The sequence below is a fragment of the Talpa europaea genome (assembly GCF_964194135.1).
Source record: "Talpa europaea genome assembly, chromosome: 12".
NCBI classification, from domain to species: domain Eukaryota; kingdom Metazoa; phylum Chordata; class Mammalia; order Eulipotyphla; family Talpidae; genus Talpa; species Talpa europaea.
Genome location: NC_140079.1, coordinates 91,835,211 through 91,907,299, shown reverse-complemented (window position 1 = coordinate 91,907,299; position 72,089 = coordinate 91,835,211). Strand labels below are relative to the sequence as shown.

Sequence of the window (72,089 nt, the reverse complement as noted above, 5' to 3'; positions counted from 1 at the left end):
CCTCACCACACTCTTGAGAGAAAGAATTAGCCTTAGCCCCATTTTACAAATGAGGGATTAGGGAACTTTAAACCCTGTGGATAAGCCAGGACCTCACAACTAATAAATGTCAGGTTGAGATTCTAATCCAGGTCTGTGCTCTCAAACTTTGTGTTTTAAAACTGTCAGTTTTCTCAAAGGGTCATCCACGTGCACTCTGATTCAGGACCCTCCAGGGCCTGTATTCAAAGTGCATCTTTCTAGTTCGCCTGACTCCCACCCCAACACTGACTCGGGAGGTCTGAGAGCAGCAGGAGGACGTGCACTCCAAGTCAGGACCCTGCGTGATTCTAATGCACACCAAAATTCGAGAATGGTTGCCCAGGAAGATAGATTTCCAATTCCGCTTTTGCTAATTTACCTTTGGGACGAGAAGATGGGCACTTGTTTGCAGGCTGGATTTTTCTTTACTGATTTTCACTAATTGAATCTGGCAACAATTTGGGAATTTCTGCAAAGGTTGGGATGTCAGCCCAGGACAACTTTTCTTAGTTTCAGTCTTGAGTGTGGCACCTAGTGGTGACATCCATACCCAAGACCAGGGCACAGGGCCTTCTGAAAAGCTGATCCCTCTCCCCTACTTTGCTTTGCAGGAGACACCTTTACCTAGACTGGCATAGCCACTTGCATACATTTGTATACATCTGCATAGATTTGCATTCATTTCGAAAGCACTTGGGTTCTCCCTACTTGTCTGACTCTGCGCTTGATGTGCTTTGTATATTGCAATTTCTTACCCTCCCATCTCCAATCTGAACCCAATTTAACTGATCTAAAAAATTTTTTTTTAACATTAAAAAATATTTGCCCCATGGGGACAGTAGACTTTGGAAACCCGACCTTGTTGCTGAGACAGATGGAGTTTCTGACACAGCCGCAGCCAGGCCGGGGCAAGCTGGGGTAATTGGACATTCCCAGCGACTTCTTTTTTTTTTTTTTTTTTTTTTTAAGATTTATTTATTTATTTATACAAGCACTGGGTACAGTCAGAAGCGCGGGAGGGTGAGAGGATCCACCAGAGCCAGAGCGGGGAGCAGAGCAGGCAGAAGGACCGAAGTACACTGCTGAGGGGAGCAGCGGGCGGCAGGAGAGGTCTGCGCGCCATGTGGGAACCTCCTCCAGTGGCCAGGGAGCAGCCGGGGATCGAACCAGCACTGCAGAGGCCGCGGGCAGCCTCGCAACCCAGCGCTCAACCTCTGCGCCACCGGGGAGGCCCCCAGCGACTTCTTTATCAGCCCAGCCCAGCTGTTTCAGTTTTCTATCGATATGACCTAAGTTATCCCCAAACGTAGTAACTTGAAACAATGACAATATCTTGTTTCTCATAATTCTGTGACCTGCCTGGCATTCTGCTCTGCAGTGTTGATTGGGGCCCCTCCTGGTGGCGTGTTCAGCTGGATCCCCGCTGGGCTCCTCTCTAGGAGGCCTCTCTCATCTCGGCCTGTCTAATCTTTAAGGGCCCCTGCGGGGGGAGGAGAGCCTGGACTCTCTTACATAACTGTGCCTGGGTTCCCAGAGGGAATGTCCCAGGAGGATGAGCCCCAGCTTGCCCATGCCATTAAGCTTCTCCTCGCCTGGCACTCCTGTTGCCCATCAATCAATGCCAGCCACAGGACCAAGCCCAGAACCAAAGGCACAGACCAAAGGGTACAGTTCATTAGGGGCCACCATGGACTCATCGACCACCCCCTGCATTTTGGGTGGGGGAGGGAGCTGCCACATGCTTCCTGGTCATCCAGGCCCTTTATCTGGCATTCTTCCCGCTCACGGGCCAGCTTCTGCAATCTCTGTGTTTGGAGCCAACTGGTTAGTCCACATGAAGTGATTGGAGCTAATGTTTACGTTGCCACAGTCCTTGGAGGTGCGAGTTACTTACTGCCCCATGGGGTGTGGCCCTCCTTCTGGGTTCTTGCTCTATTGTTTGACCTTCATGTCAAAAGCCTGAGCAAAGCTTCGCCTTGGCCCTGATGGAGGATCAATGACTTCTTTCGTGCCCCCTGCCCTGTGGTGTGCTGCACAGGTCTATGCACACAGGCCTCCCCTGCTTTCTGAAAGCGGAATGTTCCTATTTGTGTGATTTGGCTGGTGGTTTTGAGTCTGGAAACGCTATCGAAAGAATCTTGAGTGTTCCCAGACTCCCTAAATAGCCTAAGAGGTGGCACCAAATAGGAACATTTTACTTTCAGCTAGTAGGGGAGACTTGAACAGACAAACAAAAGGAGATCACCTATGAGGGTCCCTGGCTGCTCCCCTCAGATGCCCCACGAGGAAGCACTCATGGCCCAGATGCTGGCCTGTTGCTGGTGGCCAGCCTTCGGCTCTTGGCTCCTTCAGGGATTGACTCAGCTTGGAGGGTCACCCCATCTTATGTCACACCCCTTTGGGGGTGTCCCAATGACTGGTGGATGGGGGAGGCATAAAGGTCTGGTACCTGGCCCAGCTTGGGATGTTCTGAAGGACTATTCTAGATCCAGAGCTCCCGGCATTGAAGTTCAAGGTGCCCATCTGCCTGCTTCCTGTCTCTCCTGCTTCCTGTCTCTCCCTCCTCCAAGGGCTCCACACTGCTCCCCATCTCAGAGGCTGTTTCCTAGGAAAATCACTGGTGACTCTGTGCCTCATCACACATCCTGAGAGATAACAACTGTGAATGTTTTTTCACAGATCAAGGCCATCTTTAAAAATCACTCCTTTTACAAGTAATACTTGATGTTTGGATTTTGCACAGGCAAGATTACACTGCATATACCTCTTCCTGCTTGCTGTAGCATTGAGGGGGCAGGTAAGGGCACAGACATTAAAGACAAATAGTCCTTGGTCCCCTGCTGCCTGGGCTTGTGACCTTAGTGTCTGTGCCATCTCACTGAACCTCAGTTTCCTCATCTGCAACACGGGGGGCAATAACAATGCCTTCTCTCTAGGGCTGTTTTGGGGATGCAGTGAATGACGACATGTCAAACACGTAGGGTAGTGTACAGAGTAAATCCTCACTAAATATGACCCATCATTACAGTTTCACAACTGGAATTTCTCAAGATATTGTAACATTTCTGTGTCTCATCTTCTCTAGCATCATTTTTAATGACTTCATGATGTTGTGAGTGCCCCATCGTCCATGCAGCCAATCTCCTGCCATGAAAGGGCAACCTCAGCAGAGGGGCCAGCATGTACAAAGGCCCGGAGGCAGAGAGCCCACAGATCTGACAGTGATTCAGCGTGGGGTCACTAGGCCAGGACAGAGGGGATGCAGGCACTGAGAGTTTTGGCTGAGGTTGGAGCTCTACCCCATGGTTGCTGGCTGCCAGTGAACGATGGGTGTCTAATGTGGAGTTGTAGACACTGTCACATCTGGGACCAGGACAGGTATTTATAAGGGGGAGGAGTCTTCCTGGGAGCACGTTAAGGGTCAGATGGACGTGGTGGGTGAGGCTTTTAAGCTGTCTGCCCACGTGCCTCCGGAGAAGGAGCTGTTGTCAGACCCCCTCATAGAACCTCACATCCTGAGTGGCCAGGATGCCGCAGCCTCCCCTCCCTGAGCACACGCCTCAGATTGAATTCCTGGAGCAGGCAAGCAGCCCACCGGGTTCCTTGTTAGCTCTTGTGGGTATAGTCAATTCACTTGTGGTGAGGGATCGTAGCGAGGGTGAGGAGCCGGACTGCTGGGCCAGGGGAAGGTGAGCTCATCGGGAGGGGCCTGGCTTTCTTCCTCTGCATTTCTGAAAACCAACAAGCCAGCAGCATTCGTGAACCCCCTCCTGCCTGAAAGGAAAGAGGTGCTTGGTGGAGACTGTTTTGGATTTTGAATTTGATGAAACACTGATACCCTGGTGAAGACTAGGCTGTGGGAGGAAGAGAGCATCTCCTTGTGAGGTTGTGCAGGCTGGGCACTGAACAACCCAGTCACATTCCAGCTGATGGTTTTAGTATTAGGTGGGTGTCTGGGGGGGACGGAATCTTCTACTGATGACTCTGGGCCTGGAAAGGGGCCAACACTGACTTCCTGATTTAGCAGTCTCCTCCCCCAGCACCCCCCACCCCATCTTTCCTTTCTGGCTATCACTTTCTTCCCTCTCATTGTTCTCGCTCAATCCCAGGGGCCAGAGGTTGAGTTGTTCACCTTCCTTCTTGCCTAGCAGATTATCATGCTTTATTCCAACAAAGTCCTCTTTTGTTTTATTCCTAAGTAATTAATTCTCCTTGATCCCACATTTTAACGTATCTAGTTTTTATCCCTTGGTTTGTAGGTGTTCCTTTAAATGGGTAGCTCTGCTTTAAAAAAATTCAAATCTATGTTAAGCTAAGAGTGGACTTACTTTTTATTATCAAGTCTTTGCCAGAAATTTTAATAATGTCTGTGATAAAATACCCGCCTCTGCCATGTGTCACTGGGGCCCAAGTGGGGTGTGGTAGAGCAGAATGCTCACGGCTGGATGGGGCAGTTGGGCTTGGGTCCACCTCTGATATTTACTGTGTGTGTGTGTGTGGGTGAGTGTGACCGTGGGTGAGTGACTCCTCCTCCCTGTGCCTTGGCTTTCCCACTTGTAAGCTGCTGACGGTACAACCTCACGGCCTGCTGATTTTATGAGTTAGTGTCTGCCATTTTGGGGAGCAGTTAGTAAGCACTTAACAAATGTTAACTACTAGTGTCAGGAATATTGTGAAAGACTTGGGGTGAGAAAAAAAGGTGGCTGGTGTCTGATCTAGACTATCCTTGTAGGAAAATCCAAGTGACGCCATCTTGTGCCAGTGCCATCTCAGACTCGTGCCCCATTGTTGCCTTACTCCGGGAGGATTGCTGGTTTCCTCACAGTGTCCTTCATCTACATGAACCTGTACCTGTGACCCGTACACAAATCTGTGTATCGTTTTATGCCTTTTTGTTTTTATTGAGGAGCCGGAGTGCTGGGCCAGGGGAAGGTGAGCTCATCGGGAGGGGCCTGGCTTTCTTCCTCTGCGCTTCTGAAAACCAACAAGTCAGCAGCATTTGTGAACCCCCTCCTGCCTGAAAGGAAAGAGGTGCTTGGTGGAGACTGTTTTGGATTTTGAATTTGATGAAACTCTCATATCCTTGTGAAGACTAGGCTGTGGGAGGAAGAGAGTGTCTCCATATGAGGTTGTGCAGGCTGGGCACTGAACAACCCCTTCACATTCCAGTACACAAATCTGTCAATTGTTTTATGCCTTTTTGTTTTTGTTGGGGGGTCAGGTTAGTTTACAGCACCACATGGGTTTCAGATGCCCAGTGTCTCACCTCAGCCATTGTGCGTATCACCCCACGCCTGCCACCAGCCAGTCAGTCCCCCCTTATCCCTCCTCCCCCTGCTCTGCTCACCACCACCCTGTTCTCAGAGTCTTAGGGTTTGGTTTTATTTTCTTTGTTCATTTCCTTTTCCCCATTTATGTTCCACAAATGAGTGATATCATGCAGTACTGGCTCTTTCCTCGTCTGCAAAACTTCTCAGTTACACAAAGTCATTCATTTCTTTATTCCCTTGTGCCTGCACCCATTCACTTGACAAATACTTACTGAGCACTTATTATGAGCTATGAACCCTTCTAGGCACAGGGGAATGTAGATGTGGAACACACACACACACACACACACACACACACACACACACACTTACACACTTTCATTTGTCTCCACTGAGCATATAATCTTGTACTGGGGTTGACACACTTTCTGTAAAGGGCCATATTGTAAATATTTTAGGTCTTGGGAGCCACAGATGATTTTTATCACATACTTCTTCATGGTTTTAAAAAAAATCTTTAAAAAATGCAAAAACTGTCTGAGTTTTGCAAACCACAGAAAGACAAACCATGAGCTGGATCTGGCTGACTCCCGTCGTATTGGATTCAATGAAACAGCAGCTGCAGAGCGTCTTTGCAGATGTGACCGCGACGTTGGTGCTTACACAGCCCGGCGCAGGCCTGGGGCTGCATCGATCAGCTGTTTTATTTGCCCATCTCCATGCCTGACTCCACTCCCTTGCGCTTTGCTTTTCCTTGATTGGCGTCCTTTGGCAACTTGTCTCAGGCCCAAGGTGGCTGCTCCGCCTTGCAGAAGGTCAGCAGGATGCTGGACATCCATCCTGCCCGTCGGCCACGGCTGGCGGCCCCTGGCAGCCTGACCACCGGGCTCCCCCTGGCCTCGCCAGCACATGCTTCCGCCGCCCCTCTGCCTCCCGGGGAAAATAGCAGGAGCCGGCTGGGATGACTCACGAGGCCATGGCCGTGGGGCTGGGCTCTCCGCAGGCCGGCAGGCTCTTGGTGCCAACTGAGGGGGTGGTGGACATGGGCAGGCGCTGCTCAAGATGGCCTTCTCTCCCCAGGATGGGGTGACCTGAGGCCATCTCTCTGCTGCCGGAAGCTTTCTGGACATAAGTGAAATGGGCCGAGGCTAAGTCCAGCTCCCCCCCTGGGGCACCAGCCAGGCTCTCACACCCTGGGGAAAAGCAGGCTCACTGAGCCTGCTTTTGGCATTTTCAAGAGCCTCTGACATCTCTGTCTCGCTGGATTGGCATGTCCTGCCCTTGACCCCACCCTGCTGTCTTTTATGACATGGCAAAAGCTGCCCCAAGAAGACGAACTCTCAGGGGTGGGTCTGATGACCTTGGCCACCTGCAGACCTCTCTCCACCTTTCTAAGCCGTCTGCCTCGCTACAACCAGCATGATCTTTGGAAAAAGGAACTTCAATATTGACTTTTGTGCTTAAAAACCTTTCCATGGCTCCTGATAACTTGTAGGATAAATTTTGGAGTGTTCAGCTAAGATGAGGAGCTGGAGTGCTCCCGCCAGGCGCCTCCTCAACTCCTCCCCCTCACTCTGCTCCCCCTCTGCAGTGCTGAATTACATACATGGGTTCCCAGAAACTCCAGCCTTCACCACCCATACCTTGTGCACGTTGCTCTCTTTAGTTAGAATTCCTTGTCTCTCCTTGTGAACTGAAGTGCTTGTTCTTTTCAATGCTTCTCCACCGTCACTTCCTCAAGGAACCTCCTCTGATCTCTCTGAGGCCTTCTTCCCCTCCTGTGAGCTCCCACTTGCATTAATTTTAATCTCGTCTCTGGAGTGTTGATAGAATGCTCAGTAGCCTGGGATTGAACTCCAGCTCAATCTGTTGCTAGCTGTGTGACCTCACATAGGTTACTTAACCTCTCTGAGCTTTGGTCTCATCTGTAAAATGGAACGGAGAGAAGTACCTGGCCCATAGAGAGCTTCTGTTGTGAAGACCGAGGTAGTGCTCACGAACAGCACACTGTGAATGTAGTAGATGCTCAATAAATTCATCAACCTCACCATTAGATGATGCTGTGGCTCGTTGAGGGCAGAGGCCATGGCTTATTCACCTCTGGACCCCCAGTACCTTACACTTATCAGGTGTTAGATGAGTTTTTTATCTGGATGCCTGTGGATGAAGGTCATGAAGAAAACCAGTTCATTCTATGCATCAAAATTAATCTATGTAAGGGTGTCCAGGACAGCACTCATCTGGAGAGTAAACTGAAAATCACCGAAAGTCCAGTAAGAAATTATGATACCCCCTTCCAATGGAATACTTTGCAGTGATTAAACAACGATATATAGCTGACATACAAAAATATCCAGGACTTAGTCTACGGAAAAAAAATGTTTACGTTAGCCAGTATAGTGGGGTGCCATGTGTGTATGTGTGTGTGTGTGTTTATTTAAAGAATATTTATGATAGAAAATGGCTTGGAGGTTATGGGAGAAACTGTTCATCGTGGTTATTTCTGTGGGGTGAGAGAGAAAAAAGTCTTTATTTATATTTTTATATTAAGATCTACTACTGTGTATGTTAAGTGTGCAACCTGCTGTTTTGATCCATTTGTAAATCACAATATCTTTGCTACGGGAGTATCTGCTAGCACCTGCACCTGTCATTGTTACCACTTCTTTCTCTGTGATAACAGCCTCTCTTAGCAACTTGGAAATTTCTAAGACTGCATTGTTGACAGCAGAGCTCTAGGAAATTTACTGGGTGTGAGTTTGCAGCCTTAAACAACATCTCCCCTGGCTGCTAGCTAATAAAGCTTTGTTTACAAAGTAGGCAGCCAGCTGAGGTAGCTTACCAACCCTGACTCCTACTGGGAGGACCTGGGGTAGCTGTATGTCCTACTACTATCTTTGGAGGCAGTGATCTTTAGAAATATCTACAGATATTTCTGTTTCAGTTTCTTTAAAGATTTATTTTATTTATTTATGCATACAAGAGCTGGGGTATAGGCCAGAGGCATGGGGGGCGGGGAGAGGATTCACCAGAGACAGAGTGGGGAATCGAACAGGTGGATCTACTGAAATGCACTGCTGAGGGAAGCAGCAGGGAGACAGGAGAGGTCTGCGGCACCATGTGGGTCAGCTTCCTGGCCGGGTATCAAACTCATGCTGCAGTGGCTGCAGATAACTTCATAGTGCTGACATTTAACTCCTTGTGCCACCAGGGAAACCCCTGCCTCAGTTTCTTTACATGTAAGATAGGGAAAAGGGGTGTCACTGCTAAACTTTGGAGGGTGAGGGGAAGTCCTGCCCTTTTGTGGTCACAGGCAGCCCTTGGCTGCCTCTAGTCACATGGCTTCCCCCTGGGTCTGTGTCTTTAGAGGGACATGGGTGCGAATGGGAGAAAATTTTTGCACACAACACTAATGATAAAAGGACTGATCACAAAAATCTACAAAGAGCTGCTGAGACTTAACAAAAACAAAGAAAACAATCCAGTCAAAAAATGGGCAGAAGAGCTGAAAAGAAACTTCTCCAAAGAGGAAATGCAAATGGCCAACAGGCATATGAAAAAATGTTCAACATCACTTGTCATCAGGGAAATGCAAATCAAAACTACCATGAGATACCATCTTACACCAGTGAGAATGGCACATATTAAAAAAACTAGCAACAACAAATGTTGGCGAGGGTGTGGAGAAAAAGGAACTCTCCTGCACTGTTGGTGGGAGTGCAAACTGGTCCAACCACTATGGAGAGCTGTGTGGAGATTTCTGGACCTACTAAACATAGAGCTTCCATAGGATCCAGCAATTCCACTCCTCGGTATTTACCCAGAGGACACAGAAACTTCAATTCCAAAGAGCACCTGCACCCCTATGTTTATAGCAGCACTGTTTACAATAGCTAAGCTTTGGAAACAACCCAAATGCCCAAAAACAGATGACTGGATCAAGGAGATGTGGTACATATACACCATGGAATATTACTCAGCAATCAAAAAAGATAAACACATGTAGTTTGCAGCAACATGGATGGAGCTAGAAGGGATCATGCTCAGTGAAATAAGCCAGAAAGAAAAAGAAAAATACCGGATGGTCTCACTCCTAGCAAGAATTTAGAAAACCCAAATAAGGGACCAGGAAAAAGACTAATACTAAGTAAAAATCAAAATCAACAAGCAACTATAAACCAGAGACACACTGTGGGGGCGGGGAGGGTGGGAGAGGAAGGATTAGGGTCAAAATAAGGTATGCAATTGTATGTGGAATATAACCAAAATGAAAATGCATACTTTGTGCAAAAATGAAAAACGATGTAAGAATTATATAAAATAAAATATTAAAAAAGTAAACAAATTAAAAAAAAAGGACATGGGTGCTTAGATTTAGGATTCAACCAAATCAGACTAACTTCATCTATACTTACATCTTAATTACATCAGCAAAGATCCTATTTCCAAGCATGGTCACATGTGAATATCAGGTTTAGGACTTGAACTTATCTTTTTTGGAAGACACAATTTATTCCCTATGATTGGAGACCTGCCTCTCAAGAAAATAACTCTTAGTTTCCTGGCTTAAGAAACTGGGTCAATGGCGGCATCATTTGTAAAGTTCTTCCTTTCAAAGTGATCTTTATCAAAGGTCAATTCTACCTTTCCGCAAATAATTTTCTATTGTGCCCACTTGTCCATGTTCAAGATTGCCAGCCCAGCCCAGGCTTACATCGTCTTATGGTTCTGTAATCCCCTCCTTACCCATAACTCTGCCTGCAGTCACTTTTGCTCACCTATAATACATTCTGCAACCAGTAGCCAGAGAGATCTTTGTAGAAAATGAACTTGGCCATTGAACCCAGAACTTTGAAATTTATTTCACGACAATGTTCCTGGACAATGTAACCTGGAAGGCAGTACTGGGTAGAGTAACCACGTGTCTAGGTTCACCCAGCTCTGAGGATTTCCAAGGATATGGTGTTTCAGCACTGAGATGGGGATAGCTCCAGACAAACCAGGATGGTTGGGCACCCTGCTGGTGGTTGAGAGCAGGGTCTATAGAACAAGGCTGTCAAGGTTTCATAAGAATCCTGGCTTTGCCACTTCTAAACTGTGTGATCTTGTTACTGTTACTGTGAACATTTTGATCTTCGGTTTTCTTTTTCTTCAAAATGGGAATAATAAAAGTGTCTAATGCAAGAGTTGCTGTGAGGATTGAAGAGTTAATATACTAACTCACTTAATATATTAATGATGTAGAAGAGCTGAACAAAAACTTAACAAATTATTCTTTTGCATCCATCAACAAATATTGCTGAACATTTTCTGTCTTCCAGACCCTGGACTTGGAACTTGGGATCCGGGGAGGTCACAGGCATAGAAAGCAATGGTCCATCTGACTTACCTTAGTAAGTCAGCATCCTCGTCTGGTTCACAAAGGATGCTTGGTAAATATTTATAGAGTGAATGAAGCAGTATTAAGCCATTTTTAGTGGAGTGTTTGGTGCTGATCTGTCCCCTCTGCTCTGGGCTTTAAAACATTGAACATCTGAAAATCTCCAGCAAAAATCCTTGACCAGATTTTTGGAACCTGGAAAAGTGGTGGTCGCTGTGGTTAATGAGCTGTTTCAGGTCACCTGTCCACACAGTGACTGTGAGGTCCACCTCAGGGCCTTTGCACTTGCTGTTTGCTCTGCCTGAAACACACTGCCTTCCATCTGCCCGTGGTTGTCAACATGGTCTCCTTCAAGTGTCTCAGATAGGATTTTCCTTGACTAGTTCCTTTTCTATCTTATCACCTGTGGGTCATTTCCTTCAGAGCCCTGATCCTGTGCTAAATTTATCTAATTGGTCTGTAAGTTTGCTTTCTTTCTCCCCCAACATCCACCAAATGTAAGCAATGCCAGGGCAGAGATTTCGCCTAAATGTTTTACCTATATCTTGTCTTCTGAGTCACAACTGTAAGAGGCGTATGGTAAGAATTCAATAAATGTCCAAGAAATGCATGAATGAAGAACTCAACCTCACCACAATGCCTGCTGTGTATGGGGCACTGACCATGTGTCCTATACCGAGCTCTTTAAATACATCGTCCCATCTCGTCCAGCTAATATTACCACCTTGGGTCTCAATAAGGGCATGTATTGCAGGCTTAGGTTGCACGGCTCCTGACTCTCACTTTTAAGCCTGGCTCCTGCTTTTCAAGACCCCCACTCTCAACTTCCATGATGCATTTTGCCTTCTAGAGCATCAGGAAAATGTCTGGAGCTCTTTCCCTGCCCCCAGCCCCTGCAGGCCCTTGAGAAGGTGATTAATTGCAAAATTCCTGCCTTGCAGAGGCAGTTCCATTTCCGGGGAGGGGGCTGCAGTTGAGAGGGGCACCCAGGGATCTGCCAGCTCTGACCGTGTCTCAAGACCCAGAGCACCCAGGCTTGCACGCTGCCTGAGCTCCCTTGGCCTGCACGACAGCCTTGCTGTCACGTAGCGCGGGACTGCAGGTGTTCCGCACCAGACCCTCTTGCAGGAAGAAAATGCAATTAGGGCTGCACAGTCCACAGACTTCATCTCTATTCTTGCCTTGGGAGTGGAATCACAGGGCTGTGCACGGGGCTGCGTGTACCTGAGTGTGTGCATGTAGGTCTAGGGTTAACCCCTGTGGGAGACACATGGCATCGTTGGGAAGGGGGAAATGAATGCTTTTCATTTCTGCCAACACCTACTTCCTTCTCCTTCAGTATATTTTTGTAGGACTCACTCTGAGCCAGGTACGATGGTGTGTATAGTATCAGGTATAACCTCGAGTGACTCTGCAAGGTCAGTGTTACTGTCCCTTCCATGTGAGTGATGCTGAGTGCCCAAAGCAGCCACTCTTCACTTATCTACCACATTACGTCTCTATTTAAAGCACATTTGGAAAAACTTCCTCTTTGATTTGACATTTATTAGTAGATTCTTCTCATTTCAGTGTTGATAAGTGCCACTGCTTTGTAATGCTTCTTCCACAGTCCTGTCATCCAGGTTAGGCAAGGTGATGCTGCAGTAACAAACACCACCAACATGTAGTTACTTAACACACATTTTATTTCTACTCACTTTATTTAAACTCCACTGAGGGTTTGGGTGACTTCTCCATGTGTTGGGTTAGCCCAGATTTTTCCAAACATTGCTAGACAGAGCAAGGACACTATTGTTTAGTGACTCTTCAATGCCAGAAAGTGAAATGTATCACTTGTATTACCACACACCATTCACCAAAGAAGGGCTAATGACCAGTCTTTAAAGTCAAAATTATTTACCATCTGACTCTTGGCTGAAAAAGTTTGCTGTCCCCCATGTTGGAGAAGAATCAATGTGTATTTCCAGGCAAAGAGTTGATAAAGGGCTGCTTCAATTGATCATGTGTTTATAACTATCCCCTGAAGAGCAATGTGGTCACAGGCCAGAGCTAACCAAGGTCTGGGTTATATACCAGATGTAGTAAAATTTGAATCGTCCAGCTCTTAATTTTTGTCTGCATTAGAGTCTTGGTGAGCTGGGCCACTGTCTTGTTAGAGCAGTGTGTGATTTTGGATGAGCCAGGCTGGATGATGATGATGATATGGCCACACAATCCACTCAGCACGATAATCACAGTATAGCTATGTGGAATGATGTCCAAGTTCAAAACTAGTGTCTTAATGCTCTTAGTGCACACCTGGAGCACAGCTTTCCCTTCAGTGTAATACATTCATTTCCTCACATCTTTGGCCAGGAGAGCTCATGCACCCACATCACAATTTGGTTATCACATTTTCTGGAGAATGCAGTTAGGCAACAGGAGATAAATTGGTGGTTCAGGCTCTTACAGCTGGAGTCTTCTTGCCTCAGAGTTTTATCTGAGTCCCCAAAGCTGAGAGAAAGAGGGACCAACAGTCCCTATAGTCTAAAGTGAACTGATTAACTCTTTGAGCACTTTCGCAGGTTCTCAAATTGGATTTTCAAGCATTAGCCTATCCCCAGCCTCCAGGTTATGGTGCAGAAGGCTAAAGATTCATTTGGGAGTTTAAGAGAATAGAGTAAATAAATCAGAGATTGAAAGCATCTTTAGAGAGAATTTTTAGACTGTTGATCATTTTTTCTTTTTTTCCCAGCCACAAGATAGAAGGTGATAGTGGAGTTAAAGATACCTGCTTGGCAAGATTGAAATATATCCCCTAAATATATATAAATATATCCCCTAAATATATATATATCCCCTAAATATATATATAATATCCCCTAAATATATATATATATATATATCTCCCCTAAATATATCCCCTAAATATATCACCCAAACAGAGAGGGGGACTCACAGCAGCCAGGACATGGAAACACATGAATTGAGAAAATTTGCTTAATGGGGTGTTGGTTAAAAGAACAAAGTGTACAGTCAATCTCTACTCTCACCCTATTCTGAGGTCCCCATTAATTTACATCCTGCCTCTTCACATTGCCTTTCTTTGGACAGTTTATGTAAATGGAATTGCTCAGCCTGTGGGATCTTGTGTCTGATTTCCTTCACTTAGTGTAATGTTTTTTAGGTTCCTTCAAGTTGTGGATTAGTACTTTATTCCTTTTTATTGTTGAATTGTATTTTATTGTATTGCTATACACTAGATTTGGGTACTTTGTGGGAAGGTTTTCAGGTGATTCTAATGGGAAAACTTGGTGGAGAGCCATTGAATGTTAAACCATCCCATTAGGGAAAAAAAAAAAAAGAAACTTTAAGGCACCAAGTATAAACACATTTAACTTCCTCCTGGTTTATAAAAAAATCAAACCCAGCAAACCTTCCTTAGCTGCATGCCCACTGCAGGGAGCAGCTTCCTTCCTGTCAAACTTCCTTCCTGACAAACTTCTTGGCCAGCTGTCTCTAGCTCCTCACCCTCCCACTTGCTTTTCAACCCACTGACACCCAGCTTCTGGGGTGCTCGCTGCTCTGAAACTGCTGAAGCCAAAGGAGATGGAGATGCCCTGGTCACCCTCCACCTTGACCTTGGAGCATTTGTCTAGTTAATTACTTCCTTCTTGAAACTTGGACATCATGACATCACACTTTTATGGTTTCCCTTTGAACTCGAGACTTTCTTTTCAGAATATTTTATTTGTATTAGTTTTATATGCTGTGGAACAAGTTGCTCTACATTTAGTGGCTGGAAATTTAGGATCTCAATGTCTGTGGGAACAGGTATAGCTTCCCTGGCCCCCTGAGAGGGCCTGGCCCAACTGTCACCCAGAGGCTCTGTGGGCTGCATTCTCATCTGGAGTCTTGATTGGTGAAAAATTCAACCAAAAATTAAGCCAACCTTGCTTAAGTTGCTGCCAGAATTAATTTCCTTGTGATTTTATGATGAGGATCCCTATTTCTTGTTGGGTGTCAGCTGCGGGCAGCTCGTAGGTCCCGGAGAACCACCCACAGTTTCTTGCCATGCTCCTCTCTCAATACATAGCAGCTTATTTGTCAAAGCCAACAAGAGTCTCTCACTCCAGTCTGCTAAGTCAGAGTTTTATATAACTTAATGCAATCACAAGAATGACATTCCACCCCCTTTGCTATATTCTATTGGTTGTAACCAAATCATAGGTCTGCCTGCATGCGTAGGGAGGGGGTTATATAAGGACTTGACTCACTGGGGGTTACTTTAGGCTGTATCTGCCACATTATTATAAAACACAGTAAATGAGCCAAAAGTCAGAGGTAATAACAGAAATCATGCTCATCTATATGATAGCTTGACAGGCCACCTTGCTTATTTCAGAGTTTTCTAACGTAATGAAACCTATCAAATGAAATTGCAGCTTCTTGCGTGTCTATCCCTTTTTCATTTTCTTCTTCTTGTCCAAAGGACACATCAAGAATTTGAATGTTAGCATCTCCACTCACATTGTTATACTCTTTCTATAAATACACATGTGCATAGAGGCAGTACATACATGGGATCATACTGTACATAGGTGTCAACACCCCACATTAAAATTTTGAGGCAAGTCTATGTTGACATGTGTAGATTTAATTAATTTGCTTTATGGCTTAATATTCCATGTATTTATTCACTATCCTATTGGTGGACATATATGTTGCTGCCAAGTTTTTGCTAATGTAACAATGTTGCAATAAACATTGCTATACCCAGCTCCTTGAACACATTTGTGATATTTTTCTCCCCCTATACTGTACATCTGGAAATAGAATCATTTGGCTACAAGGTGACATTGACTGTTTTTTCTATATGTTGCCATTTCTATTCCAAGTGACCATATCCATTTTCATTCCACCAAATGTCCTTGTCTTTTCGATACCTGCCCAACCCTTAGATTTTCCATTTCTTTTAGTTATTATCAGTCTTATAGGTGTGAAAATTGTTGATGTTTTAGTGTTCATATTCCTAATTTTTAGTAAATTAAGGCATTGGTTTACTTTTTGTTTCTATTAACCATGCGGGTTTTATGAACTGCCTGTTTATAGTCTAAACTTCATTCATTTTTTCCCCATATGTGCCAAGGTATTTTGACCTGGAAGAGGGACCATTCCACACCTCTGCTTTTATAATGTCTCTGCTGTACCAACTTGTTGACATTCTCATGACGGCCCCTGCCCATATGGGCAACTAGAAGGTGTTCTATATGACCTGTGAAAGAAAGGGGGACAACTCCTTATGGAGATGATAGTTGACAGACAAGAACATTTGAAATGATTGTATAGACTCAGAAATATTGAATGGGGAAATTGAAAAAGACATAAAAATTTCAGGACATTATGGTAAACAGAACATTCTCAATGTAACCTTTTGTGTGTCCTGCAAAGGGTGAGGCCCGGGCATATCTGGATTTTCACACATTTTGGCCTTTACTGAACTGTGGGATAATATGGCATCAGTGAAATCTTTTTAGAAACCTTGCAGCATATGTATAAACCAAAGCAAGAAGTTAATCTCTTGAAAATACTGAGACTTCCCCGGGCCAGATTTTACTCATCATAAGGTCTGATCCTATCTCCTTGATTCAATTTTGTGTTTCCTTCATGTTGACAGGCATAAATCACCAAAGGCCAGTCTTGGGTTCATCAAACACTGCACTTGGGGATTACTAGGAATCCAGGATGGGAAGGATTTCATCTTAAGTTAAAGCAGAGCTATAGTTAATGTTCCTTCTATATCCTCTGGATTGCTTATCTGATCTTTTGCTTGTAAGGATGTTGGTAGACATTTCTGGAGAATCATTTAGCTTCAAAGTGACTTTCAATCTTGAATTGTTTATATTGATGATTAAAGTGACAGCAGCAGCAGCAACAACATAATGCCTTTGAGAACGATCCATCCATCCACCCATGCACCCATTCGTTTATCTATTCCCTCCTCACACCCCCCCAAAAATTTATTAACTAGAACTACTAAGTACCAGGCTAAAGGTCTCCCAAAGAAAATATTTTGTGTTCTCTTGAGTAATGTAAACTTATTTCAGAATCCAATATTCTGTTTTCAAGCATATTCATAAATCAGCTAGAAAAATCTTTTATTTTATAAAATGCAAATATTGCTATCTGATGATAAAATTGATTCAGAATTGAAAAAAATCTAGCAAATTAGGTATTTATTAATTATATAATGAAAATCTTCATAATACTCTGTTCTCCCATGCTAACATTTGGAGTCTCTTTTTCAGATTCTTCACATCCCACCTACACATAACACACAGACACACAGACACAGGCAGACATACACACTCTGCACTTTTCCCCTTTAAGAAGAGTTTATACTATATATGCTATTTTTGCACTTAAAATATAATGTATATATCTTAGGCATGAGTACACATAACTCAAACTCCTTTTCAAATAGTCACACAACATTCCATTTTATGGAGGCACAATGACTTAAGAAATTCTTATTGATAGGCATTTAGGATAGTTCTAGTACTTTATCATTAGAAAAAAAGGTTACAATACTTTGTTCAAATGTGAATAGCCAATGATTTTGTTTTATTTATTATTTTTTAAAGATTTATTTTATTTATCTGTGCATACAAAAACTGGGGTGTAGGCCAGAGGTACAGGGGATGAGAGTATTCACCAGAGACAGAGTGGGGAGCAGGGCAGGCAGATCTACTGAAATACACTGCTGAGGGGAGCAGTGGGTGAGACAGGAGAGGTCTGCTGTGCCTTGTGGGTCAGCTCCCTGGCTGGAGATCAACTCATGCTGCAGTGGCTGGCGATAGTTTAATAGTGGATGGAGCTAGAAGGGATTATGCTCAGTGAAATAAGCCAGAAGGAAAAAGAAAAATATCAGATGGTTTCACTTATAGCAGAAATATAGGGGAACCCAATAAGACATCATTTAAAAAAAAATAACAGTACAAAACACAACAAAACAAAAATAGACAATTATAAATCAGAGACATCCTGCAGGGGAGGAGGCGGGAGAGGGATCAGAGGGAGGGAGGGAGGAGCACAAGGGACTGAGGTGATGGTGCACGGGTGCATTGGGGAAGGAAACTCTATGGGGACTACACCTGGGGGGGTGGGGGAAGCAAATATTGTTTAAAAATGAACAATGATGTAAAAAAATAAAAATGTTAATATTAAAAAAAGATAGTGCTGATATTTGAACCCCTGCACCACCAGGGTGGCCCTAGCCAATGATTTTAAATATGATAAATGGCCAGAACTTGGATAGCTGAGTCAATGGGTAGGCATACACATGTAAAATTGTAATATTTCTTGCTCACTTTCCTTCCAGGAGTGTTACCTGAAAGTGGTATTTATACTCCCACTATTGGCGTGTATGAGAATGCTCTTTTATCCACATCCTCACTCATACTGGGTGTCAGTGATAGGATGACTTTGTGTTATTTTGGTTGCACTTCTTTAAATTGTAATAAGCCTTCATAGGTTTTCATATGTTTAGTATCATTGGAATTTCTTATTTCATGAATTTCCTGTCTATATCATTTGTCTATATTTATAGGGGTATTCTTTTTGATTTGTAACCACTCTTAATAGATGAAGGATATTAATCCTCACTATTTCACATATGTGTGAATGGTTTTTCATAGTATGTTTGTTTTCAATTTATGGATGATGTCTTTTATCATGAGATTTAAGCTGTTTGTATAATTAAATCACTTAGTCTTTTCATTCTTTTTTCCTCTCTGTAGTTTTTGGTGTCAGACTATGAAAAGCTACCCACACTCAAACTATAAAAAGCATCTCTTACGTTTCCTTTTGACATTTCTTTTTCATTTTATGTTGGAAATTGATCATGGACTTCCAATCCAGTTTGATCATATGTAAAATTCCTACGTATACATGGATCTATTTAAATCCAATACCCTCATTTTGCACATGAGGAATCTCAAGAAAGAAGGGATTTAGAGATTTTTCACTCAAGCAGTTAATGACAAGACTGCAGTTAGGACCCAGGGCTTTCCCTTTGCTAACCCATGCTCTTTGCTTCTTGCTGTTATCTGACATATCATAAGTGCCTTCTAATTTATAAAACATTTACATTAAATATCCAACTCTGTGGTTTTCATTTGATGTACCAAAGAAAACTTTTAGGTCTTCTCCCAAATGTCAATTCATTCAATCCAGTATGTTGGAAGACATACTGTCAAATCAATGTCTGTCAGATAAGTAGACCACAGGAGTACAGAGCAGGCACAAAACTTTCTGGAAGAAATAGGAGGTAGAGTGTAACCTCACTCTGCTGGCAAAGGGTGACTAAATGCTTTCAGTGGTGTTACATTTTATACTGCTGGGAATCATTTTATTAAAATTCTACAACAAGAAGATCAAGTACATTCATATTAAACTCTCAAATGTGAGTGAAAAATTTATATGTTCTGAATATAATGTATCTTCAAGAAAAACCTAGGGCACTTACTGCTGAGTTATTTACTTCAACTGGTGCAGCTTTTAAAAATTGATTTCCCACGTGAGGCATTGTTTTATGAGTTGGGGTAATTATCTGAAAAATCTTTCAAAAGCATTTTAAACAATCCAACAAAGGTGTTAATTTCCAAAAATAGCAAAGGAAAATGTTAAATCTATTAGTGTTAGAAGAATTATATTTTTCCACAAGAAAATTGTTAGTAGCTCAATCAACAATGCCTTCTCTATCAAGATGTTGGGAACATGCAAGCATTTAGAAGCTGTTCATTCTCCATAAAGAAAAATAACTAGTATTTCTGGTCTAAATTCTTCATGAATTAAGAGGGACTTTTAGGATCTTTCTTTGATAGTTATTAGGGTCTAAGATTAACGAGTAAGGTGAAACTGAGTATTAGAAAAATTACCTTTGGAAGTTCATTACATTACTAATAAAATACTATATGGTCATAGCAAAAGTATCCCTAGCATCGAAACATATTTATTTGATTGATGACCAACTGAAGTGACTGACTTGTGTTTAGGGGTCAAGTTACACGAACAATCCATGTTTTTTTTTTTTTTTAAAGATTTATTTACTTATGCATACAAGAGCTGGTGTACAGGCCAGAGGTGTGTGTGTGTGTGGGGGGGGGGTGGTGAGAGGACTCACCAGAGACAGAGTGGGGAGTAGAACAGGCAGATTGACTGAAATACACTGCTGAAGGGAGCAGCGGGTGAGTCAGGAGAGGTCCGCTGCACCATGTAGGTAGCTCCCTGGCTGGCCAGGCATCGAACTTGTGCTGCAGTGGCTGCAGATTGCTTCATAGGTTGCGTCTTAACCCTTGCGCCACCAAGGAGGGCCCAACGATCCATGTTTTTAAGGCATCAGATGTCAGTCCCAGTGAAGTGAGATGCTCAGACTCAGAGATCTGTGGGAATCAAAATTGAATTAACTAGATTGGTGTCTTTCATCTTAGATTGACTTTCACGTTGCAGGAGGGAGAAGACAACTCTCAGGCATATGGATTGGGTAGGTTCATATATATTACTCTATCATTTTATTTCACTCTTTTCCCCCTTTGAGTCATTTAAATGGGTTTAATTGAAATTCCACTAACCAAGATGTCATACTTGTGAATATGTAAGAAAGCCCAGGCAGGTCAATGAGTATTTCTAGTAAAAAATATGGTGAATGCTGAAGTTCCCTGAATGATGAGTTCAATGAATGTATATGCTTTGGTAACAGGGACAAGACACAAACTGTTCTGTAGGAGCAATTGCAATGCAGTGACTTTTTAAGGCTTGTTTTGATTCTGTCAATCCCTTCGAATACCCTGAAAATATTGGTATTTGAAAGTGGGCTGTCAATAAAGAAAACAGAAGAATCTTTGTTCTAAATTTATTGATTTTAATTGATCTAAATTTAATTGATTTTAAATGATCTAAATTTATCCAGTCCCCTTACCTCCCTCCATCAGGTCCTGTCTTTCCTCTTGTCTCCCTCAGGAAAAGTAAATAAGAGAAACAGGTTCCCAACTATGAAATTATCCATACGTGGTGAAATAGCTTTGGTGCTTGGCATGGATTTGCTGGAAGGCACAAAACTTATTTCAGTGTATGGAAGAAAAAGATGCTGGAGGAAATTGAAGAATCACAAAAATGATTTGGATTACGGAAGAAAATGATGCAATTAAAGAACTTCCTGAAAGTTTAGAGCAGATTCTGAAATGGAGAACTATGACCACTTTTTATTCTACAAAAGAGGAAGAAACAAAAGAAGCAGCAATTTGATGTTAATGGGTTAAGGCTGGCCTTGCAACCTAGCGGAAATTTTAAGTTTTGATTCTTCTACCCCCTCCCTCACTGAACCCCCACACCCATGCTGTTCACTAGTGATACCATTTTGTGGGGATAGGGAAGAAGAGTTGGTACAGAAGGTTTGGGAGAGAACTGACATTGATGTCAAAGGATCTGTTCAGACTTGATTAGTGAAAGGAAATGGAGGAGAGGAATCTTTTGGGGAGATTCCCAGCCCCTGAGAGGGGACACACAGCTGTTCAATTTTGAAGTCCAATGGCTTGATGAGGTTGGTAAGTTTTATCTCTTTTGGAAACATCTAAAGCCTCAATCTACAGTAAGGCAATATTTATTTATTATTTATTTATTATTATTTTTAATATTAATTTTTTACATCATGTTCATTTTTAAACAATATTTGCTTCCCCCCACCCCATCAGGTGTAGTCCCCATAGAGTTTCCTTCCCCAGTGCACCTGTGCACCATCACCTCAGTCCCCTGTGCACCTCCCTCCCTCCCTCTGATCCCTCTCCTGCCTCCTCCCCTGCAGTATAAAACAATACTTAAAGTAAGATAATTCCCTCTCTTTTTTAAAAAAAGATTTTTTATTTATGCATACAAGAACTGGGGTATAGGCCAGAGGTTTTGGTGGGGGGGCAAGATGATTCAGCAGAGAGAGAGTGGGGAGCAGAACAGGCAGATCTACTGAAATACACTGCTGAGGGGAGCAGCAGGCGAGACAGGAGAGGTCTGCTGCGCCATGTGGGTCAGCTCCCCGGCCAGGGATTGAACTCATGCCACAGTGGCTGGCAGTATCTTGATAGTGCTGAGATTTTAACCCCTGCAGCAGCAGGGAGGCCCAGGATAACTCCCTCTCTTGAGAGAGTCAAGGCCATTACATATAAAGGTAGAAATGAGTAGGTGGTCTTGTTGAGGAAGAAGTGATGGTGCCACAGTGTCTAACTCTATTGAATTCACTTTCCTTTTGGGAGGGAATTCCTACTTTTATACATGTACTGACCTTGTTTGTGAATAATTTCTTATTGAACTTTTCAGTTCAATGGAGACTAAATAAAGCATTTAAATAGGACTTTGCTAAAGGTCTGGGATATGGCAGGAAACCAGCAGTGAAAACCTTAGGATGCAGTGGAACATGCAGTACAGCTGCCCGGCCAAGTGAATCTGTCTTGTTGAGAATGACGTCCTGGAAAATGTCCTCCCCCAGTCTGTTTCCTTGTGACTTCATGTTCCACCTTTAACATCTGCTCCCCAGGATAACTGTTGTAGCCATCTACACTGTCCAAGTCAAGACAGAGAAGCCAAACCTTCTCCTCTATCTGTTCAGGCCCATTTGTTAACCTGCTCCCCATCTGTTAACCTGCTCCCCACCCCCCGCCCGCCCCAGACAGCAGAAGCAATGGGACCTCATTCTCGGGAGAAACCCTGTCCTTTCCCTTGCGGGGTGGCCTTCCCCTGCAGATATCACCGGGACAGCGATGTCCGAGCCCTTCACCAGGCCCCGGCAATCAGATACACTAAGAGCCATGCAGAAATGGCAACGACACTCATTTCCTTACAGCCTCTTAGAAATCAGATATTTACAAGATTAATTTACAATAACAAGAGGCTCTTGTCTCCAGCTGAGGAATATTTGTGTCCTCTCTCAGAGCCCTGGAGACATACTTGACATTGTGGTGACAGGTCACCTGTATCAACCCTCATACCACAGTGGGTTTATTTTCCTTTTTCTCATCCCTGGACCCAAGTTAGCCGCCCAACAAGATGGCAAATGGCATTTATGCCCCTGCTGTCACATTCTGCTGAAGGCTGAAGTTTTGCTCCGGAGATAAGAGTAGAGGCAAACAATTTTAGAAAAAGGATTTCAGGTAAAACTGGAGACCGCATTTCATGGTATTGAAATTGAATATGGAATGACTGACGGCTGCCTCCAGCCTTCCAAATCCTTGATGCTCTTTTTCAGGACTATCACTGGATGACTCGATGGGTGATATGCTTTCTCTACTTTGGATAGAGAGAAATCTGGAACAAGACAAAACTAAACCCTTTCTTCCTGGGACTTGCCTTGTCATTGTGAATGTGACCCAGTTTTTGAGACAAGTTCTGGAACATGTCATGTTCCTCTCGCCCCATCACAGAGAACTAAATAAAAATACAATTCATTAACAAGATAAATATGTTCCAGACACTTTAAAATATAAGTAATTCTCACTATCCTCTTTTGGAATCAATGTTGTTGTCATTACTATTTTATAGATGATACAACAGTAGCTTGGAGACTTTCCAGCTTAGCTGGAAGGTGGCGGAAAAAGGATTTGAACCAAGTTCTGCCTGAATCACCAGGAGCTTGTGTTGGGAGCTGCAATGCTATGAAGGAGTCTGATTTTGATACCTAAAAGTGGTTTATGATGGCCTTATTTTAATGAAAGTTAATAAAAATTATTTTTTATTTCAGAGCTTTTTAGTCAGCCAGGAATGACAGGGAGACCAGGGCTCAGAATCTCTGATCTTGAAAATAGGCTCAGTTCCTTCTTTGAGGAAACTGATAGCTAGAATTTGAGGGCGATGAGGCAGCAGGAAGATTAGTATTTCCACAGCATAGCATACCTGACTGGCTAGCTCCTTGTGGGTTGTGAAATTCCCTGAGCCACATTTGTGAAATTCCCAGTTTATGTGAAGGTGAAAGTAGGGAGAGCCATTTCTCTTTCCAATAGTTAAATTCTCAGTCCATCAGTTAGAAATTCTTTTTTAAAAATATTTATTTATGCATACAAGAACTGGGGTACAGGTCAGAGGTGTGGCAGATGAGAGGATTCACCAGAGACAGAACAGGGAGCAGAACAGGAGGATTGTCTGAAATATACTGTTGAGGGGAGCAGCAGGCGAGACAGGAGAGGTCTGCTGCGCCATGTGGGTTGCTCCCTGGCCCACTGGGGATTGAACTTGTACTACAGAAGATACAGATAGCTTCACAGTGCTATGCTTAACCCCTTGCGCCATGAGGGAGGCCCTTCAAAATTCTTTTTTTCTTACTGTATTTTTTATTAATATATTTTATTTTATATAATTTTTACATAATTTTTCATTTTTGCATAATGTATGCATTTTCATTTTGGTTATATTCCCCATATGATTCTGCCCCCCTTATTTTGACCCTAATCCCTCCTCTCCTCCCCCCTAACCCCCTAACCCCCTGTAGTTGTCTCTGGTTTATAGTTGCTTGTTGATTTTCTTAGAAGTATTTGGAACTAAACATCTGTCAATCTTACCCTCCATCCTTGATTGATACGTAGGATTGTGAGAATCAACACAAAGCATGTGAAAAGCACTGTTCCTTCTCTATTTCTCAGGACTCCAGGAAGGAGGAATTTCTCCCAATGTTCTCATCTTATATACAACACAACTGCGTTGTGGTCCAGGTTTGTCATCTAGAGGCGAATGTAGACATCCATCTCTAATTATCCTCACCGGAATCAGGATGTGTAAATTCTGCTGGCAATTGCCTGGGTGGCTATGTTCTATGCAGTTTCAGATTCTCTCATGGTGTTTGAGATGAGGTCCAAGCTGGCTGGATAAGAAGCCCATTGCCTTTGGGTTCAATAGGTTTTCTCCCACCACCCTTCCAGGAATAGAGGTCATAATTGATGGCCACCAGTCTGTTTCTTGAATCTATTTCTCAACAGGTTCCAAACCCAGAGATATGGGATCCAAAGGTATGATTTGTCAGGCACCTCAGTCCTCAATGGTGGGAAGTACATGCACCGTGAAGCCTCAGCCGACTGTGGAGAGTCTGTATTAGGGAAGGGTTCAAAGCCAAGTTATTTGGGAAAGTTGCAATTTCCTAGTTCTTCACCCCTGGTTCTTACACCTAGTTCAGTGAAGTGTAAGATTAGGGGGACAAGATGTTTTCCATGTGGCTGTTTCTGAATCACTGGGAATGTTGTAGAAAATTGTGTTGTCTTGGACCCATTCCCAGAGGTTCTGATTTAATTCTTCTGGGGTTAGAGGTGGGCATAGTAAACAAGCAAAAACCAAATTCAAAGTGAGTCTAAACACAACTTAGTTTGTGAACCACTAAAATAAAGACGTTGCTGAAACCTCCCTTCTTCATTGATCAGTGTTTCCCAAAATATAAAACTTGTCACACAAATGATGTGTGAGTGACTTTGGATAGCAGATGGTTTGGTTTTGGTAACATTGAAGCACATTGTGAATAAAAAACCTTTCCCTTTCTCATTAGATATCAGTTCTGATTAGGTTAAGGAGAAAGTCTCAATATGGTAGTAGTAGGTCCTTAACACCTATCTTTTGTTTTGTGTCCAAGAGAGAAGTGATGTCAGTTTCAGACAACTGTATAAAGAACTGTTGACAATCTTTGGTATTAACAAAATGATCCCATCTATATCTGACAGATGATACTGGGTTTTCATTTATGTTAATGACAAAAAGTTTTCTGTAACAAAACTCAGTGGTTCTCCACTTTGGCTACACATTGGTGCCATCAAAAGAATTTTAAAAATACTGCTGTCTAGATTTCATCTTGGTTATTGGAATTTTCAAAAGCTGGTGTAAAGTCACCATTTTTAAGCACAGTGAATCTCAAACTTTAATGTGTATTTGAACTATCAGGGGAAATTTGTAAGATTCACATTCTGCCTCAGCATGGTGGGCTGGGTCCTGTGCTTCTACATTTCTGCAAGTGGTGCTGGTGCAATGCTCCTGTCGGTAGGTGGGCCCTGTTTCTCTAAGAAAAAAATATATTCTATATTTTCATAAGCTAAATAATACCATCCAGATTCCTTTTTTTATGGAGGAGTGGAGACCAAATCTCTATTTTCAAACACAACATTTTCTTCAGATATTGACTTTCTTGCTCCGATGAGTTGTAGCCAAATGATTTCAGCACTTTGGAGAGAAGCACAAGCAATTGCTTTAAAGGTCCAGTACTGGGCCTCCCTTGGTGGCGCAGTGGTTGAGCGCTGGGCTGCGAGGCTGCCTGCAGCCTCTGCAGCGCTGGTTTGTTCCCCGGCCACTGGCGAGGGTCCCACACACAAAATAAATAAATAAATAAATAAATAAAGGTCCAGTACTTAAGGACCTACTAGGCTGAAATCTGAAATCTGTGTATAAAAGTGTCTGTGAAACAATTACTGTGGCAATATCATGTGCAAGATTGTGCATGCAAGTTTTAAAAGGCACATAACTCTTTGTCTTACCTGCCAGTAGTCTGTATTATTTAATCTACAGTCTTTGTGGTGGATCCTCCACTCTGCCAGATTTCATCAGCCATGAAATAGAACCCATGATATTATCCCTTGATGTTTTCTGACTCCTCATTAAGGGAATTAGAGGATGGCTTTAGCCTAAATAGCAACCTTGGACGATGCAGAAACTAGCGGGAACAAGCTGCTAATTTAGGAGAGTGTTGAATGCCAAGAAAAACATGTCAAGGGTGCCCGGTGAAGTAGCTCTTGGAACCAAACAGGACTGGGCTTAAATACCAAATCATAAATTACTTGCTGTGACCTTGAGTGCGCTTAATTTATTCCCTGTAGGACTCAGTATTTACATCTCAAAAATGGAGATAACAACAATCTCCTTCGGTCATGCTCAGCGAAATAAGCCAGAAAGAAAAAGAAAAATACCAGATGGTCTAACTCATAGCAGGAATCTAGAAAACTTAAATAAGGAACCAGGAAAAAGAATAACTATAAGAAAGAAAATATCAAAATCAACAAACAACTATGAACCAGAGATACTCTATGGGGGGTGGGGGGCGGAGAAAGGAGGGCTTGGGGTCAAAATAAGGGGGTTGTAATTGTATGGGGAATATAAAAAGAAAATTTAAATAAATGAATAAATAAAAATGACTGTAATAGAAGTAGAAATAAGAAAAAAAAAACAACCTCCTTCAACAGTTGTGATAATTGAGGTAATAAGATCACATCAATTTCTCACTTAAAACTCCCCCAGTGGATTCCTAACAAATTCCCCACCCCCAGGCTCTCATCGCTGTACCTGATTTTGCTTGTGCCCACCCCCACCTGCTTTGTTCTAGTCCACTTTCCCCTGGATTTCTATGCTTCAGCAATGCTAGTCTTAAATTCGTTCCACGAGCACTCAGGTCACCCCCCTTTCAAAGCCTTTTTAGTTACGGATCCTCTGGCTGGACACCTCATTGTCTAGCCTTCGCCTTTTAATTTGGGTTCCAGTTCCACAGCTGCCTAACTCCCTGATTTAGCTAATGTTTTTGCCTGACCCCAGTTACTTACTATTATTTGTTACCTAGCTAAGTTTCCTATTATTTCTAGTTCCTAAGTGTCTCAATGACTCTTGTTTGTTCCTTAATCTTGCTCCGACATTTTACTAGCACCTAAGACAATGTTCCTGCACAATCCTCAATCATATTTTCAGTGCCGTTTTACGATGCTTTCACACACTGATTTCAACTCTTGGTCTTTCTCCAGCTTAGGTGCTGGCTCTTTAAACCAACTGCCTTCCTTAAAGTGTTTTCATTGAGACCATCTGAGTGAGATCTGCTTCCCTCCCAGACTGCGGCTGATATGTTGGAAATACAGCCAGAGAAACACATTCTAAAAACTCCCTTGAAAAACTATTTGTGGAGTTAATATACACCACGATGAATATTTCTTCTTGAGGTTTGATCTGGATCCTTCATACTGCAGTTTACATCTCACATTGTCTTCTTCTATCTCTGGCGGAGAGAAATATTATGTTACTGCCATTCACTAGGTAACAGAGATTCACAGAGCAGATGAGGAGGCATCGCTCTCCCCTGTGGCCCTGTTTTTGCTCCTTTTTTTTTTTTTTTTTTTTAATTAACAGGAGAGGTCTGCCTCGCCATGTGGGTTGCTCCCTGGCCGGCCGGGGATGGAACTCATGCTGCAGAGGCTGCTGATTGCTTCATAGTGCAGTGCTTAACCCCTTGGGCCACCAGGGAGGCCCCCTGTTTTTGCTCCTTTTTAATCAGAAAAGTTTTCCTTTTCTGGCACGACAGTGACACAGTCTCCCAATAAGCCCAGGAAATTCACAGTGTCTATTTACCAGTAGACAAGAGCTTCTGATCCCCCTTGTTGTGTCTGGCAAGTATGTGGATTAATTGCACACTCTCGTAGAGGCTGAGCCACCACATTTAAGCTGAGTACACTAATAAAAGGATTATTATTTAACAGTTCAACCTCCATCAATTCACTTTTATCCTTCCTCCCTGCGTTGGTGAACAAAATTAATGAGGACGCTGTGGCCATGCCTAATAGCTTGTTTGCGAAGTTCTCAGCCAATTCTTTGCATGTGTCTACTTCCTTCTTAGCTTGTAAGTTTAATTTCATTCTCCAATGTGATGCAAAGATAGATTGTGACAATAGTTTGCGGGTAGCTGTCAGAACTGATGGTGGTTTGTGTGGGAAATGCATACCTAGTTTGAGAGCTGTGGTTAGGATTCCAGATAGAGTCACTTAAAAAAATCCTACCTCACAGGGATAGGTCAGACCAAGTGTTTTAATTATGATGCTGTTATAATAGAGCTCATGCTTGGATGACCTGGGTTTGATTGAAGACTTGGAAAACTATGCAGTATATACCGAACTCCAAAAAGGACACAACTATAATGTGCTCTTTAATGGTGGAGAGTGGTGAGTCAGAATCTTGCAGAGAAGGCAGTGATGCAGAGTGGAAAGAAGTGTTTGGTGACCTGGGCTCTACTCTGGATGTGATCATTCAATCATTCACCTCTTTGGGTCTGGCATCCTCGTCTGTGAAAAATGTACAACCAGAGGCCCTTTTAAATTCCTGCTATTAGCAACCACTCCATAAGGTACATATTGGAACTCCTCTGAGCCCCAGTTTATGGAGAAGAAATTGAAAGTTGTCAACATCGCCCAAGGCCACATAGAGAGTGGCAGTGTGCAAAGTTATAGCCCCTAATGACTGACTCCAAACCTTGGCTTACTGGTCCTAAAAGCTTTTACTCACCTTTCAGGCAACTGCAAACAAATTAACTTTCATATCATTTTCTACAGGAGGACAGTTACTCAGAGGTCTTCCAAGACTTATTCAAGGTCACACCTCTTGTAAATACAGAGTTGGGAGGTGAGTCTGTGGCTGATATGCGAGTCCAAGCTTTTATGTTAGATTTCCCCATACAGCTGTCACTTTCTCAAAGATGTACAGAGGACGTGATCTGGAGGGAATTCAGGTTTATACCCAGTAAGTTACCTAATTTCTCATGATAGGAAACAGAGTTTCGTGGTCTTAAGTTCTGGAATACATCTGATTGACGAGGAGACAGGTGGGACTCAGATCTCACCATTTTAGCATCAACAAAAATTATAAGTGAGATACTCATTTTAAAATTTTCCATCAAGAGCTCTGTGATTGCATGAACCTATATGTAAACACCAAACGCCAAGTGTGCACCATATTAGAATTTATTATAATACAAACAAGTCCAAACACAATATAGTATCTAATTAAGAAAATATGAACATTTACTAATTTTCTATGGTAACATTCTATTCCATTCTTTGAACTGGAATAGCCAACATTAGAGTCTTTTATGCACTTCAGATAGGACCTCTAGGCTGGACCAGGAGGTGGGCAATAGCAGTGCAAAGTAACCCTTTTCCAGTCGCAGACTGTTTGCAAAATGGAAATTCATGCCTTTCCACGGTCGGTCTTTTTCTGGTTTGTTGTCATCCTCACTGTCTTTCCCACGAGAATGTTCAGTCCTTGAGTTTTTCGATAAAAGACACAGCGTGTACAGGTGTAACATCACTGCATGCTCAGCCAAGGACACAATCACACAAGAGAAGTACGAGTGAACGGTCTTTGAAAGAGGCATCACAAAAGCCTAGACAAGGTGATGGCTGAGGCACCACCACCAGCAGCTGTTGACATGACCGACTTCCAAAGTCAAGGCTTTATTTCCAAAACTGGCCTGAAAGGAAAAAACTGGAATCTTCTTAAAAAAATTATTATGTCCACGGTTATTACTATAAATAATAATAAATTAAAAGTCTTTAGATTATCTGAAATAAACTCTGAAAAGGTTAGGAGATATGTATGGACCTAACCCAAGGGCATTCATGTACATTTTCACCAGAAGATAACAATTCATTGGAACGCCTTCAAGTATCAGACCTCTTTTAAAAACTATTTGTCAAAATAGAAAATGCACTCAGAAGGAAACGAGGTCAAAAATACCACGTGGGTAGCCACTGTTTTTAAGAGAAACTATAAATGAGTGTATGAGGAAAACATTTCAAACACACACCCAGTTTTTCTTTTTAAACAACTTTGACATCACCATTAAAAACGTGGAGCAGAGACCACTGGAATCCACTCCGTATTTTCCATCTTACATTCGCACGAAGGAATTGCTTAATCTTTATTGATATTGCACTGTGACTCATTCATGTATAGCTCAAACTAGCATTTTGAAGAGCTATGCATTTAGAAAATAAATAAATAAATAAATATATATATATCTATATATTCGGTGTAGGTAGCCTTTGGTCAATGTTCATTCATAAGGGGGTGTGGTGGAATCACATCGTACACACATTGAATGAACATGTATTCAACTGCACGTGCTTGGCAGAAAAGAAACAGAGAGAACGACAATCCAAGGAAGGTGGGGGGACCTGCCCACCATTCCACTCTCTGTGCATGTGCCCTGGGGACACATGTCATGGGGAGATGTGAGTCTGCTGGTCCCTCGGTCAATCAACTTCCATGCACCTAAGTGAGTGGAGGCAACTTGCTGTACCACTGCCACTCATATGGTGGGTCCCCTAAAGCAGGCAAATCTGTCTTGTCCTCAACCCAAGACATAGCAACCTCTTCAGTGCTGGAGAAAAACAGTAGTGTTAGTTTTTTTTTTTTAAGGATAGAATATGGTCTCAACACTCCTTCCTGAGGACTTTGCAGTGGTGATTTGGCTCTGCTGGATTTTGTTGTTGTTGTTGCACTGACTTTAGATTTTAATCTTTGGGTAATATGAGACACTACGGCAATCACCTAAAAAGGGTAGGAATTAGGATCATCGGGACTAAGATGACCTAAAATTATATTGAGTTAGCAATGAGGGCGATGGCTGAAGTTTAGGGATTGTGTTACATTTGGGCCTTTTCTAAACTCACTCATTTACTGCAAATTCCCTCAAAAAGATTAGACACGTCTTCCCCTTTAGGGCCAAAAATGCAGTGAAAATCTAGACCGAGAAGACAAGTGATGTGGGTGGATTGTCTGCTTTTGGCTTGGTCATCAAAAATATCAGCCAATGCTAGAGTCGTCATGTTGGGAGATTTCTTCCAGAATGGGGATAACTTCAAATACAGGGGATCTGGGAGAAAAGGTTTTTTTTTTTTTTTTTTTTTTTTTAAAAAAAAAAAGGGCTCAGAGGAACTCCAGTGTGGGTTTCCCTTTTAAAACACTGGGTCCTCGGAAGTCTGATAGAATCAGGTGAGTGTTATGAGTGTCAGTTTCCGGGGAAGCCCCTGCTAATCGCACCCTAGTACTATTCTTGGCTTGAACAGGCAAGAAGAGGACAAATAAATTCTTATTTTACCATTTTTCAAAGGATCTGGGTAAAATAGCTTCATGGAAAACTGGCACCACTCTCTGAGCCATGAGCATCAAAGGGCAGACAAGCAGACATGGGCACCTTTCCCTGTTAATTGTGTCTGCATTTGTGGCTGAAGGGCAATGCCAGCTGGACTGGGGGCGCAGAGCTGCAAACATCTCCTTTCACACCTGAAGAGCCACAGTTCCTGACCCTCATGAATTAAATCCAGCTTGGAAGTCACCTCAAATAAAACAAATCGGTGAGGGTTTCAGCAAGCAAGGAGGCAGGGTTGGCAATTCACCACGGCAAAGGCTTCCCTAGGAAGCGCAAGTGCACCGCAACAAGAAGCTCATTTGAGTAAAGGGATCGTACACAGCTGACATGAGGATGGGTTGAAACAATGGCAAGAGTGGGCTTATTTTTTTGTTTTTCTGGGCTCAAGAATTCCTCCATTCCTCCCATGCACCAGGCAGGGTCTTTGTTGTGGAGGAGATAGATTAAAATCTATACATAAATGACAGAGACTGCCTCTTAGACTCCAGGTCTGAGGGTCATGGTTATGTTGGTTTGGAACCTTTCTGCAGAAGCTCTGGTCAAAGTTTGGATGGGATGCAATCTCCTCTGTCCCCACAGGGCCATTCGATGTCTAAAGGTGCCATGACCAAGGGCACCTTGGAAAATTCCCAAACTGGTTAGCAGTGTCAGCTGCTGGGGACAGCACAGAGAAGCGATGAATGACCTCAGCTCTTGGAAGAAGAGTGTGGGCTCAGCTACGTGCTACTGTGGCTTGGTGTGTCACATAAATGAGCGGTTCCCAGGGACGACGAAAGGTGCCAAGGCCACACCATAGACTATTTCTCTACTGTGTGTCCTTCCTGGCCATAGGATGGTGGTGCAGCCTCCAACGGCATTTTCAAACCAGTAGGAGCTTTGGCGGCCGGTGTGACTTGGTGAAAATAAATGCATAAGTGAAGACACGATTCATGCTTTTTATTCTTCTCTTGCATCTTTTCTCATCGACCAGTCTGAGAGTTGCTCAGTCTGTGGAGACAGGAAGTCAGGTGAGCACTCTTAAGGAGAGCTGTTCAGCCACAGGATGGGCCACCTCCCATCTGGAAATGGATCACTCAGGGGCACTAGGTGCCAAAGCTATGGGGTCACGGGGAGACTTTTATAGGCTTTCCATTTTTGTCGTACTGGTACACCAGCATCTTGATACAGTGCGAGTTGGCTGGTGAGATCCAGGGGCTACTCGTTATGGAAAAGTTATGGTTGGTGTAGAACTGTACGGGTTGTTTCTGGCACTTGAAGAAGGCCTTGAGGGTGGCGGCCGCCATGGTGCGGAACCGCTTGCTGATGAAACAGTAGAGGAAGAAATTGATGGCTGTGTTCAGAAGGGCCAGCATGTTGGCAATGTCGGACAAGATGTGCACTAGCCAGCGGTTCTGGATGGGCGCCCCATAGAGGTGGTAGAGGATCATGATGATGCGGGGGGCCCAGAGGGTAGCAAAGATGGAGGTAATGGTGAACAAGATGGCAGTGGTTTTCCCTGTGGAGTAACCACGGAGGCGGAAATTACTCTTCCTCCTGAGCTTGTACACGATGATTGAGTTCAAAATGAAGAAGATGGAGCAGGGCACCAAGTACACCGTGAAGCAGTGAATCCAGATAAGCACGTGATGTATGGAGGTGCTGCTGTAATCCTCAGTCCAGATGTTGGGCCACCAGTAGTAAGGGATGCTGGTCAGGAAGCAGGTGACATAGACACTCACGATGACTTTCCTGGTGCGGGCTGGGTAGGAGACCGTGTGGTACTTGAGTGGGTGGCAGACTGCAATGTACCGGTCGATGGTTAATGGAACAGTAATCCAAATGGAGGTGTGGATGGATGAGAATTCCAGCACTTCTATGATCTTGTTGGGCACCTGAGGAATCTGCATATTCAAGATGAAATCTTCCAGTAGGAAGTCCACGAACACGATGAAGAAGAGGACTAGAATGTCAGCAGCGGCGAGGGCCAGGAGATAGTTGTAGGAGGACTTCTGCCTTCTAGCTACCAGCTGAGAGAGGATGATCACTGTCAGGATATTTGCTGTGGAAAGAAGAGAATCTGGTTTATCTCTACAGCAGGGTGCCTTTATTGGCGATGAGGGTAGGTGTTCATGGGGTACTCAGATGGACAGCAAGGGGTGGAAGCAGTACTTTTGAGGAGCAATCTTGGCGCTACAAGTGCATCTCATACAAACATCTGGATGCTATTTTGACAAAGCTTAATGTGCATCTTGTCATTTATTTCCCCCCCCCATAGTCATGGGACATAGTGTTGGCATCATCCTCTCTTCAGAAATGAAACGGGGCTCACAGAGCTCAAGGAACTCACGTGGAAGCACACAGACAGTCATGGTGACAGCAACCAAGCCTAGATCCCCTAATCCCAGATCACATGCTGCTGCTTTTGTCTAGAATATGGTCCTGGGATGGTTTTTCCTGCTTCCCGGTTCATGCAGGACACTAACTAGAGGACCTCTTAAAAACCTTTTTAGAAGTTGTGTTTTAGGACCTTTCCTTTTTAAGTGGATTTAGAAGTGAAGGAAGGGAGAAGAGCATGACCTTCAGTTAATTTTAAAAGAAGTTATATTTATTTTTAGAGGAGGCCATCTAGAGACATGGCACCTAATTACAAATAATAGCAAAGTAGATTTCCTTTCTGCTCTTGTTCTCTGACCACCCAAGGGCCCCTCAGGGCAATCACAGTGACCCTGTTGTCTGTGCTTGTCTGTGTCTACATCACACGGGGATGTGTAGTTCTTGAGCAGATAGTAGCGATACGTTATTTTTCTTGGGGCGGGATTTGTTTTGCAAATGTTTCCACATCATTTTGGTGAGTCGTTAAAACCAGTGTCTGTCTGAAGAAGACACATCTGAAAAGTCATTAGGGACTCACTCTAAACTGATTTTCCACTGGATAATACCTGGAAGTCCCTCTACACATGTATTCTCATTAATTGTCTCAGTCAACCCTGAAATTTGAGCATTTTAAATCCTACTTGGCTAACGAGGGTCTCAGAGAGCTTATGTCCTTATCTGAAGTTCAGTGGCAAGGGCATTCTGCCTCTGTCACTTTCTCTCCAGCCTTTAAAAACACAACAGTGTAATAGTTTCCATGTAAACATGTCTTGTGCACACCTGGTACAGTCATCACTCTGATTAAACACATTTTAAAATCCGGCCATTATTGGCTACAGTGCTCCTTAAAAAAGGGAGGACAGTAAGATCTGACTGAAGTCTCTTTGAAATTGCTTTGAAATTGCTCGATTCCCATCCATCCCTTCCCTCGTCTTTCTCCGGAGGCAGCTCAGTGCCGGCCTTCAAGGCCAGGTTTGAGTGCTCTGTCTGGCTTCCTTTGCTCCTGAACCTGCTGTCTACATCCTGCTTTTTTTTTTTTCACTCAATATTGTATTTCTGAGGAACCCAGGGTGGACCAAATTGATGTTGCAGACAGTTTCCACTCAAACAACATGTGGGTGGCCGGGTATTAAAGAGATAAGTGAAAACACAGTGATGAAAGTGGGGCTGGCGACCAGCTCTAGAGTGAAGCCAAAGGCTTTGGAGGAGGATGTGGGTCAAGTCTGGCCACTTTGACCTAATCACACAGAGCCAGAGCTTCACGGAACTGTTGTTGCACCACCAGGTCAGACGCCTTCCCATGGAGCTGGGAGCATCGCGCTCAGTGATACGGGCCTGAAGTCTGAGGCTGCTTGGTGTTCTGTCCTGGCTGCACTCTTGAGTCACCCTTTGATTCTGGGCAAATTTATTCAATTCCTCTGTTCCTCAGTTTCCTTTTTAATAAAATGGTCAATAAGAACATCAGCTCATAAGGTTGTTCTGAATGTTCAATGAACATTTTTATGAAGTGGTTAGAAGAGGGCCTGTGGCTTGGGGTCAGTTCTCAATGAATGTCAGCTGTTGGATGAGTCCATTTACTCAACAAATAGTAATGCCTACATGCCAGGCACTGGATGAGGTGCTGGAGATGCAGGATAAACAGAGTGACAAATTCCATTATCACAAGGTTCATAATTCAGTGGAGAAGACTGACAATAAATAAGCACAAAAGAACCTTAGGGCAGGGATACTATACAGAATAAAACGAAGGGGTGAGGCAAATTGACAGAGATGGTGGTTGTTTTAACTTTGAAAAGTGACATCTGAGTTCATTTGAGGACAAGATCTCCAGGAAAAGATCTGTGGGAAGAGAATTCTCAGCAGCAGCAATGGCAGTGCAAAGGCCCTGGGGTAGAACGAGCTTGGTATTCATGGAACTGAGAGAAGGCTCTTGTCAGTTCTGTGATCTCTAGAGGAGGAAACTGAGGCTTAGATTTTGAGGTTTTACTCAAAGTCACATACTGAGTAAGTGGGCGAGCCAGAAGGCTACCCTAGCTCTCTCTGACTTTCCAGCATATTAAGTTCTGTTTGATTTATCTTTCACCATTGGAAAGCATTCTCAGCTGGATGAAAGCATTCTCAGTGGTTCCCTAGGTTGCCCCTGAATTGTCGTCGTTTCTCAGAACTTCTTTTGTCTATTCATTAAATAACACCCACAGTCTCTCCCTCCCCCACCCTTCCCCCAGCCTATTAGGAGGCAGGAATGGATAAATGCCCGGGTCTCCTCAGAAAAACTATTCTAAGTATTCTGTAGAGAATGACTCTTCAGCATGGGCTCTTACTCCCCAGGTGAACTGCATATAGTGTAGTGCTAAAAATTCTCCATATCCAAATTCTTTAAAAATATTCCAGCCCCATCTAATTAATGCTTTAAGGCAGGCAAGTCATCAATGGCAAAGGAAATTGCTAGGTATTCATATCTGACATTTCCTCAAGTTCCTAGTAATTGCCTCTCCCGAGAAACGACCCCGCAGACACCGAGTCTCCCCTTTCTTTGGTATGGATAGATCTTTCCTCAAGGCAGCACCAAGAACATTTGGGGGATCCCTGTGATGAGAGAGGTGTGTGAGCCAGAGACCCAGAGAGGACTGGAGCCAAGTCAGTGTATTGATTTTCTGAAAAAGCAAGGGGAAGCTAGAGTTTTTGACTTGAAGGTTTGACATTTGCTATATTTCTCTGCATCAAAAAGTCCCTTCATTTCCATGGCGGTGCATTTTTCTCTGAAGACAAAGAGTGGTGTTGGTTGACAAGGTCTGTGTGTGTTTATTGTGGGTGAATAAACAAAAAACCAAGTCATCACACTCTGAAATTCCCATTTCTCAGTTTTCCTTTCAATCTAGCTGGCCCAAGAACCTGCTCTTTGGAGACCCATCCAAGCAAGCCCCAATGAACTTCGCCATCGAAATGTCGACGCTTCTGAAGACATTTCTCAGTGCTGTTGTTGGGCGGGTTTGAACTCCTGGTAACATAAAGCCCATGTTTTGTGATTGCAAAGCTTCTAGGCTGTATTCTCAGGGAACTCATTTCCTGCATTTTGTGTCTTCTTGTGATCAAACTTGAGAGGATTTGGGGAGTGGCTGAAAGACCAGCACAGGTTGGATGGTGAGGTCTTGGGGTACAGGGGGAAGAGGTCAAGGAGTTCCCGAGGTATCCTCTGTGTCTGTGCAGACCAAGAGGCCCCTGCAGCTGCCTTGCAGGGTGAGCTGGAAGGCGACCGGAACAGAGCATTGGCTGGGAGGTCTGAGTTTACATCTCTAAGTTCTGCTACGCTTCCTTTTTGGGGGCTTTGACAATTACTTTGTCAATTACAAAAGTAAAACTCACTTGTAAAAAATGAATCATTTTATCAGCATCTAATAATATTATTATTAGATGACTTTTAGTGAACATTCACTATAAATGGGGCACTTGATCTTCACAACCACCCTATGAGCTTGCTTATTTGAGAGCAGAGGCTCAGAGAGGTTGAGTCACTTCTTTGCAATCACATAGCTAGCAAGTGATGAGCCAGGACCTTCCAGCAGGTTTTTTTTTTTTTTTTTTTTTTTTTTTGTCTCCTGAGTTTAAACATGTAATTACTACATTAAAAATTTAGGAAGTATCTAGATCACAGCTGGCTCCCAATGGGCCCCTGTCCGGGATCCTTGCTTCTGGGTCGTCTTGTCCCCAGAGCTGGACCTGTGACTTACTTTTGACCAATAGACTAGGCAGGAGTTTCCCTTTTGAAAACTTGCTCCTGGGATGCTCCCTCTTGGAACGCAGCTGGAAGAAGTTCAAGCCACCTGGAGAGGCCACGTACAGAGACCCTGGCAAGATCGTAGCAAACATCCAACATCCGCCATGAGCCAAGCAAGTGAGCCACGTCCACCCCAATGGAACCCCCAAGTGACTGCAGTCTAGCGCCACCCCCCAACTGTAACTGCCTGAGACTCGAGCCAGAACCCCCCAGCTGAGACCCAGGACCATGATGAACCTAAGCTGCTGTCAGCCTCTAAGTTTATGGGGTGGTTTGCTAGCTGCCACAGATAACTCGAACAGATGATTTTAGTTAGCTCCAGGGTGTTTATAGCTCCAGGGTGTTTATATGCCTATAATTATAAGCATAATTAGTAATATATTAGATAATTACAACCATCACTGCAAAATGAGATCATACAATAATACTTTGTGCAAGTTGATTTTTTTTTTAAATTAGGAGGAAATCATGGACTTTTCTCCCTGTATCAATAATGCTCATGAAATACTCACCTATGATGGGTCATTGCTTAATTTTGTCACTTTTGGCCACGACAGAGCTTCATAAGTATCTTTGTATGCTTTCGTAGAATAAATTCCCCAAAGAAGAAATGCTGGTTTAGAGCATTTAATACACTCTCCTCACTCTGCTCCCTCCTCCCCTTCTTTCTAAAACATCGAAGAACATTTGGAAGAAGCGCTCGCCTTGGAGCTCCCCTTGTATAACTTTTTGATTGTGATGACAGTTGTGTGCAGAAGGACACAGACACCATAGTTGCTTGGTCCTCACCGTTCCTAAGGATGGGACAGAGAATTGCTTATCTGGGCTGTTTAACTTCCTGGGGTGACCTTCTGCAAATCCTTGTTCTCTGAATCCAAAATTATGTTCCTGTGAATTGCCAAAGTGAGAGCCACTCACCCCCTCGGCCCCCATCCTCGGCGATCTACATGCATCCTTCTTGCTTCACATTCTCTAGCCTTGTCTTCAGAAGTCAGTCCTCTTGTCCTGCAGATACACAAGGACCCTCGACATTGTGAGTGATTATTTTGGCTGCTCTTGGGAGGGGTCCCAAGGAAGGAGTTTTAGGAAAGGCAAATTTCTAAGCCTCCCAGGCAAGAAGTCCTTCATGTCCTAGTTTAGGTCATCAGAGACTGGATTCTGTGATGGGCATTGTCACTTAGAGACTGTCACCTCCCTCCTCACTACCTGTGCCACTCTGGATTTGAAGCGCAGGAAGGGGAATTAAAAAGATGGCATTGGAACCACGTGGTGTTGTCTTTTTGGCCTCTGTGGATGGTGCTAGGAGGTCTGTAGGAGGCTCAGTCTCTCTGAGGGCAGCTGTCCCTCCCTCCATGGGTGCACAGCAGCAGGCCATCCTTGCTTCCTGTGGTCCCTTGTGTCCCAGGGCAGAGGTTAGCAATGTGGAATGTCTTTCCTGTAGTCTGTTTAGGGGCACAGAATTGACTATGATCCAGTGAGATGAGTCAAGGAGTGGGTGACCACCCCATGGGAAAAGATGACCCTGAGGGGATGGCCTCTAGTTTGCAGAAGGGCTTTGAAGGACCACTGAGCCTTGTTGCTCTTTGCAGGCTAAATCTCACTCCAGGTATCCAGGGGTATAGGAACCTGCCTGAGTTGGAAGAGGTTGTGAAGTGTAGCAGTTAATTTTTCTGAGCCTCAGTTCCCACATCTGTGAAATGGGCAGCATAAGAAATCATACCCTCTGAGCTTGTTATGCAGGTAGATTTAAAACAAAGCTGTAAAATCATTTAGCATAGCTCCTGGCATACAGTGAGCACTCAGTAAATGTTAGCTTTGTTTTAAAACCCAGCCAGTCCAGCAGACCTTGCTACTGAGTTGGAGGCCAGACCCTATGCTGGAGCAGAGTAGGAGACAGTCCCACCTCTCAAGGAATCCCTGAGAAGATTCCAATTTCCCTCCATGGATCATTCCAGGCATTACAACCCTGTTACTCTACCTGGAAATTCTTCATCGCGGCTACCTCCCGCTCTGATGCAGCTGTATCCACCTCCCACATTTCCCTCTGCTTGCTGGAGAAGAGCGTTGGTCATTATCTAGGGAACTAAGCCCAAAAGAGCCGCTATTCTGTGATATCTCGGTTGTCTATTGTGTTCTCTGAAATAGCCTTTGTTCTTTTAAAGTTTTAGTTCCTGTTTTGATAGCTCTTTAATTTTCCCTGCAGCTTCATTATCATGCTCTTCTCTATTATTTTTCTCTTGGCGACTTCTATTTGTCACCATGTCTAGCACTTGAGTGGATGCTTTTTAAAACGAGGGTCAGTGTTTCCTCCTTTCTTTGACTCTCCCTTTCTAGGGTGTGATGCCAGCAGTTAGAACACAGTCTATGATGGGGATACTAAGACTGTTTCATCTTCAATTGATTGGTAGGGGCTGTTGGGTGCCATGTTGAAAAGTAATCCTAAACCATGCCTGGGCTCAGAAGTGCTATGATGGATTGGTGTTGTCTGCTATAGTAGAATAAGTGCTAGGGATTTTCCATGAGGGTCTGGTCTCTGGATGCATGATGCAGCCTTCCTGGCATTTCCCAGAACTGAACAAAGCAGTGGTTTCCAATGAGCGTAGGCCAGATGTCGTTGAGACCTAGCAATGCCCTCGGCAGAGCAGTCTGCAGTCTGACTCAGTGGGGCAGGGTTGGACGCAGCTGTCCAGTGAACACAGAGCAGAAGAAGGTCGGACTCCTTAAAACGAGAGGTTTGTGATTTGGAGTCTGGTAGAGCTGGGTGTGTACCCCAGAACTGCCCATTACTAGCTGGCACTGTTGGGTAAGTTGTATAAATGCAGTGGGTTTCGGATTCCTCATCAGTAAACTGAGGGTGAGGTTGGGGTCTGGCCAAGAGGTCTGCTGTGAGAAGTAGAGGGAATCTAAGCCCTGAGTCCAGCACAGGGTCATGGTCATGGTCATGACGTGTGCAGGGGACACACAGTTCTGCTAACGTGGTAAGCTGAGCCAGGTGGGGACTCCACATGGAGAAAGATGCGTTGGTGAAGTTAAGCAGGAGTTCACCTGGTGGTGCTCCAGGCGGGAGCACGGGTGCTCGAAAAGACCTCTGACTCATTTCTTAATCTGCAAGTGTCCCCAGACTTCTTGGATTTGTTAAGAAACCTGCAGGGTTTCTTGGGTTCTGACATAGACCCCTGCGTGCTGGCACAAGCCCCTTCTTAGGACTCAGGGTCCAGATGTGCAAAAAGAGCTAGAAAAAGGAGGGGCTCATAGCTCGCATCCAGGGAAGGCGAGTGGGATTAACAGGCCGTCAAGACAAAGAAGGGCTCTCCAGGAAGCGTGAACAGCATGTGCAAAGGCCCGGAGATGTGACAGTCTCCCCCGCACTGTCTTAGCGCAGCTAACAGTTCCCAAGGACTTTCTGAGTGTTGGGTCCTGGGCTCATTTCTCCATGTGCCTGTGGCTTATTTCCTAGCTATACACACTCAATATTAGCTCATGTAATCGCGGATGCTTGGTATCTAGTATTTGATCTGTATGAATAAAGCTGGGACTATTTTGTTCCTTATTGTGGGTGAGAAAGGCTGAGGCTCAGGACGGTGAAGAAGTTGGCTGAGGTTAGATGCAAAGACATCCGGCGTCTCTCTGAGTTCTCCCATGACCAATATCTAGCAGGCGAGAGCCAAGCCCATTTCATAAGAGCTGGTACATTTATTCATAATTCCCTTTAGTAAGCATGTGTGGCTCACTTGCTAGAAGTTTTACTTGAGTTCAATTTAATCCTCAGATACTTGGGAGATACTGTCACTGTCCCCCTAAAGAGACGAGAACACTGAGGCTCAGGGGTTAAGAGACTGGTCCGATCGCACATTAAGTGTGTGCTGGACTCGGATTCAAACACGATTTATTAGATTCTGGAGCCATTGCCAGTGTCTAGACTCTCATTCATAAACTGCTTGTCCAGATGTGTCCAAAATTAGCGGGAGGGGGCTGATCATTCCATAGAACAGGGACATCTTTTTCTTCTTCCTCTCCTCTCCCTTTTTTTATTTGAACAGTGTCTGTCAGCGGGCCTCTATGTGGCCTGAGGAAACGAGAGAAGAATCCCTTCAGAGGAGTTGTAGGGTTTTGGAGAACACCCACCACCCTGAACCGCTGGGAGTAGGAGTAAGCGGAGGGAACTGGGGTACAGATCATGAGCTCATCTCTCCCCACCAAAGATCTAGTTGTTTCCGTGAAACCCGGGGCATGACCGGGACTCTCTCCCTTGCTCCCTCCGATGCTACGATGCGCCCCATGGGCTGATTCTCCCTCGAGTTTCGAGTTGTCCTGGGTGCTCCATTTCCACCCACCCTGCCAGCCCCTGACTTCCAGCCGGTGACTGCCCTGCATTCACCAGGATGCTCATTTGTTTGGCTGTTCTGTGGACCCAGGGGGATGGCCACGGCGTGCCAGGGGACCTACAGGAAGCCAGAGGCTTCCGGGCTCTTCGTCTGGAGTTCACTGGGTGTCAGGGGCTAATTGTGGCCCTGCGCGGGTTGTCGCTGTTTGATTAAACAGCTTGCACTAAGCACCATCCATCTGCCTCCAATGACTGTCAGGGGTAGGTATTTTTAGCTTCGGGCAAATAGCTTATCAATTGTGCACACAAAACGCAGCCTACACAAAGCCTTCATTTTCAGTCGCCTGTCTTCTTCAGGCAGGCAAGGACAGGGAGAATGAAAGGAGATTGGTGCTCACTTATTTATTAAATGTTCAACAAACATTTACTGAGCTGCCCACATACACCAGGCACGGTGCTAGACCCAGGGATGCAGCCCTGTGCAGACCCACAAGGGGTTCATGTCCACATGGAGCTTATGCTCCTTCTCGACTGAGCAGAACTCTGCTTGGCTACTTACTAGCTCTGCGACCTTGGGTAAGTCACACACTTCTCTGGATCTTCTGTTTTCATCCAGGAAGCATGGGCGGCCTGCGCTATGAGCCGCTCACAGTGCTGAGGCTGCCGGGGAGAGGGGGGCAGAAGGGAAAGCAGTTCCCTGACCACGAGGCAGGTGTGCCCCAGGAGACCCAGGTTTCCCTGGAGCCCAGGGAGAGAAAGGTGCAATGAACCCCAACATCTGGGTCAGGGAAGGCTGCACAGAGGCAGGAAGGGGGCGGCAGGCACTCCAGGATCCAGGAAAGACAGGAGCAAAGGAGGCAACACAGTAAACAACTAGGAACACAATAGATGAACTAACAATTCTTCTGCCAATCATCCAAGCTGTCTTTCTAGCTTTTATGGCACCCCTTCCCAGGGTCTGTTTCCCTGGGACAGCTGGGTGTCCTGCAGCTAAGGTCACTTACAAGTCAGCTGTTGACTCTGCACCTCCCGCTGCTTTGTAATATTAGGTCTGCACCAAGCGTCTCTGATTTAAGGGAAGTCAGAGCAATACTATGTGATGTCAGGATAAAGCAACTTAATATTCACACATTCCTGAGCATGCGGTGATGGTTAAGCTAGATACCCAGGGTTCCATTGCTACTGACACCCCCAGAAATGACCACAGTAACTGGCCCTGGTGATTAGGGAGGTACTTCAGGGGCTCCCAGCATCACTGCAGAAAAATAAATGACATGGATTCCAGAGCCAGACTCTAGGGTTCAAACCTGCCTCAGTCACTTTCTAGCTGTGTGACCTTGGGCAATTTACCGAACCATTCTGTGTCTCAGTTCATCATCTGTGATAACATGGCACCTGCCACAGGCTTTCATGAGCACTGAATGAATTAATACAGGACAAGTGCCCAGAATAGTGTCTAGTAGCACCACTACTGTTAGGTTAGAAATCTTGAAAGGTAGGACGTGCCACTTTGCTTATTATTGTTAACATATTGTCAATTTCTTACACCATTTCTGGCATACAGTAGGTGTTCAATAAATATCTGTTGAATGAATGATCGAAAGATTATGCATATAGATTAACACAGTTTGGTTAGGATCGGTGAATTGTTTTGAATAGATTGGAAGATTACTAAGGGTTTACTGCAGAACATATCAGGTGAGATGACCAAGGGTCATTGGACATTAATGAGAAATTAATTTAGTGTTCACTGTGAGAGAGAGATCTTTGGAAACTATTAGCTCCTCAAGAAGAGGTTTTGTGCCAGAATTTTCCATGTGACTCCAATTCAGTTAGACATAAATTTAGTGATACCCAACCATGTGCCAAGGTTGATCAAGCTGTTGGAATGAGATCCAATCCTTGGGCTCATGGTGCTCAGAACTTACTATTAATAAATAAATCACCCCCAGGCAGCCCAGATATCAGTTCCCTACCCCCTGCAATGTCTCTGTGTCAGGGCTTGTAAACTCAAATGGCAACAGGGGCCATGCAGGTAACAAATGTGGGGTGTGGCTACATGGGGGACTTTAGGGAGTTGGACATGGAGCTCATGTCCTTTTCAAGAGGGCAGCCACTATTTTGTTCTACTTGGTGGCCTCCCATGAGGGAATGATGGTCAACTGTGGACAGGGCTTCAAATGTTTCATGAGAGACTTGCATGCAACACACACACACACAGTGTAGCCCAGGGGTTGCTGGCTTGAGACCTCTGCTCTGTAGCCAAAATCTAGTGTCTTTGCACAGCCCACCAGATACCTCTACATAAGTTCCCTTCTGCAACCCAGGGAAAAACACTTTGCACTTTGCTTAATCAGCTGTAGCCTGAATGCACTGCACTCTTTCTAACCCTCGTAGCATTGCATTTTTTTTCTTCTGCTCTGCGGTTCTTCTGGAATGCCTTCTCTGCCTACACCTTCTGCTGGCAGACTTTTTATTTTTAAAGTCTTCCCAGATTTCAATGTGCCACGTTAAGCACCTCATTGACTTGAGTACTTAACACATTTTTGTAATGATCTCCCTCAAGAAATTTATCACCCATTCCTTGAGGACCCTAGAAGGCAGGGACTGTATCTCTTTTCTCTGAACTTCAAGGATTTATTACAGGGCAGTCAAAAAGGATGCCTGCTGTCATTGCTTGTGGGATAAAAGAGTAACGAGATGCATGGGTGCATGGATGGATGGACAGATGCATGGATGGATGGATGCATGGATGGATGGATGGATGGACAGATGGACACATGGATGGATGCATGGATAGATGGACAGGTGGCTGGACACATGAATGGACATATGGGTGGATGGATGGATGGCTGGATGGACAGATGGACACATGGATGGATGCATGGATAGATGGATGGACAGATGGCTGGATGCATGGATGCATGTATAGGTGGATGAGTGGATGGATGGATGGACGGACTTGCCAAGGCACTCGCTTTGGTATATCCGCTTGCTATTACTTTGTGCTATTTTGTTATATGCATGATGACTCAACTTTATTCCTTTATTTTCTTCTCTCTAAACCCAGAGAACTTGTGGGAACTTTTGCCTATCACCGCCTATGATAGCTGCAGGATCTGAGTTTAGATTCTCCTTTTACTTGCTTGGGCATGATTCTTAACTGGTTTCTCATCTGTGCGATGGGGCAGGGACACTTCCCTGCAGGTTTGTTAAGAAGACTGAGTGACTTGACATGTGACACTCCTGCCTCATGTGCACTAGGTACTCCAAAATATTATTCATTTCTCAATTGAGAATGATAGTTTCCTAGCACATGCACGCTTGCCCCGCTGAAAAGTAGAGAGCTTATGAGCACTGATTTTAATGGGGTCCAATCCCAACTTTGCCAATGCTTTGCAAGCCTGGCTAAGTGTCTTAAATCCACCGTGCCTAATGTCTCTCATCTGCGAAACAGGGATAATGATACCTGTCTCATAGGGCTCTTGCGGGAATTAAATGAGTTAATGCAACTCAAGTGCTTAAAAGAGTACCTGGCACACAGGACTCAGTAAATGCTATTTCTGGGGCTCACCAGCTTAGCCCAAGAGACTGGGGTGAGACGGAATTTGCATTTTCACCAAGACTGCTTAGACCAGCCTCTCTCCCCTTCCTCCTACCATAGATGCTGACTACAGACTGTAACCTGGTTACAAGTGGACACATAGTAAACCAGAAGAACCAATTTCTTCCCTCCTGGACCTTCCAGCCTGGCAGAAGCCAGATAGAAACCAGAGACAGCACACAGCGGAAGCCTGCTATGAGAGCGCTTTAGGAGGGGGAGCAAATCCCACCTACAGGATCATGGAGGGCTTCTTGGAGGACGTGGCATATGTGCAGTGACAAGAAGAAGGAGCCAGTCATATGATTGGGGAGCAAAGCATGCTAACAAGAGGGAACAGAATGTGCAAAGGCCAAGAGGAGAGAGAGAGAGAGAGGGAGAGAGAGGGAGGAGGGAGGGAGGGAGAGAGGGAGGGAGGGGGGAAGGGAGAGAGAGAGAGAGAGCGCATGAGCAAGAGGATAGCTGTTGGAGCAGCTGGAAGCTCAGTACAGAATGAGCTCACAGACCAGCGGCTTGTGGGGTAGATTCTGGGGTGCAGATATGCCTTTAAGATGTTGGAATCATTTGCCATATTTACAAATCGGAGAGCTTCAGGTCCAAGGGAGATTTGAGCTTCTTTTGAAAATCAGAGGGTCAGGATGTGCTGGGCCCACATGTCCACTTGGGGCTGCCCTCCAGCTCGAGAGAGTTCCCCACCAGGTCTCATTTATGTTGTTTGCTGGCCCCTGAGGTGAGAGAGTTGGGAGGAGGCCTGGCTGGAAAAGCGCTAGAGAAGTCGCAGCTTTTGATCTAGAGGGGGAAGCAGGCTGGAGTTCGTCCTGAGGCAACGGAGAGTCACGAAGGGCTTTAAGCACTCAAGGGCTTTACTAGGTAAGATGCTTATTGTACCAAACCACAGATACCCCTGAAGGGAGATGAGAGGGCGGAGAAACAGAGTTTTTTACCCTCTGCACTGAAACTTATAAACATGGGTTGGTGGTACAGCTTCTCTACTCGGTGTCATTTGGTAAGAGGCCGCAGCAATGCTGAGAGACAACCTCTTCCTGCCTTGGGGTCCCTTCCTCTCCCCTCTTGGGCTCACAGGGGAAGTGCCCACAGGTGGGGGTATCTGTGCCAGGGACCATGGATGGACAGGGACTAGGCCAGGCCCAGAAGACAATGACTACTTACCCAGGGGCCTCAGGAAGCAATTTTCTGTGGCTGAATAGTTTTTTGTGCCCATGCACACAAGCCAAATAACATGTAGGTCAGAAGGTATTATTATATGGACATGGCTTTATGTTTGGGAACTAATACAAACCTACCTCTGCAGCTGGGAGGTGGCATCCATGCCACCCAATCTGGGTTCAGCAGGTAAAAGATGGCTGAGTGACATTGGAGGCGCTGGTTTCTTTTCTGGCTTTGGGACACAGGTTGGATGTCACAGAGGGAGCAGGTTGGATGTCCTGGCCCTGTGGTAACTAGCATGGGTGCTGGAGCCAGGTCTGACACATGCTGCTGTGTGACCGTGGGTAGCTCACATAACTTCTCTGTGTTTCCACTGCTTATTTGTAAAGTGGGGCAGGTTGTTAGTAAGTTAATGCATAGGAAGTTCTTGGAAGAGGTGGGTGCATGATTGGTGCTGCTGGAATTGTGGCCTCCATGCGCTTCTCTCCATCCCATTTCACTCACCAGTCCTGCCTACCTGCTGCTTCAGCTACTGGGCACCACTGGACCTGAAGTCTCTGGACCTTTGCCTGTGCAATTCCATCTTCCTGAAGCATTCCCTATATGCACTCTCGAGGACTCTTCTCCTTGACCCTTGGTGAACCAGCATATCCTGCCACCAGGATGACAAATTGATGCCCCCATGCTTTGCAGCACCTCTGTCTATGACAAAACAAACTGCTTTCCTTTCTCCTCGAGGCAGCGATATCATTTCCAAGGGAGGACAGGGAAGGTGTCAGTAGCAAAAACAAGTGTTTTTCTTTCTTTCAGAAATAAGATAAAATATAAATAATAATACAGTAGTAGCGGGAACAGTGGTGGTGATGATGGTGATGATGATGATGATAGATGATTCTATCCCCTTTTCTGCCATGAGCAGAGTGATCTTAATAATAAAAAGAATTCATTTCCACTTAGCAATTTCTAATAGTCACTTCTGCCTCCCCCATTTTAAAGGTGGCTATTATAGGACCCTCTCTATAGAGGTAGGGGATTTAGGACTAGGTGTATAGAGTTGCCCAAGATTGTATAGCCAGTAAGTCAGAGTCAGGATTTGAACTCAGGGCTGTCCAACTGCTACATTTTCTAGAAGGCAGGATGACTTAGAGCCACTGTTTCCACTGATGCTCAAATTGGCTGCAGGACAATGCAATCCCTGGCCTGCTGGTCTACCTCTGGCTGGGTGCTGCCTCTTCCAGTATGCCTGGACCTTCCTCACTGCTCCAGGGAACAATGGCCTTTCTCTGCCTGCCCAGAGCTTCCTGGAATGAATAGGGCACTCCTTGGTTGAGTGAGGAAGGGATGAGCTTCTTTCTTGGCAGAGGGAACCACAAGTGCAAAATCAAGGGAGTGTGAAAGTATGCTGTGTTTGCAGAACTGTGAAACGACAGGCTTGGCGGACCGCAGGGAAATGAGGGATGAGAATTCAAGAATCCGGTGCGATAACCTCAGTGAAATTGCTTTGCAAACTCCCAAGGTTGTTGTGGGAACTGAAGGAGACAATGCATGCCAAGAGGCTTTGCACACTGGAAAGTGTCAGGCAGATGTTAATTGTCACGGGATGTTTCAGAGGTAATCTGATTGGTATTAGGAGCGAGATAGCAGAAAATTAAAAGATGGCTAATTTTTCTCAAATTCACATCCTTAAGAGCATTCATAAATGAAAAATTTTAATTTCATTGCTCATATCTCCTTTTTTTCCAGATGAATAGATAGTAATAGATTTCAGAAGCTAATACAAATTCAGTCAATTTCCTGGTCACTATCAATTACAGAGCTGGATTTTGAGATTTGCAGTAATTTTTTATTGCCTGCTTGTAAGACCACATCCAGCTAGTTTTTTATCCAAATACCCCTTAGAGCCTTCTCCCCGTCTTTTCTTGATCATCCTGATAGTGGCAGCAGTGGGAGTGCAGGTCTGGGTCTGTTTCATTTGGGGGTCACATTCTTATTTGCAGGCTCAGCACCTGACACTCAGTGGGCATTTGGTAAATACTTGTTTAATGCAGCTTCCGAGTTTTGATGGCACCATCATGCAGCTGAGTTGATGCATGAAATTCTTAGCTCCCTTGTCCCCCTCCCTTTGTTTCCGAAGCCATCTGCCTGCCTTTGCTCAAAAACTCAATCCATTTTCCTCATTCTAATAAAATAGTGTTGGCAAACCAATGTAGCTGATATAAAAAACTAAGGCTATTAGCAAAGAATCCAAGTTTACAGTTTAGCCAACACGATACAATAGGAAACAGAGGTAAGAGATATAACTAAGAAGGCATAACTATTATTTTTTGCAGCTAGTATGATAGTATGTTTAGAAAACTCAGGAGAGTGAGCTGAAATATTATTAAATATTAGAACCAGCAAGAGAGTCCTGAAGACCAAAGCCCTTAAAAATTATGTCTGAGATGTGATGTACAACAGTGAGACTATCATTGATAATACCGTATTGCATATTTGAAAGTCGCTAAGGAGATCTTACAATCTTGATCACAAGGAAAAAATTGTAACAATGTTTAGTGATTGATGTTAACTAGATTTTTTTGTAGTGATCATTTCTCAATAGACACAAATATCATCAAATCATTATGCCACATATCTGAAATTAGTTTAATGTTGTACGTCAGTTGTACCTCAATAACAACAACAAAAGACCCCCAAAGGCTAACTGTAACAGAAATGGCTGATTAGCAACTGGAAAGGGAAGGAGACTAGGCATAGCATTCTAAGCCCATGTCCTGAAAGGCTGCAGGAGCAGAGGTGGGGAGAATGGACTCCTTTCTAAGCCTGGGCTACACATTGTCTCCTGGGTCCCCAAACAGCTCTCACTGTGCCCAAAGTCTCCCATAAAACTGCTCTGACGAAGGCAAAACCCAGTGTGCCTGTTGGGGGTGAGATTTCAGCCCACTTATTTGTGGATTTGTGGAGACATGTCTCTACCTCTGACATGGACAACCTTTGCAAGTCTATCCCCCTAAGGTGGGTGTCTCAACCCCCATCTCTATTTCAGAGGGTCACAGCTTTAATGAAAACACCCCAAGAGCTATCCAGACTGACAGCACTACTGAGCCTGCACTCCTTTGCTTGCTGGCAGATGGGAAGCAGGCCCCAGTGCCAGAGGCTGGCTTTGTCGTAGCACTGACTGCATGACCTTGAGCCACTCAATGACTTACCCTGTGCCTTACTTCTCTCATCTGTAGAGTGGGGTAATATAGGTCTCCCCCAATATCTGAGAGTAGGATGTTCCTATTTGGTATAATTTAGTGAGCTATTTTGGGGGGTCTTGGAATGCTATTTTTTTCATACAAATGAATGGTAATAGTGTTCCCTGATCCAAAAACGTTACCTGACAAATCATACCATATAGGAATGTTGTTCTACTTTTGGAAAGTGGGAGAAACCTGTAATAGCACCTACGTCATGAGCTTGGGATTTAATTAGTTAATTCACGTAAAGTGCTGGAGACAGTTCCCAGTGGATAGTGAACAGTAGGTCAGTGTTATAATTATGTCAATGACCATTAGTCTCGTTTCCACCACCAAGGCTTGGACAATCAGGCTGTCCAAGCTTTAAACATGGAACCTGCTGCCTGGCGGATGTGGTGGAGGAGGAGCTTGGATGCAGTATTTGGTCACTGGTTTGGGACATCCAATTCACCCTGAGCTTTTCTTCAGAACAGCAAATTATTGCTCCATGGAGTGTAGGTGGAACTATATAAAATACACATTTTACAAGGTAAAGAGTGGCCACATATTGCCAATTTTACACAGCACAGCCCAATAATTTTTAACTTGCTTGTTTTGCCCACTGGAGAGTACATGTCTCAAAAGCACGGGCAAAGTCCATTTATCTTGCTCGTCCCCCATTATGGGAGAAGGTGCGCAGAGCACGTGTTGAGAAAGAAAGACGACTTGGGGTCAGAGTATACATGGCATATCGAATTCCAGAAAGGAGAAAGCTGAGTTCCAGGCAGATCAAAAATTCTGTCCTAACAGCCCCAGGCCCAGTACTGCCCCCCAACCAAGACTGGGGTTGATGCCTTCCCCTTTGTTCCATGGTACCCCGCTTCCATCTTGCACATCACATATCAGTTTGCACATTTATATACTTTACTGCTGCATCTCTCCAACCAGACTGTGCCCGCTGCCCCCAAGGGCAGGAATCTAGAGTTATTTGTCTTTGTGGCACCAGCAGCCCCCACACATGAATGCATAATGGAAAGTACTGGCAGGAATCAGGGGGGCTCCATTTGGGGGATCACTCCTGCCTGTGACAGCTTTGTTTATTCAGTGAAGCAATGAACCCTGGGTGTGAGGTCCAAGGATGTAGCTTCGGTTCTCGGCCCTGCCTACTGGTGATAACTTGGAAAGTTATTTAACTTCTCAGAGCTTCGGTTTCATAATGGATGAGAAAGGACTTTGTAAATATTAATTCACTTTGCATATTGGCCAGCACTATATTAACATTAATGGCTGTTATTGATGACTCTTTTCAAGCATTAGAAATAGAGCCTGGCACAGACGAGGTGGTCAATAAACATTCACGACATGAACTGGATTTGGAATTCTGAGCGCTTGACCGAGGTTGAGCCCACTTATGGCTGATAAAGGAAACCTTGGGAGGATGTGGAAGATGACAGGTTTTTCAGGAGGGTCATTTCCTCGCAATACACTCCTTAAGAAAAAAAGGCAACTCAATTTCCTTGTAGGTTAGGTGTGGGGTACAGGGGGAATTCACCTGCCTGTCCTTGTTCAAAAATACTTTCAAGTAATTAAACCATCTGCTTGGGGAGAGGGCAGTGAGGATGCGGGAGAGTCCTTAATCAGAAAGGAAGACGTAGTCCCTCAAAATGTCTGCAAAGACCAGGCTGGGAGGCTGAACCAAGATAGAGGTCTGTAGACGCGGCATTTGTCTTTGCCGATGCCCTGAATACCAATGTCTGCAGCAGACACATCGGCGAGCGCAGAGCACAGTGGAAAAGCAAGGCTGTAGACCTCAGCTCTGCTGCTCTACCTGAATGACCTCGGGCAGGTCACTCTACCCCCAGAGTCTCAGTTTCCCCATCTGCTAAATGGTACCACCCTCAGGCACTGCTGTGTGGAGTAAATGAGGCAGCAGGGGGGCAGTGTGTTCTATCTCGGGCTTGACTCAGAATAAGTGCTCAATAAATGGTGGTGGTGCTGCTGCTGATGGTGATGATGAGGAGGAGGAGGTGATGGTGATGATGGTGGTAATAAAGATGGTGTCTTCAGTCTTCAAAAGTAGTATGAAAATTACATTTATAGGATTAAGAAGGCAGTTTTCTGTCCACACATGCACTCAGGCATACATCCACCCACCCATCTCTCCAATACTTACCAAGCCCCCTACCATGCGCCAAGGACCCCAGTTGGAGTCAGGAGAAAACTCTTGACTCTGTGTCTGCTGTTGAGGGCTCATAGCCTGACTCAGCATCTTCTCGATGCTCCCAGGCTAGGATGAGTTCGAATCCCTAGAGGAATTTAAGTGCCTCCCCCTCACCCTGTTATAGAATTTGTCACACAATACGGTGATCATCGACTTGCTTTCTACCTAACCAGAGTGTGAGTTCTCTAAGGGCATACATCATTTCATGTTCATCTTTGTCCTTCCCCCGCTGCTATCTCCCATAAGCACTGGCACAAAGTAGGGTCTCATAAAATGGAGACTTGTCCCTATGATGCAGTTGAAAGGGTCCATGGGGGGATCTGAGAGAGAATCCTTGTCAATCTCAAGAAAAGAAATGCTGTATGTTAAGCACCTGCCCTGTGCCTGGCTCCCTCTGTACTCTGTCTCATGTATTCCCCTCAACAAAGGGGGCACTCCATTCCTCATTTTTTAAAAAGATTTATTTATTTATACGAGAACTGGGGTACAGGCCAGAGGTGAGGGAGGGTGAGAGAATTCACCAGAGACAGGGCGGGGAGCAGAACAGGCAGAAGGACCAAAGTACACTGCTGGGGGAGCAGCAGGCGAGACAGGAGAGGCCTACCGCACCATGTGGGAATCTCCCTGGCCGGCTGGGAATTGAACCGGTGCTGCGGAGGCTGTGGACAGCTTCATAGCCCTGCGCTCAACCTGCTACACCACCCGGCAGGCCCTCCATTCTTCATTTTACAGATTAGCAAAGAGACTCAGAGAAGTCATTACACATGGGAAGTCCAGTTGGAACTCAAATCCAGGTTTTACCACCTCCCTTTTTGCAGGAAGACTTTTAGGGTAGGCAGGATGAGATGGGGCTCAAAGTGGGATGGTGTAAATGGATACAGTGTGTGTGTGTGCGTGTGTGCATGTTCTGTCTGTAGTCAAGCCCAAGGAGGTGAATTCAAAATCTCACTTAGGCAGGAAGCCTAAGTGAGAGAAGCAGCCAGGTAGAAGAAAAACAATTGCTGTGTTGGGGGCACAATAGGGAAGGGTGGGGACTGTGGCTCACTGGGCAGCTCAAGTTGTCTAGAGGCAGTGACGGCAGCTTGGTTGGAGGTGTTGGGTGACAGTCAGGATTTTTATGAGCTTGCCTCTGAATATTAATAGGGAAGGTGCTGCTTTTAAAGAGAACCTTAAACAGTCTTCTCTCACATCCTGCAAGGTCTCCATTTCTAGTGAGCTGTGGGCTGGCCCTGCCCCCAGTCCAGGTCTCCTGAGGAAGTTATATGAGGGTAGTTGAGAAGAGCAATAGCCAGAGGATCTGACTAGAGTTGATGGTAGTTGGGAAAATAGAGTCCTCTTATTTTCTGGGGTCATACTCCTCCCCCTGCCAGACATTCTGTTCTGAGAAGTTCCAGAGGCAGCCAGACTTCTCTTCCCTCTTCCACGAACTATCCCTGCCAATTTTCAGGATGTTCTTGGAGTCCCCACCTCAGTCTTGGGGGGCACTGCTCTCTTCTTCAAGCTGGCCATGGTTGCCTGAATGTGGACAGCCTCTCCCGCCACGCCAGCCAGACCTCAGCTCTGTTTGTCAAATGACAGGCTGAGGCGCCCCTGGTCTTGTTGACCAGGCAGTGCTTTCTCTGTGTTCAGGGCTCTTGCCACGGACAGCTGGGGCATCAGCACAACTTGCCCACTGCCATGACCGTGATGCCAGCTCTGTCATGACGGGGTGCTTTCCCAGGGTCCTATGGCTGGGCACACAGGTCCCTGGCGTGCAAGGACATCATGGGTTTGCTCACTTTGCTCGGCTGGCTGCTTTTCTTAGAGACCACGATGAGGATGGATGGTGTATGGGAGAGGGCGTGAGAGGTGTTGCACATGACCCTTGACCCGCGAGGGGCTGTATGAGGTACTCCCCAATACTGCACCTGTTCCCACCAGGGGTCCTTCCAGCTGTCCCTCTCCTCAATCTTCTTGCTGCTTCCCTCCCACCACCTTCCACCTATTTCCACAGTAGCCAGAGGAACCTTTGAAGAACTCAAATTACATTATGAAACCTGCTTCTAAGTTCCCTGGGTCTTGCAGCACTTGAGTGAAATCTGAATTCCTCACTGTGGCCTGCGAGTCCACACCACGCCGCCTGGGCCTCTCTGCAGCGCACTGGCCTGCTGTGGTGCAGCTCACCCCCACCTCAGGGGCTCGCCCTGGCTGTTTCTCGGCCTGGAGGGCCCTTCCCTCCCTGCACCTGCAGGGCTGGCTCCTTCTCAGGGCCACTTTGGAGAGCCCATTCCTGAGCCCCATGGAAGGCAGCTCCCTGCACAGGACGTGCTTTGTGGTCCCCACAGCAGGGACCAGTATCTAAAGCGGCGTCATTCCTGCACTTTCTGCTTGCTGTCTTCCCGGGAGACGTGAGCCTGGCAGGACCTCCCTGTACTCGGCCTTGCTCTCCACCCCCCTCCCCTGCTTGCAAGGGAGCTTGACACATGAAACAGGCTCCATCTATAGGTGCTGCGTGAGTGAATACAGATGATATTACAGCCCCCCTGTCCAGGTGAGGAAACTGAGGCTTGAAGAGGGGGCGTTAGCAGCTCAAGACCGCACAGCCAGTAAATCCGCAGTGCTGGACTCGCACGGGAATGCTGCACCCCCAAGCCAGGGCCGCTGCCCGGATGCCCTGTGGCTGGAAGGGTCCTGGGTGGGGAGGTCGGACGTGATGTGGGAACGTGCTTGGCCGGGGTGGGGGGGGGGTTGCTCTAAGGAATGCCCACCCCACCCCCTCACGCCCCGGTCCTCTCCAGGTCTCTCCAGCCGCTGTGCCATTCGACCGCCTTCTAGGGAAGCTGCAGCTTCTCTTTCAAGAGCCAGATGATGGTTCTTGTCAGCAGCTCTGTGGAGCTGAACAGAGCTGGTGAGGCCGGGAATGCTAAAAGCCAAGGGCTGCGGTCAAAACAGTTGTCAGGTCATTGTACAGCTTTGGCTGTGCGTGTGTGTCTGTGTATGTGCGTGCATCTGTGCCTCAGTGATTGTCCACCTGTGCGTTTGTGTGTCCGTCTGTATTTATGTCTCTCTGTGAATGTGTGTGTGAGTCTGTGTGTGCATCTGTGTCTGTTTGTCCATGCGTGTGTTTGTGTGTCCATCTGTATCTGTGTGTCTCTCTGTGCCTGTGTGTGTGTGATTGTGTGCCTGTCTGCCCAGAGTCCCTTGGTTGAAGTGATGTGGCTCGTAGTTTGCTCTGCACTTAGCTGAAAATGATAAGAAACGTCTGTGGCAGAAAAGCAATTCCCGGCTCTACTGACTGTCAAATATTCTGACAAACAAGGGGGCAAGGAAAGAGGTCGCTGCTGGACACCTCTGTCCTGACACTGCACGGTGTGTTGTCCCACCTCAGGGTTGCTTTGCATGGTTTTCATGAAGCTCAGGCTTCTAGCTTCCCTCTGCTTGCATCACCTCACACTATGTTCTCCCCCCACCCACCTGCTCCAGGCACTCAGGACCTTGGGCTTCTTTCTGTCCCAATACACCTGCATGGGTCCCTTCCGCCTCGGGGTCGTTGCACAACCTGTTCCCTTTGCCCTGTCCATTCCAGCTGTTCCCTACAAGGGGACTGTCCTTGACTTTCTACCTGGCCAAGTCCCCCGTGGCAAGCTCTCCCATCACCGTGTACCTTTCCTTCATGATCTTTTCATAGGTGACTGTTACATCTATTCAGGTTTCTAGTCAGTGTGTGTGTGTGTGTGTGTGTATGTGTGTGTGCATGCGCATGAACACACAGAAAAGGAGCTGATCAATACTGGCTTGCCATGTGCCTAGCACGGTGCCTGGTACTTGGCAAGGCTGGGTACATGGGTGGGTGGATGGATGGATGGATGGATGAACAGGTGGGAGAGTGGATGGATGAGTAGAGGGCACGATGGACAAACGGCACAATGGATGCACATACAATTGCTTAGGTGTGCTCTCTGATCTCTTATCTCATCCTTCCTTGCAATGGGACAAAACAAAAATAAACATTAATTATATATTTAGCCCTACAGCTAGAGTAAAAGCCCTGGCTTCCTTTCAATGCAGTTCAGCTGGCCATGGTCTTTACTCAAGAGAAGCCACAGTCCTTCTGCTGCTACTTTATAGAAAAACCATAATCCCGGGTTCCCCCTATTTGGGTCCCCCCCAAGTTCCCTCCCTTGGGGTCCCACTGGGATCCAAAGTGGTCCCATCCTCCCCACACCCCCACCCTTCTTTCCTTACGTCCTTCTTGGTGGAGGTGGAGAGAGCAAGGTTATCCCTGCTGTGATGACCAAGCCATACTGGATTTGGAAACCATAAGATTTAGGGTCAAGGTGACCCCTAATTCGCTGTGTAACCCTGAGGAAGTTCTTTGCTCTCTCTGGGCCTCAGTTTCTTCATTAACAGGATGTTAGAACAGGGCCTCTCTGGTGGCGCAAGGGGTTAAGATGCAACCTTTGAAGCAATCCGCAGCCTCTGCAGCACGAGTTCGATCCCCAGCCAGGGAGCTACCCACATGGCGCAGCAGACCTCTCCTGTCTTGCTTGCTGCTCCCCTGAGCAGTGTATTTCAGTCAGTCTGCCTGTTCTGCTCCCCGGTCTATCTCTGGTGAATCCTCCCCCCACACCTCTGGCCTGTACCCCAGCTCTTGTATGCATAAATAAATAAATCTTTTTTTTTTTTTTAAAGAGCATATTAGAACAGCGTTCTTCAGGTTTTAGTGATGGGCCCACCAACTTCATGACTTTGGCTACACTCTTGTGTCATTTCTATTATTTACTCAACATTTTGTTTTAAAGTGATTTGCCTTCCCCCTTATATTTATGCTTCATATAGTTTCTCTGTCCAGTAATGAGAGGCACATATGCAACCTCAATTTTCCAACAGCTACATTAAAAAAATAAGGAGCAGGTGAAATTAATTTTAACAATATATTTCATTTATCCAGGTACCTCCAAAATGCAATCAGCATAAGTTACTGATGAGATACTTTTTTTTTCCACGCTAAGTGTTCTAAATTGAGTGTGTATTTTACACTTCTAGCACATCTCTCTATGGATGCTTAATTTTCACTGGAAATCCTTGATCTCTATTTAGATGTTGTGCAATGTACAGTTAAAGGAGTAGATTTACATGCCCCTGTTGTTCCTACTGAGTGTATAGTAATTTTTTTAATAATTGAATCAAGTATCAGATTTGCAATTTGTGATTTGCAATTAATTGCAAATTAACTGCAATGAAATGAAACGAGAAACTGAATTCCACAGTGGCACTAGTCCAATGTCAAGTGCTGAAGAGCCATATGTGGTGAGTGGCTCCTGTGTTGGACAGCACGGGTCTATGACAGCCCTGGATAATAGCTATAGCCTCGCCTCCACTATAGACAGAAAGTAGCCTTAAAAACAAGCACAGTGACAAGAGTGACATTAAATTCTAGCTGCAGAAAGCTGCTTGCCAAGGTGCCAAGTCCAAGGCCTGCTCTGTGTCTGTTACAAAGGGGTTTAGCTGTGGAAAGCTGTTAAGGACATGCTAGCACCAGGCTGAGACTTTTCCTTGGATGCAATCAGATGCAGTAACCACACTGAAAGGGATTTAACGCTGTGGCCAGTTACCATCCAAAATAATCCTACATAAAACAGCAACAATTATACCCTCTCCCAATCTGGAGAATAACTGTGCTCTAAACCCCAGCCCCTTTCTCCTTTACCCCATCTCTTTGCTTCCTTTTAAGAGACCACTAGTGTGTGATTTTGTGGAAAGAGAATTAAGTTTGGAGAAACTCAGTGCTGGCTCTGACTGTCATTCCTAGCTCTGTGGCTTTGGGTGAGGAGTTAGACTCCTCATTTTGTAAAATGGGGGAGTTTGGACCTCCAGGAGGCAGGAGTATGAATCCAGGTTGGGGGCCCACTGAGCCCACAACCCCATCTACCTGCTGTCAGCTTTGAAGGGCTCTTCCATTCCCCAGATTGGTAGACTTATGTTCCAAGGCATTATTAACATGCGATTTACGGTATTTCTTGGAGCTTTTTCTTCCAGTTAATGCCAAGTCCCTGGTTTCCTGAGTTGGCATGCTTTTTTGAGTTAGCCAGAAATTTCCTTGGGTCTCCATCTCTATTATTCCTCATGCCTCTCTCTAGCTTCTTGTTTTTATTCCCCACTCCCTATGACCCTCTTGGTGCTTCTTGAAGTTTTACCAGCTCTGGAGTTTGTGAATTGGCAGCCTCATGGGCCCACATCAAGCCTGCAGACATGTTTGCTTTGGCTCATGCAGAGCTGGCTTACATAGTGTTTTTAAAATTTTTGATTTAGTTGCCAACACTGAAACATTGGGATATTTCATATCAAAATCTGGATTTCGAGATTTTCTGGGACTACTTGGCAAGATCGGACCCTTGACTGGAAAGCTGAGTGGTGGGGGCACTTTCTAACTCTCCCAGGCCCCACCCCTCCCTATTGTCTGTCACCCCCACCTCTTGACCCAGCCTGAGTGTCAGTGGTTGGCTGTCATTGCATCTGTGCCAACCGTCTTCTTATAATAAGGTTGGACAGCAGCGCTGAACATTATGCTGTCCTTGCTAGTTACATGAGTGGCAAAGCCTCTCTGTGTTCACATCTGAAAAACGGGCATAATAATTAGATGTGCCTCAACGGGTCATGGTGAGAATTTAGTAAGTTAACACAGATAAAGTACTTTGGAGAATCCCTAGCACATAGTAAGTGTGATATAAGTACTAGCAGTTATTTAGAGGAAACTGCAGTGGTCTCTATCACTGAAGGAAAAACAAGAAAAACCGAAAGAGCCACATGTTTCCAGAAAAGCAGCAGGAAAGCACAATTCTTTGGAGAGGTGAAGCATTTCTTAAAACGGAGCCGCTCTGTTCGTTTATACTATCTGACTGTTCCTTTCAGGCATTTGAATTCAAGACACCTGCTCTTCCCCACGCCCTGCTTTTCATGGTGTCTCCCTTATCAGCATTGCCCATATATTTTAAATCCACATGGAGGTCCAGTGGCAGGGTCTGCATCCACCTCCCTGCGCCCCTTCTGTCCATGCCCTGGCTGCAGCAGGCAGGGCGATCTGGCCTTTGGTGCTTGTCAGCCTCTACCAGGTTTAGCTAAAGACCTTTTCTTGTCTGGACTGATGTCATTCCTGCAGCTTTCGCTGAATCAGAGGCAACTCTCTTGGGGGTACAAATTCCCTACACTTATGATGAAATTGATTGCTTAATTCATTGGTTCATTCTTTCCTCATTTGCCAGGGCATGGAGTTTCATTTCTGGTGGGTACAACTGGGGAGGAATTGTGCCTTTCTGGAAAAGACCTATGTGCGAAAGAGAGTAGGATTTACAAAGTTTGAACACGCTGACATCTTAGACAATAAAAACACTGTGAACTACTACTTACTGAGCTCCTACAACATACCAAGGACCATAAGAAGACTTTGCACATTTCATTTTTATTTTAAATTGCCACAACAATTCAGGGCACAGAAGGTTAATAATATTTATTGAACTCTTACTCTATGTGGACTAAGAATGATGCTAAGAATTTTACAACTTTATTGAATCTGCAAAACGACTCTATAAGATAGGTAGTACAACTAATTCATCCCATGAAGAAGGAGCTAAGGCTCAGAGAGGGTGAGAAATTTGCCCAAGGTCACAGACTAGAGGAGCAACTAGAGGAGACAAGATGCAAGCCGGACAGTCTGACATCAGAGGCCATTTGCTTAACTGCTGAACTTGACTGTCATATGTTTTACATATGAGAAAACCGGGGCTCAGAGTGTGCTATCATACAGCCGACAAAGGTAAGACACAGGAGTCAAATCTATGTTCTTTTAGCTCAGTGCAATGTATTTTACTTTCAACCTCACAAAGCTGAGCTGATATAGGATCATTAGAGAAACTGCAAGGGCAAGAACTACAAAGACACCAACCTAAGGTCAGCTGCATCATCATCTGTGCTGTGTCCTGTCTATGGAGTCTATCTCCAGCTGAGCTCGGCTCTCTCAGTCTTTGGACAGAACTGTCAAGAATGACTTGTCCGAGGTCATGCAGGGAATTATTGCTAGAGCTACCCCTGGAATCCGGGACTCCTCATCCCCCTGTTATAATAGGGACTCTAAGGTCAAATGTGCACAAAGAGTGGTCTCACAGGTTACGGAGGAGAATTAGGTCCACCATGTAGGGTCTGTTTCAAATTGGAGTCCGTGTGAACTTTAAAAAGGGGTGTTCATAAAATCAAGTTTAGAACAAATATAGTCATGCATGGCATAACAATGGGGATATGTTTTGAGAAATGCATCATTAGGTCATTTTGCTATTGTGCAAGTATCATGTTACACAAACCTAGATGGGATAGTCTACTGCACAGCTAGGCAATATAATATAGCCTATGAGAACCACTGTCATATATGTAGCCCACTGCTGACCGCCATGTTAAGTAGTACATGACTGTATGCAATGGAATACTATACAGCTTTATAAAAGAATGACAATGCTTCCTATACACTGTTACAGATGATGAAAATATTAAGTTAAAGAGCAAGATGTACTCTAGTGTGATCATTTGGGGGAGGGTAACAAAAGGGAGAGTTGAAATCCTCGTATTTGCTTGTGCGTACACTAAGAACTCTGAAAGAATAAATAAGAAACTAAGACAATAATGAAATAGTTACCTGTGTGGTGATGGTGATGAGGGGGTAGGTTTGGGAATTGGTGAAAGGGAAAGGGATAAGCGGGAGATTTTGCAATGTCTGTCTTTTACTATTTTTAGGTTTTTGAATAATATACATGTCATTTCTATTCCATGCACATATTGTTATAATGGAAAAGCAGCCAATTCCTCAGTTCCAGTCAATTGCTACCTTTTGGGGGGCTATGGGTCTAATGTTGTTGGTTCTTCTAGATTTGCAGGGGAAGTTGGAAATCTACTTTTTTAAATCCCAGTTTTAAGTTTTATATTGTTCATTGCTAATAAATAGAAATATAGTTGAGCTTTGCAACATGTCTTTAAGAGCTTATTTTTCAGGGAGCCATTGTGCCTCTCTGTGAAGGCAATGACATCACTTGTGCATAGAAACAATGAAACTCTTTCCGATGTACTTTTCTTTTTCTTACCTTATTGCACTAGCTACAACTTCCAGTATGATGCTGAATAGGAGTTGTGAGAGCAGATATCCTTGCCTGGTACAAATCTTACAGGGAAACCATCCAGTCTTTCATCATTAAATGTAACATAAACTGTAGATTATTTATAGATGCTCTTTATCAGGTTAATGAAATTCTCTTTCTGTTCCTAATTTGATAGGTTTTTATGGATGTAGAATTTTGTCAAATACTTATTTCTGCACCTATGAGATAATCATATGGATTTTCTCATTCATTTTGTTACCATGGAGAATCATACTGAATGATTTTCAAATGTTTAACCAGCCTTGCATTCCGGGATAAACCCAAGCTAGTCGGGCTATATTCTCTTTCTCATATATTACTGGTTTTGAGGGATTTGTGTCTATGCTCATGAGAAATATTAATCTGTAATTTTCTTGGCTTTGACATTAAGGTAAATCTGATATCATAAAATGAATTAGGAGTGATCCCTTAACTTTCCTAATTTTCAAATGATAAAAAATGACTTACAAGAGTGCTAACTGTGTGCTAGGCACTGTGTTAAGTGCTGACTCATTTTTCCTCACGAACCCCTGTGACTATGTAGAGCATTATTATCACCATCACTTTACAGATGGGGAAAACTGAGGCACAGAGAAATTGAAGTCACTTGCCTAAGCTCACACGGCTTATAGAGATTAAAGCCAGGACTCCAACCCTACTACCTGCCAGGCTCCAGAGTCCTCATTTTCATCTTGCATCAACCCTCAGAGGCAGGGATTATCCTCACTTGGCAGTTGTGTGCTGTGTGGCAAGCAGTCTCAGGCTATCATCTTCCTTAACTTCCATGGTGCCTTTTGGAAGGGAATTTTAAAAAATATCTTTCAAATCTCAGTTTAATTTTACACTGCTCCTTTCTTACCAGGCAGGCTCACCCTGCCTCCATCCTGTTTTCATCTCCCAAGCATCAAGGCTCATCTTTTCCTCCCACACTACCTTCTGCTTTGCGCTGTCTTGTCCCAACTGGCCCAATCAGTGTCCCCAACTCTGCTGCAAAGTTAGAAACAAGTTTTGAAAATGTAGAAACATCTTACATGCTTCAGAGGAGGTGGAAAGAGATGGGGTATTAGGAACAGCTGGGACACCAATTTTCTCCACTGAGCACAGAGCATAAAAGACTGAGGCTAGTTAAGAGAACTTTCCGTGGTAAAGGGGACAGTGTGTGCAGTGCACAGAACAGGTGTCTGCACGCTGGTTAGGCTGTGTGACTGTAAAAGGCAAAAGGTTTATGCAGTCTTAAGAGAAACCAGAGTATTGGGCTGTGTGACTGCAGACAAGATGTTCCACTTTTCTGAATTTCAGTTTGCTCATCTGTCAAAGGGGTTCAGAGACATGTACTGGTCACAGGGAATCATGGGGAATGAATACAGAAGCTTGGGTGGGAGGAGGCACTGAGTACGGAGTGCTTTCCTCAGCCCAGGTACTATGCAAAGCCACGTCTACATAGATGATAGTATATAATATATACCACCCCTCTGGGCAGTAGGCACTATGGCTACCCCATTTTTACTGAAGGGCAAGATGATACAGAGATGGTGAGGATTCTCCCATGCAGAGCTATACCTGTACTTCACACCAGAGCCCCTGGGTCCCACTCCTGATGGCTTAACTTAGACTGGGGCGATTCCTAGAGGCAGGGGTGGGACCACACGGCCTTTCTCAAGCTCTTCCTCAGTCCAGAGACAGAAGGTGTTAAGAAACCTCTCCCTACTCATTAACAAACACTCAGCCACTCCCCATCTAGCCCCAGGCCTCAGACCACCCAGGCCTCAGACCACTGAGGTGAGAATTTGGAACTGGGGTGAGTCCACTGCCAGGAAAAGTGATTCAATTAAAATCTCAGTTTTCAACAATAATCCTGAGCCCTGCGGTCTGTTCCTTCACACCCAGCCTAGCTGCACCTCCCAGCCAGTGGCTGGGTAATGAAGGTTTGCTAATTGCTGGGGGCTAGGGGAGGGCGGGAGAGACTGGAGTGAGCTCCGGGAGAGGAACAGCCGCACAGAGTCCAGTGCTTTCTCTGTGAGTCTCCCAGCCCCTCCTCGGGTTCACTGGCAGGCAGAGCAGGCCCCTCCTCGCACAACCAAGACAGCTGGTGAGAAGCAGGATGGCAGAGCTGGGCAGCCGTCAGTGGGGTGGGTCAGGCACGGGGCTGCTTGTTGCCCCTGCACCGTCACCTCCATCCACACTGTTACTTCTTAAAACTCCAGGGAGTAGATAGTTGCATAATGCCTGTTGTACAGCTGTGGAGACTGAGGCACAGTGACACTAAGGGGCCATAAAATAACACCCAGCTCTGCCTCTCCTTAGCCACCGGAACTGTCTTGCTCGTCTTTACGATTTTAAGGGGATGGTTCACATCTTTCACCTTTGAATCACCTTGCAAGCCATTAACGAAAGCCCTTGACCTTCACACCAATCATTCTTCTCTAGAATCCTTAGTCCTTCTCTATCCATTGCTGCTTCTCAAATCACAAGCTTGTATGAGCTTCTTGAACACAGGGACTGTACTTGGCATTGCCTCGGCACTTGACACACAGTAGGTGCTTGTAAGTCCTGGTTGAGTGTATGAACCCATCAATACCCTCCGAGTTCTAATCCCAGTTCCTCTCTCTTCTAAGTTCCCAAGCCCTAGGCTCAGCCTTGAAGAGCCTGTCAAATGCCAGGTATACAGTAGGTGCCAATGCTGTGTGTCTGGAAGACCCTCATTACCATAGGAATTAGACTGTGAAGGTGAGAACCTTGAGGTGTTGCAAGGTCTGCGCTTTCCCTTGTATTCCCCATCCTCAGGTCCCCTCCTCTGGACCCCGGGAGCATCAGCCTCCACAGTCTTTATGTCTCTGTCCCTTAAGGGGACAGGAGGGGGGCTAGCCCACTGTGAGGGCTGAAGGGGACAGGGGGCCTGTCGCTTCTCTGGTTCACCAAGTGTCACCAATAACCAACCTCATAAACACTGCCCAAAAGAGTTCTGGGAGAGGTTCAGGGGTTTTGGGGGGGGGGAGGCAGGAAGTGGATGGAAATCAATGCCAGTTGGAGGTGATTACAGGACAGGTGCTGCCACCCCAGCGGGTGAATCAGCGGCTGAGTGTCCCTCCCAGGGCAACCAGCGGGACCGGTTAATAAGAAAAGCCTCATCACTTGCTGGTATAAGTGGGGGGGGGGGGAGCTCAATGTTAGTAAACTTTTGCTTCCTCTGCCTGATAAATCTGGGGAGGGGCAGTTGATTTAAACTACCTCACCGGGGTCCTGGCTGCCAGCTGGGATGTTTCAGAAAGGAAATTTCAGCAGCGCTTTCAGAAACCCAGCGCCCAAGTCCCCAGATTTTGGGATGCTGAGTGGATGGGGTGGAGGAAGCTGAGATCCTGGCTGTACACTGTTTCCCCGTCTGCTCCTTCTTTCTCCAGCTCCCATCTGCCGGAGTGGTCTTCAGGAGGCTTTCTGCCAGAGCTGCCTCAGCGACTCTCTGGAAGAAGGGTCCATCTGGAGCTGGAACCCCAGGGCACCCCTCCCTCTGTAGCACAAGACAGCCCCTCCCCTGCACCCTCAGCAGCAGCTCAGCTCTCTTGAGGAATTCGGCACAAGTCTCGCTGACACTTTGGAGAGGTGGAACCAGCCAGACATCTGCAGCAGCAGGAGCTGCCCGGGGTGGGTGGAAGGAGGCAAAGCTAGGGGGTGAGGCAAGTCCTCAAGGAGACTGGACCCCTGAGGTGGCGTCTCTGCAGCTGCTCTGCGTGCCTCTGGACTCTCCCTGGGGTCAAGGCAGGGGACAGTCGCCCCCACTCTCCCTAGCGGGGCTGGAGGTCCCTGTTCCATCCCAGACCCCTCCGCCAGGACCCCCCACCCTACCGCCGCCCCAGCAAGACAGTGCCCAGCATCAGGGTCTACCACTTCATCTCTGATTAGGAGGGGACACGCAGCCGGGCACAAGTGGCCGCAGACCCGGGTGGGGGGCACCGGAAAAGCGAAGCCCCCTCCAGCCACCTGCCCAGAACGCGCAGGGAAGTCACACACCAGCCCCGACTGGCCGCTGACGCCGACCCCGATCCTTTCAGACGGCCGCGCCACGCGCACCAGCACCCCGGGCCGCAAGCGCACACTCACGCCGCGCCCCTCGCCCGCCGCGCGCACCCCGGCCAAGCCGCACACGCACACGCGCACACACGCGCACACACGCGCGCACACGGGCAGCCCCGCCAGGCCGCCGCAACTTGCTTTCCCCCCGGCGGGGAAATGTCCGCAGTTGCCCTCCAGGCTTAAACTTTTTCCGAGGGGGGCACCAGGGATCGCGCCCCGGAGGCGGCTACGCCTGGGGGTTCTGGGCACGGTCGCGCCGCACTTGGGGCTCCTGGCTTCCCTCCCGCGCCCCGAGCCCCTCACCTGGTAAACCGAGGCACAGCAGGAGGCTGTAGTAGACCACGGGCACGAAGCCCAAGCCGCAGGCCGCGCCGGGGGACCAGGACAGCGAGGTGTTGGCTGCGAGGTGGGCGTGCGTGTGCTCCATGGGCGCGCCCCCAGCTCCCCTGGCCCGCGCGCCGGGCCTGCCCGCCCCGCGCTGGACGCCGGCTCGGAGGCGGCGCGGCCGAGGCAGCGGCTGGAGCAGCGGCGTCTTCTCCGCGCCGGACTCGCCCCTGCCCTGCGCCGGGGTCCTCGGCTCCCTCTGCACCTGCCCGCGCGGGGTCCGGCTCTGCCCGCCCGCAGGGCGCGCGGCGCAGGGCGCGGGGACTCGGGAGCGGCTCCCGGAGCCCGTGTGTGCGCCTCCCACCTCGGACCCGCTCGGCTCCCGCCTCGGAGCCGGGGGGCTGGGACGCCGCTCCCCGCAGCCAATCAGCAGCTGCCGGGGCGCGGGCGCGGTGGGGTGGGGGCCGTGTTCTAGGGGAGGGGGCCCTGCGGCCTCTCGGGGCTCCAGTTTTGGAGAGGAGACGGAGTTAGCCCCGGGAAGCCGCGCGCCAGACCCGGGGGGGCCAGGCCGCGCCGTCGGCGCCCCCCGCGGGAGGGGCGGGGAGCGGGTGGGTCGGCGCCTCCCGCCGCGAGCTCCCTGCGCCTCCGGCTGTCCTCAGTTTGCCTTTCCCGGCTCTCCCTCCAGCCACCTCTCCCCTCGCTCGTGCTTCGAGCCCATCTCCATCTAGAGGATTCTCCACTCGGGGCCGGGGGCAGGGGCGGCTGGTGGAAGGGGGTGCTGAAGGGTTGTGGTGCTCCCCGGCCCGGGAGCGCAGCTGGCCGCCCCGAGCCTGGCGTGCGTGTCCTGGACGCGCGCTGCCCGGGAGGCGAGCGGTGGGTGGGCCGCCCCAGCCTTTGAGGGGGTGCAGGCTGGCTCCCGGGAGGCGGCCACAGCAGCCTTTCTGCCGCGGACAAGGCTGTTGCGGCCACTCAGACGCACAGACTCAGCCCCGCGCACACAAAGACACAATAGCTGTCACGAGGACGCACTCGCACCCTGACGCGGGCAGAGGGGGTCCCCCCACCCCACACCCACCCAGAAACGCGAAAATTCAGGGCATCCTCACGGTGCCCCCGACACACTCACATGACACTCCAGACACACCCACAAAAACACGTGGGAGTCCTCGGGAGGTGGTCTGGCGTTTGAAGGTTGTGTGAAGGATAGGTAAGGAAAAGCAGGTGGCATCTGGGCAAGCTTGGAGAGTTGGGGGGAATGAGCACCACCCCCCAGCCCACCCTAACACCCACTCCTGGGGAGAAGGAACTGGCTGGGCTTTCTCCAGCCTCTTCCAGGACTATCCACATGGAGAGGGGTCCAGACCTCTGTGCACAATAAAGGGCAGTGTGTCCAGTTCCCATTATCATTAGGGGCTCCCCCAGGTAGGGATTAAGTGAGGGACAGTACAAACTCCAACACCTTCCGGGTCAGCCAGGGGCATCTGCCAGGCCTGGCAGGCTGGGTCTGTAGTCAACTGGGAGGCACGTGTCCCCTCAAAGGGACAGACTATGACAGAGTCACAGGGACCCGGGGAGGCCGGGTCTCATAGCTCAAGCCAAGCTAGATCCTGAAATGTTGCCCCGAACACTCTCATTTAAATGTGACTACCCCAAACAAAGCAACCTCCCTGCCTCGAGCATAAAGCGTTGTAGCAGTTCAATAATTATTTGAAACCTATTGATTGGATTTGTTTACAGGCAACTAAACGAACTGGCGCAGTGGGGCTGGAGGGGGGAGTGTGTGCAATAGGACAAAGCTTCCTCCTTTGTGACTCATGGGTAATGCCGCAGGGCCTTTGCACTGACTCGTCCCTCTGCCTGCGGGGACTTTCTCCAGAAAGCTGCAAGAACCTACTTCTTCACTTTCTTCCAGTCTTTGCTCAAGCCTTCTCAAGGAACTTTCTCTATTTAGAATAGAAGTCCTCACCTCTCCCCTCCCAAATGCTCCCTGCTTACTTTCTTTGTTCCTCCCCTGCTTATTTTTTCTCCACAGCACTGAGCACCCCAGGCTTACCCTGTACACTTGAGTTAGTTTCTTGACTGTTCCCCTCTTAGAGGGCAGGGCCTCTGCTCTCTTTGGTTGACTGTTGCTTTGCAGCCTCCAACAGCTGCCTGGTGCAGACTCTCCATAAACATGCAAGAACGAAGGGCCCAGCACCCACTGGCCCAGGGCATGCAGGGCACGGGGAGACCTGTTAACCTTTACTTGTTTTTGTAGGCTAGAACGTGGAAACCCTTAGGTTTGTGGGGGTTTTGGGGTGGGGGGGCCTGCAATCTCAGGTTAGCATGTAATTATCATTTATGACTTGGCATTCTAAAACTCATCTGTGTGGTTTGGAGTCTAGAGTTCTAGTTAGAGATTCTTTATAAAACTAGACACTTGGCTGGTCATTGGAACTGGGCTAATTGGGCAATCTCTCTGGACCTTATTGTTTCTGAGCCTCCATTTTCCCTTCTGTAAAACGGGCATGTAGGATCCCAGGCATGGCTTATTGCAGGGATGCTGAGCAGGGAGAGAGGGCATGGAGCAGTGGAGACTGGGTACATTGCAGTTCTGGAGGCTAAGAAATTGGAGTTTGCTGTCTCCATTGGGAACCTGGGAAGCTTGTCAAGGTCCAAGTTTCCTGGGAAATGCATGGTTTGGATGTGAAAAACGTCAAGGCTCTAGGCCAGGTGTTGAGTATTTTCGATCCTGGGGAGAGGGCAGGGTGACTCGCCAACAAAGTCTGTTTAATTTTTCTCCAGGGCTGGCCCCCTTCAGTGCATCTGTAAGACATCGGCCTATTCAAGCCAGTAACTGTGATGGGCTCCTTTCATTCACTTAGTTATTATTTCAACAGATTTTTACTGGGCATCTAATATGTGTGGATTAGATCCAGCCACTTAATTGCAGAACCTGATGCAAAAATGAAAACGCAGAGCCCCTTGTTCAGCAGGGAAGACTTCAGAACAGAAAGAGCAGGCCACTAAACCGAACATGAACTCCTTCAAGGAGGAGGCGCCGCATGACTGCAGAGCTCACACACCCACCAACCCATTTCTTAGGGCACAGAACTGGGCTAGAAGAGCTACCATTTATTGCAGGTTTATCTTGAGACCATTATGTTTTAATTCATTTTATCCTCCAGATGACACTGGAAGGAAGGCACAATTCTTTGTTCCATTTCACAGGTGAGAAAACCATGGCACAGGGAAGTTTAGTAATTTGTCCAAGGCCACTTGGCAGGGATTAGGTCCAAGGCCATGTCATTCCAGAATCTGGATGAGTGCTAGAGAGAAAAAGTGGAAGGAATAAGAGTTTGTGGACTGTCGAGTCCTGATGTGGCCTGACAATCAGGGAAGGCTGCTCTGAGGAAGCATCTTTGAACCTGAGATGAGATGTGAAGGATGAGTCCAAGGGATGTTAGACTGGGAGTGAGGCGAGCATCTCAGGGACAAGAGCAAGTGCAAAGGTCCTGGGGTAGAAGTGAGAAGGACTCTGAGGAACTAGAAGACCAGGGAGACTGGGGTTCAGGGGAGGGGTGCCTGGAGCTGGATGCAGTTGGAGATTTGTAAGGGACTGTAGGCTGTGGTGAGGACTTTGGTCTTTAATCTTGGTCTTAAGCAGAAGAGTGCCAAGGTTTGATTTGCATTTTAAAACTTTTTCTTTGTCGGGGAGGTGGAGGATTAATGGTAGGTTGCCAAGCATGGAGGTGGGAAGACAAGTTATGAGGCTGCCAAGTTGGACATGTGAGAAATGATAATATGCAGGTGGACTGGGGCGTGCTGATGACGGACTGCATCGTAGACGCTTGGAGAGTGAATGCGTGAGGAGAGAGAGGAGGGAAGGGAAGGGCGAGGCAGGAGAGGAGAGGAAGAAGGCAAGGGAAGGGGAGTACAGGAGAGTTAGGGAGGGAGAGACAAGGATCCATGGAGAGACAGAGACAAGAGACCAAGAGACAGACAGACAGACAGAGTGATAGGGAGAGAGGGTGCACACGGTGATTACAGCTGATTGTTCTAGACAGGAGGGCTGGTGAGTAGAGTTTGGAGCACCCTAGGGCCCTGCTGCTGACCCACCCTGCCTGTCTCCTCACCTCCCATAAGCCTTTCCTACTCCCCACCCCCCACCCCTGCACCCCCCTGATGCAGCATGCCCTCCTGCACCGCATCATCACTTACCACATTGTGTTGCCGCTCAGGGTTGCTTGTTACCTGCCCTTCTGGGAGGCTGAGCACCTTGTGGGGAAGTTAAGTTTCCTTCTTCTGAGAATCCTCAATACGGGACCAAATGCAGGGTATTTAGTGAGTATTGAACCTCCACCTAGGTGTGAACCCCAGCTCAGCTTTTAGTAACTGTGTATTCATTGGCATTATTTTCATAGAAATTGATAGAAAAAAACCCTCAAGCTAGCTTAAATTTTAAGAAGGAATGTATGTCTGTTTTAATTAAAAAGTATAGCGGTTTTCTGGCCTTCAGGCATGGCTGGATCCAGGAGCCGAAAAGTACCTGTCCCTTTCCACCCATGGGCTCTGCTTTACTTTACTAGTTGCTTTTTAAAGCAGGATCTTGTGACATAATAAAAACTGAACAACAGCATCCCTGGATCTGTCTATCAGTTTGGTAACCTGAGCTGAAAGAGAACTCAGCAAAAATGCTAGGCAGCTGTTGAAGGACTCACCTGGTTTGAGATGGAGCTCAGTTGTGTTCACTGGTTTGAGCTGGATTTCTGTAATCAGCCAAAAAAAAAAAAAAATGCCAAGTGGTCACTTGTGGCTCTCAGGTCTAGTGATGAGGCCAAGAGAAGCGGACACTTCTTCCCAGACCTCAGGAACTGTGAGAGAACGTGGATGATTTGTCCTGAGAAAACTGGGATTCAAATGGGAATAGACGCTGGACAGGAAAACCAACACACTTCTGCAAGCTGAGTTCAGTCCATAAGCTGCCTGCTTGCTGTCCTCTCTAGGACCAGTTCATATGTTTTATTTATTTCATTTCCATTACTTATTTAATTTTTAAATATAGATTTTACTTTTTAGAGCAGTTTTGGGTTTATAGCACAATTGAGTGGAAAGTACAGCGATTGCCCAACAACCCCTTCCCTCCCCGCACCTCCCTGTGCATAACCGCCCCCATTATCACCAGCCTCCACTGGAGTGGCTCATCAGCTCCAGTTTATGGAACTGACACATCGCTGTCACCCCAAGTCCATTGTTGACATTGGATTCATGGGGGCACTGACTGCACGTGTGTATGTGTGCATGTGTGTATATGTGCGCATGTTTGTGTACATGGCTATGAGTGTGTATAGGCGTGGATGTATTTGTGCATGGTGGTGCACATTCTGTGAGTTTGGACAAATGTGTAAGGACATATGTCTATCATTATAGCATCATAAAGAGTATTTTATCGTCCTCAAAATCCTCTGTGTTCCCTCTATTAATCCCTCCCTTCTCCTAACCCCTGTGTTATTTTTTTTTATGTTGAGAATATCCTGGGTAGGACCAGAAACAAACACTGAGCTCTAGCTAGTGACATACTTGCTGAAGTTCTGGGATAGTGGGGACTCCTGCATGCCACAGACTGTCAAGGGTGTAAGAAAAGAACATGGGTTATGGGTAGAGAGAAGGCTGGGCAGATGTGTGGATGCATTATTGAAACAAAGAAATGTGAATTGTAGGATATAGGTCATGATTATAGGAGTTTCACTGTAAAACTCTTTCACAATTTACGCATCCTTGAAAATGATAGTAAAATATGGAAAAAAGATCAAACATCTTGGATGATGTGCGTTGGCCAAGTAGGCTATTAGAAGCTAGTGTTGAAAGCCACACCTCCTGGTGATGAGGCGATTCGTTCACAATTTAGCCTTTGGAGTTGCCGCAGAAGTCAATTTCTTCTCTGCCATTAGGCTGTCAGAATGGTTCCTGACATTTCCCCCTGACGCTCTGCTTCTCCACTGACCTTGGCCAGCATGCTAGAGTTTCCCCCAGTCTGCAGGCTCTTGTTTGCTTTCTAACAAGAACTGCAGCACTGCGCTCCTCTGATGTGTTTGTTTGACTCCACGTGCATGGCTCGTGGTGGAGGATGTGCTGGTGAGATGCTGAGGAGCCAGGCCAGCCCTCCTTGTAACATCCATTCCCTGTAGTTCTTTGGGGTGCATGTGATCCCCGCTGAATTTGGAGAAAGTCTTTTGTTGCTGGTCCGAGACACCTGTCGAGGTGGTGCAGGGCGGCCACAGAGC

At 46.0% G+C, this 72,089-nt stretch overlaps 1 protein-coding gene across 1 annotated transcript; it reads right to left on the bottom strand.

Annotated features, from left to right (window-relative positions):
- Positions 1-32,721: 32,721 nt before the first annotated feature.
- GPR139 (G protein-coupled receptor 139) lies at positions 32,722-65,929 on the bottom strand (the record flags this gene model as incomplete). Its single annotated transcript, XM_084250384.1, has 2 exons — positions 32,722-33,656; positions 65,806-65,929. The coding sequence occupies 2 exons, from the start codon at positions 65,927-65,929 to the stop codon at positions 32,722-32,724; spliced, it is 1,059 nt and encodes a 352-aa protein (XP_084106510.1).
- Positions 65,930-72,089: the final 6,160 nt, after the last annotated feature.